Consider the following 72,089-nt stretch of genomic DNA (forward strand, 5'->3'; position numbering starts at 1 on the left):
GGCGAGCGGCGAGCGAGAGGGCGAGGGCGAGCGGCGAGCGAGAGGGCGAGCGAGAGGGCGAGCGAGAGGGCGAGAGGGAGGTCTCCTTCTCTTTCTTTCATTGGCTCAATGCTGTAGCATCCTGGGAGTTGTAGTTTGGCAGCCTGGGAAAAAGAGCCCCTCCCGGAAGGAACCCATCCCAGCGAGAGGGCGAGCGAGAGGGCGAGCGGTGAGCGAGCGGCGAGCGAGAGGGCCCGCCAGAGTGAGTGCCTGCCTTCCCTCAATAATAATTTCTCCTCCCTATTCTACTAAATTAATAATTAAATTTAAAAAATATTTTTAAAATATTGAAAAAAAAAGGGCGCCATCTTTACAAAATGTTTTGTAAATATTTACGAAATTTCGTAAATACCGAACTTTTTTTTTGGAAAATTTTGTAATTATTTTAAATATCGAAACAAAAAAACACCCCAATTACAAATCGATTTTAGAAACAAATTTTTGCGTTGTTACCCAGGCCTAGTATCTAGCAAAGTTAAACTTTTGTGCCAGCAGGACTGAAGACCAACAGGTCGGAGGTTCGAATCTGGGGAGAGCATGGATGAGCTCCCTCTGTCAGCTCCAGCTCTCCATGTGGGGACATGAGAGAAACCTCCCACAAGGATGGTAAAGCATCAAAACATCTTTGCATCCCCTGGACAACATCCTAGCAGATGGCAATTCTCTCACATCAGTAGCGACTTGTAGTTTCTCAAGTCGTTCCTGACACGAAAAAACCCCCACACTTTTCTTACACGCAGTATATTCATCATCTTGTATCTTGTGGCACAAGGTTACAAACTGGCTGGGAAATAAATAATGGAATGTACACAATTGTTAATTTACAGTTCAGCATTTGATTCAGTAAGTCAGTTTGGGAGTAGCAATTGTCTTTAGGTCCAAAACATGTTCTCTGTTATGGGTAGGTTAAAGAAAGTGGCCCTTATTTAACCCAATCTTTTGTGTTTAGTCTCATTGTTTCATTGTTGGTCATCAATTGTCATTACCTTTGGGTGAGGCTGACAGAGTGCCTTGTCCTACTCAATGGCTGAGTAGCAAGTTAAACCATGGTCTTTCAGAGTCCTAGTCAAGGTTGGCTTTCCACACAGCCAAGAAAACAGACTATCAAGGCAGAAAATTCAGCAATATCTACTTTGAACTGAGTTATCTGAGTCCACACTGCGATATATTTCAGTTCAAAGCAGAAAATGTGGGCTTTTATTCCGCGGTGTGGAAGGGGCCTCACATTCATACCACTCCTCCATACTGGCTCTTTGTCTTTCAGTGACCATACAGACACTTGCTTTTTCTAGTGTTCTTGTGACACTTTCTTACTGAGGTAGGGTGAGGGGTCTCATACAAAATGACAAACTCACAAATAGTTTCATTGTAAATAGCAGCAAGAAGTCCTCTGATCGTAAAGTAAGTCTTCTGTCCTCCTGCCCTCTTTGTGTTTTTGTTAATGTTGATGATTTATTTAACAAAAATATGTTCTCTATTTTTTCCTCATAATTAAGGCGGCTAATGACAGAACAGTGAAAGACAATTACATCTGTCAGAATTTTTCCCCACACATATTAAATGCATTCTAAAAATTGATAAAATGCATTATCTTCTCTTCTTTTTTTAAAAAAAACACATCCAATATCTAAAATGTACAAAGCACAGAAAAAAGGTTAAAATTACATTTTAAAAATCCAATTATATGATGATCTAAACAAGGCTAAACACATTTAAATTCCATTGATTTCAATTAATGATGTTGCTGAACTTTGCAATTATCTTGTTCAGTATACAAATTGGCACAATTTCCAATACTCCAATGTAGCAGGAACTGAAAATTGTTTCCCTTAGTTTTCCTCTGGCACACAATGATGAGTTATTTAAGGACACATGGTTCTTTCAAGCCCTTTTACAAAATGCTTATATTTTGTAATTTGGGGATACTTTACCCTAAACTCTAATAAAGATTAAGAAAACACATTTGTAAAGATATATAATCTTTCTTTATGGTCGTATTTAGAAAGTCACAAGTTGAAGATGGTGATGTCTGGATCTCCTTGTACAATACATGAATTAAGGGCTCTCTCAGGCTGTGAAATTCACTATTCATGTAGTCAAATTCTACCATTCTGGTAAATGCTGAATTCTGCTTCAGTATTTCATGACTTTCATTGATTTTTTATTTTTGCTTCTGCACATAGTGGAGCCCGTAATATACTGGAATTCTGGCCCTGATTTGTTTGGTGATTGTAGCAGAGTTTAGCAGTACTCCCTATCTTGTATTTTAACTCAGTGTATCTTGTATGTTTTAATGGTGTTTTATCTCTTATTTTAATGGTGTTGTAGCCTGCCTCAAGCCTCAGGGAGAGGTGGGTAATACCATTATTATTGTTATTATTATCTGCACATTTTTTTGTAATTACTCTTTCCTCTCTCTGTGGCACTGATGTAGGTTCTTTCCACCCTCATGTCATTTCCTCAATGAACTCAACACCTACCTCCCCCTCAATGCTCCTCCCCAAGTATCCACACTTTCCATCTATGAGATTTGATTTTAAGAAGCATTTTACAGTATAGTGCTAAAGTGCTTTAGCTAAAGTGCTATGTCACTGGCACTATAAAACAGTGTTTCTCAACCTGGTGGTTGGGGGCTCTTGGGGGGTCACGAGAGGATGCCAGAGGGGTTGCCAAAGACCATCAGAAAACACAGTATTTTCTATTGGTCATAGGGGTTCTGTGTGGGAAGTTTGGTCCAATTCTAATAGTGGTGGGATTCAGAATGCTCTTTGATTATAGGTGAACTATAAATTTCAGCAACTACAACTCCCAAATAACAAAATTAATTCCCCCCAACCCCACCGGTATTCAAATGTGGGTGTATTGGGTATTTGTGCCAAATTTGGTCCAGTGAATGAAAATACATCCTGCATATCAGATATTTACATTATGATTCATAACAGTAGCAACATTACAGTTATGAAGTAGCAATGAAAATAATTTTGTGGTTGGGTGTCACCACAACATGAGGAACTGTATTAAGGGGTCATGGCATTAGGAAGGTTGAGAAACACTGCTCTGTCCTGTGCCTTTGCAAACACAGAATAATTGTCATGGTTACATGATCGCTGTCTGGTTATAAATATATTTCACTGGGCACAGAATTTCAGAATAATTGTTTCATGATTGTTATCACCAGCAACATTGCATAAAACACAAATCACTCCATTTTCAGATTCTAATTTTCCTATCAGTTGTTTCCCCCTTCATTTAATTTTGTTTCATGGCCTGTATTGAATGGCTGTATTGAATGGCTGCTTCCACTTCCCAACAAACTCAATAAAATGAAAATGTGGCCAGAGGACTTTGAATCAGTTACCATACAGAAGAGTCAGGCAATCTTTCTTCATATTTATATATTATACAGAAGAAAGCTTGTCTTTCTATAACAGTTATGCAGCCATTGACTTTTTTCCTCTTTCTCCTTCCCAGCTCAAAGTACTATCAGAGGTTGCAATCTTATATGTGATTATCTTCTTAAATCCCACTGAAGTTAAAAAGAATTCATTGAACACAATAGGAAAATATTTTACGATGGTGTTTCAGTGATAAGGATTAATCACAAATGCTGTGTAAGGGAGGAGGAAGTTATCATGCAATCATCTTACATAAGGGATACTTCAAGTAGCCAAAAGTATACTGGAATTATAGTTGAGGTGATTAGGGAAGGTGACAGATAGTAACACAATGTTTTGCCTTCTAAAATTTCTTGTGAATTTTCAGTATTTGCAGAAACTAAAAAAACAACCAAAACAAAAACAAAACCCATAGCAGGATGAATGTATTTTCCCTCATCTTGGAGAGTTCCAATACAGAGCAAGATAAATGATATATACCTCTGTCCGTTGTGTTGGTTCTTTCATATGTAACCTTGGGCAATTCCATCAATGACATTCAGAATGGGGATATGACATTTGCCATAAATATTTTCCACTGATCTTTGATTCCACCCCCTTATATATCTGGTTACCAGGTTGCATGTTACACATATACACATGTTATTTTCTTTCATGGCAGAGGTTCTAAATCTTCCTAATGCTGTGACCCCTTAATACAGTTCATGTTGTGGTGACCCCCAACCATAACATTATTTTCATTGCTACTTCATAAGTGTAATGTTGCTACTGTTATGTATTATAATGCACATATCTGATATGCAGGATGTATTTTCATTCACTGGACCAAATTTGGCACAAATGCCTGATATGCCTAAATTTGAATACTGGTGGGGTTAGGGAGTAAGTTTTTTCATTTGGAAGTTGTAGTTGCTGGGATTTATAGTTCACCTACAATCAAAGAGCATTCTGAACCCCATCAATGATAGAATTGGGCCAAACTTCCCACACAGAACCCCCATGAGCAACAGAAAATACTGTGTTTTCTGATGGTCTTTGGCAACACCTCTGACACCCCCTTGTGACCCCCTCCAGGGGTCCCGACCCCCAGGTTTAGAAACACTGGGATAAAGGAAGAAAAAGAATTGTTCTGAATACATAGTTACTCAAGCTAAGTCTGAAGATGATTTTTATTTTCATGAATGATTTAAAATAGGTCAGACTGGAAGTTCTCTGTGGAATTGTGATTAAGTGAATTAACATAGAGCAGTGGTTCTCAATCTGGGGTCCCCAGATGTTTTTGGCATACAACTCCCAGAAATCCTAACAGCTGGTAAACTAGCTGGGATTTCTGGGAGTTGTAGGCCAAAAACATCTGGGGACCCCAGGTTGAGAACCACTGACATAGAGAGAAAATCTGACATGTTCTATTTGCAAATGTGAGCGTAATTACAATGACAAATAAAAATAGTTACTTGTGAGTAGGATTGTTGTTTTCAAAAAGCAATTTAGGTCATGCTTCTCAAAATTCATTCAATACTTTAAAAACTATTTGAATAATACAAATCATTGGCCTCTACTGAAAATGATATTCTTTTCCTGTTCATTCATTGTTGCATCAACACAAACAACAGACCAACAGCGCAAAATGCAGTATGGCTCAACAGTTGAACCATGGGATATTCCCCTGTTACTATCTACTGAGATGATATCCTGTTGATGTGTATGAAACTGGAAAAACACAGTTACACCCTCCAAATAAATCAAGTGACAAAATGAGGTTTAGTTATACCTAAATTAATGCAAAAAGGAATTTGTTACGTGTTATTAGTAAGTAGTTAAATGTTACTAGTAACTTCTAATCTTGCTGGTAGAGAGGTATTTTCATACAGGAGTAGATATGTAATTCTTCACTAATTTTGTTCTTCATAGAAGCAATTTGTTATATTAGCAATTATCAACCTGAAGCAAGAAAGTCTAAACATTGTCCACTTTTCACAACTCAGGGTTTTTTTTATGTGAAAAACTTATAGATGGTAGTTTTGCACAGAAAACAGAATAATGGCATTTCCTGAGTATTATCTTCATGAAAATATTTTTAATGATATAAACTAAATTAATGATGAAGGGTTTTGATGTGCAATTATTTTCTCATAAACAAATCACGAAATGAATATAAGATGGATAAGGATTTATTTGTATTTGCAACAATTAAATCAGAGGTTGAAAGTATATTACATATGGGGGAATAATCATTTGATTGCCAAAAACTGCTGTTAAAATATGAAATGGAGGAAGAACAGATGAAATATTCTATGGTCAAAAGGGCACAAAATATAGGCAGACAAAACTGGAACAATGGGAGAAGGTCTGGACAAAGAATATAAAATTCACTTTATGTAATGATTTGAAATAAGAATTTTTTAAGGTTATTTATTTATCATGAGTTGAGGGTACAGTTAAAATGCATTTAAAAACACAAACAACGTTTTAAAACTTGACATTATGCTAAATGTCCTTTGACCAGAAGCTGGACACTTGGAGTGCCTCTGGTGTCGCTGTGAGAAGGTCCTCCATTGTGCATGTGACAGGGCTCAGGTTGCATTGTACTAGGTAGTCTGTGGTTTGCTGTTCTCTGCACTCACATGTCATGGACTCCACATTGTAGCTCCATTTCTTAAGTTTAGCTCTGCAGCTCGTGGTGTCAGAGTACAGTCTGTTCAGCACCTTCCAGGTCGTCCACTCTTCTGTGTGCCCAGTTTGTCATCTGATCTCAGCCACTGATTGTGGTGCTGGATTTTAACCTGCCACTTTTGGACTCTCACTTGCTGAGGTGTTCCTGTGAGAATTTCTGTAGATTTTAGGAAGCTGTTTCTTGATTTAAGGCATTGGCATGCTGAGTAATATCCAAACAGAGGATGGCCTGAAGGTGTCAATGCCTTGGTCCTTTCATTGCTGGTTGCTACTTCCCGACATATGTCAGGTGGTGCAATACCAGCTAAACAGTTTAATTTCTCCAGTGGTGTCAGGTGGGATATCTCATTTAGAGCCATATCCACTGTTTTAACATGGTGAGATGTTTTCCACACTGGGCATGCGTATTCAGCAGTAGAGTAGCAAAGGTCAGGGGCAGATATCTTCACTGTGTCTCGTTGTGATCCCCAGATTGTGCCAGTCAGCTTTTGTATGATATTATCTCTAGCAACCATTTTGTGCTTGATATTCAAGTGGCGCTTCTTATAAGTCAGAGCACGATCCAGAGTGACTTTTGGTCTGCTGCAATTCTCCAGTGGGATTCCTTCCCAGGTAATCCTCAGAGCTCGAAATGCTTCTCTGTTCTTATAAGGTAACTAGCTGTCCCTTGCCACGCGTTGCTGTGGCCCAGTCTGTATATATGTTCTTTGTGTGTGTATATGTGTGTTTGCGTATATATATATGCGTTGTAATGTATTTTTTTATTTTTGGGCCTTTTAAGTATCTTCTGTGTATTTTTCAGTGTTTTTATGAGTGATGGTCACTCGTTGGCCTGATAGGTGTATTGTGTCAATTCGTCCAGTGGTTTTTGAGTTATGTTAATTCCACAAACTAACATTACATTTTTATTTATATAGATATATAGGTGGTATCTAACACTAGATAAACTTGCTAAAATGTATAAAGGTAGATTCAGTAACTGCTGGAAATGGGAGAAAAATGTTGAGACATTTTATCATATGTGGTAACCAAACTGAATCTAAAGTTGACCAAAAACCGAATCATAGCCCTTTTGGTACTAATGCTGGAGAATGGTCCCTGGTCAAAAAAAGGTTGGGAACCACTGGTTTAGAATGTGTATAATAGTATGTTGTTATGTTTGCATATAATAATTTTTATGGTAGCTTTAATTTTATTTTGTGTTGTCTATATATATAAATCTGTTAGGTTGGTTCAACGGGACAGCAAAACTCCACAACCCCCCAACGAAACTTAACCAAAATTCCCATGCCCATAACACAACCCACAAGGTACAAACATATCTACTCAAAATGAAAAACAACACAACAACACACTCACAAAACGGCAAAACAACAAAACTCAAAAAAACCCCAACGAAACTTAACCAAAATTCCCATGCCCATAACACAATCCACAAGGTACAAACATATCTACTCAAAATGAAAAACAACACAACAACACAATCACAAAATGGAAAAACAACAAAACTAAAAAAAACCCAACTAAACTTAACCAAAATTCCCATGCCCATAACACAACCCACAAGGTACAAACATATCTACTCAAAATGAAAAACAACACAACAACACACTCACAAAACGGCAAAACAACCAAACTCAAAAAAACCCCAACGAAACTTAACCAAAATTCCCATGCCCATAACACAACCCACAAGGTACAAACACATCTACTCAAAATGAAAAACAACACAACACACTCACAAAACGGCAAAACAACAAAACTCCACAACCCCCCAATGAAACTTAACCAAAATTCCCATGTCGATAACACAACCCACAAGGTACAAACATATCTACTCAAAATGAAAAACAACACAAAAACACACTCACAAAACTGCAAAACAACAAAACTCAAAAAACACCAAATGAAACTTAACCAAAATTCCCATGCCCATAACACAACCCACAAGGTACAAAGATATCTACTCAAAATGAAAAACAACACAACACACTCACAAAACGGCAAAAAACAAAACTCAAAAACTCCCCAACGAAACTTAACCAAAATTCCCATGCCCATAACACAACCCACAAGGTACTCTACTCAAAATGAAAAACAACACAACAACACACTCACAAAATGGCAAAACAACAAAACTAAAAAAACCCAACAAACTTAACCAAAATTCCCATGCCCATAACACAACCAACAAGGTACAAACATATCTACTCAAAGTGAAAAACAACACAACAACACACTCACAATACGGCAAAACAACTGAGCATGCGCATTAGCGCCCAGCCGCAAGTTCCCTGGGCGCACACACAGCCTTCCGGCCAACGTTCCCTCTGCGGAAGCCATGCCCACTCCAAGCACCGCCACGACGCTTCCCACACAGACACACCTCCTGCCGCATGCACACACAACCCCACGCTCCATCACTCCCCCCGCCGCCGCACACACACACGCAACCCCACGCTCCATCACTCCCCCGCCGCCGCACACACACACGCAACCCCACGCTCCATCACTCCCCCAGCATCCGCACACACACACGCAACCCCATGCTCCATCACTCCCCCCGCCACCACACACACACACGCAACCCCACTCCCCTGCCGCTGCACACACACATACAACCCCACGCTCCATCACTCCCCCGCCGCCGCACACACACACAACCCCACTCCCCCCGCCGTCGCACACACACACGCAACCCCACGTTCCATCACTCCCCCACCGCCGCACACACACACGCAACCCCACGCTCCATCACTCCCCTTGCCGCCGCACACACACGCAACCCCATGCTCCATCACTCCCCCTGCCGCCGTACACACACACGCAACCCCACGCTCCATCACTCCCCCTGCCGCCGCACACACATACACAACCCCACGCTCCATCACTCCCCCCACCGCTGCACACACACACGCAACCCCACGCTCCATCACTCCCCCCGCCACTGCACACACACACACACACAACCCCGCGCTCCATCACTCCCCTGCCCCAATCTTACCTCCTTTTACTTCACGCCACCTCCAAACCCCACCCCGCCCCTTCCTGCCCTGTCAAAATCCAGGAAAGACAGGAAGGAAGGAAAGAAGGAAGAAACAGAAAGGGAGGTAAAGAAAAAGGGGGAAGGAAGGAAAGCTAGAGAAAGAAGGAAGAAGAAAAGGAAAGATGGAAGGAAAGAAAAGAGAGACAGCAGAAGAGAAAGAAAAAGGGGGAAGGAAGGAAAGAGGTAGAGAAGGAAGAAATGAGAGACGGAGGGAAAGAAAAAGGGGGAAGGAAGGAAGGAGAGAGGGAGTGAAGGAAGGGGGAAGATGTAGAGAAAGAGGGAGGGAAGGAAAGAAGGATAGAGAGAAGGAAGAAAAGAGACCAGAAGAGAAAGAAAAAAGGGGGAAGGAAGGAAGGAGAGAAGGAAAGAAAAAAGGGAATGAAGGAAGGAAACAGGGAGTGAAGGATGGGGGAAGATGTAGAGAAAGAGGGAGGGAAGGAAAGAAGGAAAGAGAGAAGGAAGAAAAGAGACCAGAAGAGAAAGAAAAAGGGGGAAGGAAGGAAAGAGATAGAGAAGGAAGAGGAGAAGGAAAGATGGGAGGGAAGGAAGGAAGGAAGGAAGGAGGGAAAGAAGGAGAGAAAGAGGGAAGGTTGGCCACAGCAACACGTGGCGGGTAAAGGTTGTTATTTCTATTATTATTATTATGCTATTGTTCCTATGAGACCCTTTTAGGGGGAATGGGAGAGATGTCAGGTCCCAGAGGCAATGCACTGCATTATTGTTATTGTTATGATGGTGGTGAAATAAAAGGAAATAAAAAGTGAAAGAAGGAAGCAAACAGGGAGGGAAGAAAGGCAAAGGAAGAAAGGGGGAGGGAATGAAGGAAAGAGAGAAGGATGAAACCAAGTAGTGAAAGAAGGAAAGAAAGAAAGAAAGAGGTAGAGAAGGAAGAAAGGAGAGAAAGGGGGAGGAAAAGGGGGAAGGAATAGGTAGGTACCTCTCTTTCATAATAGTCCAGATATCTACCTCAACTTTGATAAGTTTTACTATAGGCCACAGCAACGCGTGGCAGGGCACAGCTAGTATTTTATAAGTATGTTTTTTCTTTGTTAGTATGTTTGAATAAAAATAATCAACTAAAAGAAGAAAATACAGTTTTTTTGTACAAAAAAATGTTTTCTGTGCAAACCCCCTTTGTACAAATTTTGTGTAGAGCAAGTCCCAAACCATAAATATTATTGTCAGTTTAGGATTCTCCCTTTCAGGGTTTCATGATACTTACAAAACACTTTTTAAAATTCCCATTATTTTCACATCCCCCCCCCCCATCCTACACAGGAGAACATATTCCAATGTTGTTAAGTTCTTTTTCAGCCAGTAGACTTTTTTCCCAAGCAAACTGCTTTTAACAAAACAATTTTAAAAGAAAAGAAAAAAATAAAGGCAGTTGAATGATATGTGACATATTCAGAGAGAGAAAAAAATCAATATCACAGTACAACATATGGATGTTCGACAGGATTTATTGAATTGTGCATATTGTATTTTAAACAAGAGAAGTGCGCAAAACATTATACCAACACTTTTCATCTAAAATGCCTAAAAATAAACAGAACTCCTGAGATTTCTTTTATCAATTGCAGCTAAAGAAAACATCCTCTTTTGTCAGAAAAAAGAAAAGAAATATCTGATTGTACATAATGAATATGACACAATCTGAGCTAAGTATGTGTAGGTCCCATTGAATTGAAGGGTAATGATGTGCTCAAAGCTGAATGGGACACACAGGCTTTTTAAAAAAGAACATATATTTAAACAAATTTTATAAAAGTAATAGCTAGGATCTTGCACAACAATAATTTCAAGGGTAAATGTAACCAAACTTTTGTTCTCACGAAATGCTAATATTATGTTACTACTAAAATATGTAATATACTTGATGGTATATTGGTCAAATAATGCATATGTGGAAATATGTTTACTTTCTGTCATTATTTGTAGCCCAGTGATGGATAACTTCTAGAAATCTCCAAGCTGCACATTTTTAAACTTACAATTTGCAGTTGTGACATTTAGGGGCACACTGGCCATCACAATTAATTTCACTAGAGACATTAAACTAGAGACGACATTTTTTTCAAATTCACAAGTGAATAGACAATCAGTTCCAGTTTCAGGGGGAATCCCCATTGACAAAAATAGGCTGGCATGGGGGGAAATCAGAAAAGAAAAAAAAAACAAAACGACAAATCACAGCCTCTAGAGCAGTGGTTCCCAACCTTTTTTTAAAAAAACAGGTCCCACTTTGATCAGGTACCGCTCTCTAACATTAGTACCAAAAGTCAGTTTTTGGTCGACTTTAGATTTGATTTGGTTATTTGGGAATCACTGCTCTAGAGAGTAAGATTGTTCTCTTAAGATTTTTTTCCCCTGGGTGTTAGGGCATGGGGATTGGGCTGGGTCTCAGGCTCTGAGGACTTCATGTATCATGCAGACAATGCTCTGTGCACTCAACGTAGTCTTATGGAAGCATGTAAAGAACTGTGGGATATTATGGGGGGGGGGGGGGGACAAATGGGATTTACTACCCCCCCCCACTGAATGTTATGTTCTAGCCCAGTGGTTCTCAACCTGGGGTCCCCAGATGTTTTGGCCTTCAACTCCCAGAAATACTAACAGCTGGTAAACTGGCTGGGATTTCTGGGAGTTGTAGGCCAAAACACCTGGGGACCCACAGGTTGAGAACCACTGTTCTAGCCAGTTAATCATGTTTGCTTTCAGTATAGCCTTTCTACTCCTTTTTTCCTTTGGTTCTTTTTCTTACCCCATCATTCACTATTCTGTATCGACTGAGCATGCTCTGTCTTGATTTGGAATCTACAAACTTTATACTTCATACTCATTTTTCCAAACTCAAAGCATGAACCAGGTGTAAATATCTTTGAAGGAGCATCATAATGATATCATGTTCAGAACTTCAGACTATCATCAAGAATAGGAATGCCAATTCTTATTTCTAAAAAAAATATGGTGCCTTAACATATATATGTTTGCCACTCCATGGAGCTAGACTGGTGAGGACATGGGGCTAGGTTGGTGGGTAAAGGTAGGACTTTGCCTGTAGCAGGACCCTGGAGTTGGAACTCCTTTCCAAGGGAAGTTAGGCTGGCTCTATCCATTCTGTGTTTCTGGTGAGCAGCTAGGACAGTGTCATTTCACTTATCATTGGTCTTTAAAATTAGGACTGGATGGTATAATTGTATGTGGTTTTAATTCAATTTTAGCAATGGTTTACTATGTTTTTATTCATATATGCAATGTTTTCGATATTTTTAATTATTGCCCACTTCCCTGGGGCCCTGGTGGGTTAAGAAGTGGTGCAAAATACTTTAATTAAATACAGTAAACAAATAATGTAAGCCTGGTCATTTCCTTCATGTCCATTAGATTTGGTAAATCTGTTTATTTAAGTAACCTTAGTGTTGATTGTTAGTGTAAAGTAATCCTGAATGGCAGAACTATTAGATTAAGACAGATGTCTTGTGAGAGATTTCTGAGAGCTTTAAAATGTGTCAGCATTAACATATTTGTTTATTGCTTCTCAGCCTGCTAGAGTCCTTGATGTGATTTGATATAGATAAACATGTAATAACAACGCAAAGCAATCTTTTTGAAAATCTGTATTTAAAGCAAATAGTGAAAATATTACGAAAGGGCAACCTTGGCTTTATGAACCAGAGGCAATACAAAATATTTCAGTCTTGGTTGCCTGCCTGCTGGAAGCTTGGAAAGGAAGGAAGGAGCTGACATCTTTTGGGAAGCACATCCACAACTGTTATTGAGAAAGTCTTTTACTTAGGTTAGAGGTGGACAACTATGGGAGATTAGTGGGCTGCATTATTCCCTAGAAGACTTCCATGCTGACTTATGCCATATTATAAGAAGATGCATGCCAATGCCCTCTCCCCAATGGAATTTCATCAGGTTATAGGCCCTTCTGGGCAATTTAAAATTTTATAAAACATCCAATCACTTCCAAACACTGTTTTTTTTAAAAAAGGCCTATCTTTGATTTAAAATGTTCCAGGGGACCCCCAACACATGGCAAGATTGCCCTCTATGTCTTGAAGGAGGCATTGTGGGGGAATAGTAATAATACCACAATACCCTAGGTATGCATGATTCATATGGTTTGTACTTTGCCCATCCCTGACTTAGACTGGAGCCTCTGCATCAGCAAATTCTGCCTGAAATGAGACAGCCATGCTCCAATACCTCCAGAGTCAATGTCAGCATTTAACATGGACAAACTTGAATAATGGAATTCTGTGCCTCATGGAAATCACTGCGACAATGAATTCAGCAATTTCCAAAGGAAGATTAGATATTAGCATAAAAATATACATATAATTTCTTGATGATAATGCTAAACCACAACTTTATCAGTAACTGCTTTGTGACTGGCTTTAACCCTTGTGTTGCCATGTTCTGTCTGGAGGGTCTTATTTTTTTCTCAGCTCTCTTTCTCTAAGGAATTCTTTGGGTTCAAAGTTTGAGAAACTTTGCTTTAGGATTCGAATATTCCCATGGTAGCCCTGGCTAGTATAAACAGATCAGCTGTGTTGGCATAGTAAAAAAAAAATGTCAGGCACGCAGTGATATTCTATGTTGCTTGGTATCACTTCTTTATTTTCACCCACATCCTTCAGATTAGCCATAACCTTTAGCCATCACAGAAGCTGCCATCTACAAATAGCCTAAGAAGATTTATAGAGCTAAATTGTAGCTATTCTGAATGGATACACACCCCTAACAGATGTTTTACAAGAGAACACTGTAGTAAGAGAACATCGACATATGTTATGTAATGTTGCCTTAGCGCACAATGATTTCATAGAAACATAATTTATTAAACTATGCAAAACCTGTTATTACATTGAAGAGGGAACGATGACTTACAAAAAATGTGTAGCCATAGTTGTGACTCACAAATTAGTTGATTTATAAAGAATGAAGAGGGTAAGCCAAGCTGGTATCAGTGTGCAACTCAGAGTTTTATAAGCAACCCTGTCCAAATTCTAACCTCCAGCCTGGATGCCAATATCACTAAACACCATGGAGTTAACATGCTGATCATATTTATTGAGCTTTTAGACTTAAGTTACAACCAGGCAAAAAACATTGGTGGGAACAGACCGGTGGGAACAAATGGCTGGATGGTCATCTGCCATATTGCTTTGAGTGCAATATTCCTGCTTCTTGGCAGGGGCTTGGACTGGATGGCCCATGAGGTCTCTTCCAACTCTATGATTCTGTGATTCTATGATTCTATATGGATGAGCTATATTCATTTGTAAGGGTATCTGAGCACAAATATATTCCTAGGCCCCTTCCACACTGCCATATAATCTAGATTATCAAAGCAGATAATCCACATTATCTTCTTAGGACTGGATTATCTGAGCCTACACTGCCATATAATTCAGTTCTGTTCTCTCAGAAGTCCCAGGAGGGCATCTGGACATCCCCCCTCCAGAAAAACACATCCCTGGTTTGTAGCAAATTAATTAGATAGTGGGTTTATTCCATGCCTTCTTGAAGCCGGGGTATAAACCCACTATTTCCAGTTCTGGATTGCAGAATGCTGCAGTCCAAACAGTATTCCAATGGTTTACCAGGCTAAATAAGCCCGGTAAACTGTGGGAATAATCACCACCTCCCCCTAAGCCCCCAGACCCCTTAGAAAAGTAATAAAAACTTACCTGGCCTCCATTACAAGCCTTGGCCGGCTCTCCCGGCATGTAGAAATGACATGGCAGGAGAGCCTGGGAGAAAGGGAAGAGAGAGGAAAATCGCTCCCTTACCCTGCTCTTCTGGCACATCATTTCTACGTGCCAGGAGAGCCGACCGAGGCTTGCGATGGAGGCCAGGTAAGTTTTTATTACTTTTCTAATGGGTCTGGGGGATTTGGGCGGGGGGAGGGTATGGCCTCCAGAAGATTTCTTGGGTTAGTCCTGAGAGAACATCTAGACACCCACCTCAGAAAGCACGTGCTTTCTGGGGTGGATGTAGACAGGCCCCCAGGAAAATCCGCGTTTTTTAAATGTAGATTCTCCTGGGATAAAGGCCTGTCTGGATCCGGCCTTTGTTATCTTAATTAGCAAAGGTATCTGTTAGCAAGTCAATCATATCACGGTCTTGCATACTTCATTAGCTGGTTAGTTTCCTCCTCCCTCTTTTTTGGGAGAGGGGAATGCTTTATGTATGTTCAACCAACAAAATGTTTTTCTTTAATTCTGATTTATAGGAATAGAGTCTTCTTTATAGCCCCCAGCTCTGGAGTCCCCTTCTCTAGTAGGCTAGAATGTCTCACTGTCTTTCCACCGTAAGGGAGAAAGATTTAAAAACACACAGACACTGACAGGCTTTTGAGAAGAGAATTTAACATTTTAATAACATTTAAATGAATGCATGAATGATCAAATCTGCAAGTCAAATCTGTAAATGTGGAGGGCAAACTGTACTGCTCGGTCAGTTTGACATAAATACTAGAAAGATTCTAGAGCACATCATTAAACAAATAGTTTGCAAGAACTTAGAAAGGACTGTTATGATCACTAAAAGTCAGCATGGGTTTCTCAAAGAGATGTCATGCCAGACTAATCCCATCTCCTTTTTTATAGTTATAATGTTGGCAGATGAAGAAAATGGAATGCTGTGGAGATAGCATATCTTGATTTCAGTAAGGCCTTTAACAAGATTCCCTGCAATATTCTTGCAAACATGCTTTTTATATGTAGACCCAAAAATGCTGTTAGATGAATTTGTAATTTCATGAGTGATTGAACCTAAAGAAGTTCTCAATGGTCCCTCTCCATGTGGGAGAGAAGTGATGAGAGGATACAACAGGGATGTGTCCTTGGTCCAGTGCTATTCAACATCTTGATAATTTAATTGGATAGTGGAATAGAATGCATGTTTATCAAATTTGCAAATGACACTAAATCTGGAGGAGTAGCAGGATTAGAAGACAGGATCAGAATCCAAAATAACCTCAATAGATTGAGGAGCTGGTCAAAACTAACAAAATACATTTAGACAGGGTGATGAAATGCACAGATATAGGATGGGTGGCACCTGGTTTGACAACAGTACAAGTGACAGGGACCTAGTAGTCTGAATAGACCACAAGCGGAACATAAGCAGACAGTGTTTTGCTGGCAGCTAAGAAATCTAATGCTATTTTAGATTGCATCAATAGGACTATAATGTTTAGGTCCAGGTTTGCAATTGCATTTATTTATTTATTTCATTTCTACCTCACCTTTCTCACCCGAAGGGACTCATGGTGACTCACACTCAATTATGCTTGGGTTAGACCTCACCTGAAAAATTCTGTCCAGTTCTGGGCACCACAATTCAAGGATATTGAGAAACTGAAATGTATCCAGAGAAGAACAAGCAAAATGGTAAAAGGTATGCAAAACATGCCTGAAAAAGAGTTAAGAGGGGGATGTCATAGCTAAGTTTCAATATTTGAAAGGATGTCATATTGAAGATGGATCGAGCTTGTTTTCTGTTGCTCCATACACTAGGATACAGATCAATGGATTCAAACTACATTTCACCTAAACATTAGGAAAAACTAAAAACTTCCTGGTGTTAATAGCTGTTCCATAGTTCAGTATACAGTAGAGTCTCACTTATCCAACCTTCGCTCATCCAGTGTTCTGCATTATCCAACGTAGTCTGCCTCCCACCCAGATCCACAGCTGTTTCAATACCTTGTGATGTTTTGGTGCTAAATTCGTAAATACAGTAATTACTACATAATGTTATTGTGTATTGAACTGCTTTTTCTGTCAATTTGTTGTAATACATGATGTTTTGGTGCTTAATTTGTAAAATCATAATCTAATTTGATGTTTAATAGACTTTTCCTTAATTCCTCCTTATTATCCAACATTTTTGCTTATCCAACGTTCTGCCGGCCCATTTATGTTGGATAAGCAAGACTCTACTGTACTGCCTCAGAGTGTGGTGGAGTCTCTTTTCCTGGAGGTTTCTAAACAGAGGCTAGATAGCTGGATGGGACTGCTCTGATTATTTATTCCTGCATGTCAGGAGGTTGGACTGGGTGACCGTTCCATCTCTATATTTTTATGTGCTATGCCTACCCTATTCATTTGGTGGTATATTAAAATTGCTCTAAGTCAGAGAAACATCTCATCAGGCATAAGCCACACATACCAAAAATGGGTTTGTACTGGGACTTGCTAGGCACACAGTGTCCAAAGTCTTAAGTGTTGGTAGCTGTTCGATCTAAAAGAATTTCAGCTTATTAGGCAGAGAGGCCAAATGTTTGAGACTTAAACACTGCTATTACCTCCAGTTGTCCATGCTTTATCACAAGATGTTCCTCCTTTACTGTAACTCATTTCCTCCTTGTACTGTCCAATTTGTCCATGCACAGATGGCACCCAGCAGTAAATCCTGTATCGTTTTTATCCTTCCTCTTCAATTAAAAAAGCAAAACCCCGAACTCCTTAAGCAACAATTTCTTAATGTTCCCCTGAAGGTCAATAGGAACTTCTTCATCAACAAATGAAAATTTCCTTGCTTTTCTCTCAAAATAATATCATCTCTTTATAAAGTTTGAATGTATTTGAGATTATTTGTCATCCTTGATCAGTTTAGGATTGTTCACAAAATTATAATGTCAAGACAATTAAAGCTCTCTATTGATGACAAGAAATATACAGGATGTAATAGAACAATTGGCAAGATTTTAATATTTAATTTTCACTCACTGGTTGTGAAATCGTGTTGTTCCTGGAAATTTGTCATTGGTCTCTTACAATAGTACAACCATTTATCCACAGATTCAATATTCATGGTTTCACTTGCGTACGATCTCTCTCCCCGCCCCCTCAAAATTAATCTCTGTGGAAAGATCTGTGGACATTTCAAAGCTTCCAGTGCAATTCTGTAGCATACTTCTAGCTCAAGTGTATTCAAAACAAAAGGTTCACTATTACCTGCAGTTTCAGGTATCTACAGTGACCTTGGAATGTATCCCTTGTGGTGTACATGGGCCATACTATACATGGGTAGATAAGGCATAAAAACTGGTATTGTCTGAAACTTTTACAGTGAGAAAAAGATAGGTTATTGAAATTGCTAAACCTAACACTTTTTGCAAAGGGCCACAGATGAAAATCTTCTATTTTGGGTTGCTGTGAGTTTTCCAGGCTGTATGGCCATGTTGCAGAAGCATTAGCTCCTGATGTTTTACCCACATCTATGGTAGGCATCCTCAGGGGTTGTAAGGTCTGTTGGAAACTAGGTAAGTTTCTCACTCTGGACATTCCACAGATATATAAACCTCATTTGCTTTGAAGCTGCAAAGCCATTAAATGCAAATCAAGGTGGCCAACTGCAACATTCACACCTGCCTCAAACAGACAATAGTTCTTTCTCCTACCCCGGGCATTCCAAAAAATCACAAGGGGCCAAATCTGGAGAGCGGGCCGGCCACTCCAAATCCACTCAAAAAGTAGGCCTCAATGGCAAAAGCACGCTCCTCACTGTTCCAACACATGATGGCGACTGAACTGTGCCAGAACAAAACTTTATACTCCCGCCTCTCGAACGAGACCACTAGCGCTCCGCTACATCTTCAACTGACTGAATGGCGCGTATTTTAAAAAAAGGAAGTTATGCTGCCTCACCCTGCTACTTGCCTACTTTCCAACAGACCTCACAACCTCTGAGGAGGCCTGCCATAGATATGGGTGAAACATCAGGAGACAATGCTTCTGGAACATGGCCATACAGCCTGGAAAACTCACAGCAACCCAGTGATTCTGGCCATAAAAGTCTTTGACAATACAGTGATAACTCTGACAGTGACTGTTGAGATTTATCTGATTTCAGTATTTGTATGGGTTCCTATAGACCAGCTTGCTATACAGCTTAAGTATTTTTTTTGTTATGTAATTTCTAGCTAAAGTAAACAACGAAGTCAATGTTAGAAAAAGCATGCAGAGAACTTGAATAAAAACATGGGTAAGGTGGGATAAGATATGTTGCCTGGCATGTAAAAGGTAGCAATATGTTGTTACCTAAAGAGTTCATATGTGTAAAGAATTTCACAGAAAAGGTGACATGGCACAAAAGGCCTTCTTTCAGTCTCTTTATGCCTAAGAAGGAAGGAACAGAGACATGGATAATCTTGAAATGTGGACTGGGCGTTGACATCAGCCCTTAAGGTAGGGGAACGATCTCCGGAACAAGAGGATTATATGCCAAATTGGATGATCAAAAATGAAATAATGGATGGCATCCTGTTAGTAACAGGCATGCATAAGTCCAGTTTATTCCATTTTTGGGGAGGTTGTGATGGGATTAATTCTGCTCCACTAGGTTACAGACACAATCCAATAGTTCACATTTGGACCCACCTGATTGTGTGTATAATTTGCTGTCAGGACTCCCCTCCATTGGCAAGCATTGTTTAGCATAAATAGGGAGGTAAATTGACACATGGAAAATCTTTCTCCCATGCTGAATCTTTGCCAAAGTATTACTCTTATGAAATATAGGGGGAATTCATTTAGACACCACCTTCTCCAATACAAACTAATTGACTACACAGGCTCATCTGCACATCTCATCTAAATTTGAATTGTGTTTGGCTGGGACACAAGAGTGTCTCTGATCATATCCAGATTCCAGAACTCATTGCCAAGAAAAATCCAATTTGCCCACTTACTAATGGATGACCTTCTAATGCATTTTAAACTGGGCATTTGGCCTTTTTGGGTTTCTGGAATTGCTCCCAGACATGTTAATTGTTGCTTTATGCACTTGTAACTCCTTCTTTTTCAATTTATTTACAATCATTATGGCAAAGTGTGATTGACATGTAATGTTGAGATTGAACATTTCAGCTCAGGTCATGATGGGATCTAACTTCTGTGACAGTTTACGAAATTTACTTAGAACCCCATGACCAAGGATGCATCGGCACTGTAGAATTGGTATAGTTCGACACTTTAACTGCTATGGCCCAATGCTATGGAATCATGGGAATTGTAATTTTACATTTGTTTTGCATTTTCTGCCAAAGATTACTGGTGCCTCACCAAAAAACAACTCTCAGTATTCCATAGAATTGAGCCATGGCAGTTAAAGTGGTTTTGAACATATTCGTTCTACAATGCAGATGCACCATGAGACACTAGAGTGTTGGATGCAAAAAGATGCAGTATAGGAATTCTGAATAGCTGAGCAGCTGTTTCTTTCAACTTCCACTAAATCCATTGATAATTCACCAAAACAGACACTGCAATGCATCAAAAGTTTAATTCAAGATACTTTATTAATCAGGAGCAATATGGAGATCACATGGAATCCCAAGGAGCAGAGATGGTAGAACTGTAAGCTGCCCTATTGCATCTCTTAATGTTAGCTGCTAACTAAGACCTCCATGACAGAAACACTTCTTATTTGTAAGAGATGAACAACTGGAACTAAGAAATGGAAGTCAGGTCTAAATTGACTACAAAGAGTTGCCATTTTAATTATAATAATCCTAAAATGTTTGTGGATAGGCTGGCCTTGATCATTTGGACTACTGCATTAGCTTCAAGGGCTTGAATGAAATCAGACTTGTGGATATCAGCAAGGCATGGCTCTTGAAACAGTGGTGATCCAGGATCCAAGGCTTGTGGAACTGCCACAAGTGAGAGGATGGAGGAGGAATGCTGTAGACCAAGGACCAAGCTGTTCAAACCTCATTCCTTGAAGCCCATCATACAGAACTGTATGTAAAGACTGGGGAAGGTATAGTCATCTAGGTTCTTTTAGACCAGTGTTTCTCAACCTTCCTAATGCCGCGACCCTTTAATACAATTCCTCATGTTGTGATTACTCCCAACCATAACATTATTTTCATTTTCACATTTAATTTTGCTACTTTTATGAATTGTAATGTAAATATCTGATATGCAGTATGTATTTTCATTCAATAGACCAAATTTGGTACAAATACCCAATACGCCCAAATCTGAATACTGGTGGGATTGGGGGGAGGGGAATGATTTTGTCATTTGAGAGTTGTAGTTGCTGGGATATATAATTAACCTACAATCAAAGAGCATTCTTAACTCCACCAACAATGGAATTGAACCAAACTTGGCACACAGAACTCCCATGACCAACAGAAAATACTGGAAGGGCCTGGTGGGAATTGTCCTTGCGTTTGGGAGTTGTAGTTCACCTATATCCAGAGAGTATTGTGGACTCAAACAATGATGGATCTGGACCAAACTTGGTATGGATACTCAATATGCCCAAACATGAACACTGGTGGAGTTTGGGGGAAATAGACCTTGATATTTGGGAGTTGTAGTTGTTGGGATTTATATTTCACCTACAATCAAAGAGCATTCTTAACTCCACCAACTAGAGAATTGGGCTAAACTTCCTACACAGATCCCCCATGACCAAAAGAAAATACTGTGCTTTCTGATGGTCTTTGGCAAACCCTCTGACACCCCCTCATTACCCCAGGTTGAGAAACGCTGTTTTAGACTGCCACTCCCCCCCCCCCCCAATTGGTTATATTGCCAAGGGTGGTTGGGATTTGTAGGACTAAAAAAATCTAGACACATACTTTGTAGGATTATTATTTAGTATAGCCCTCTCTATACAACAACTGTAACCGACAAATAACACATTACAGCAAGCTCCCCTCCTTATCTCTAAGTGCAGGATACCTTTAAAGCCATGACAACACACCAATCTGTGTGCCACTGCAACAATATATATCTCTTTGATTGGAGTGTGACTAGTAGAAGCGAAACTAAGCACACTGAAAACTTTGTTTTCAGGAACAAAAAAAGTACTTCAGTTTGTAATACAAAGTATGCTAAAACATATGCCTGAAAATGCATTTTATCATGAAAGCCTAGTCCTACAAATTTTGAGTCTTCTTACAGGAAAATAACATTCTCAAAGCTGATGAATCCAGAGATAAGTAGCTCAATTATTCTTTCAGCATTAAAACCACAAAACACATTTTTTCATGAAATCAAATCACTGCCATTTTAATGCTGCTGGTACAATGAAAAATGAGCCGAATTTATTTCAAATCTATTAAATAAGGCTGCAGTTCAGCAAATTGCATGCAACCAACTTCCACTGTCAGCTAGGGAAGTCCAGACACACAAGCCATTTCATTGCTGATAATGAGGAGGAATGGCTGCAGCAAGGTTAGTCAATTTGGGCTGTATGGTTTCCATTATGGCTCTCATTAGGTCAACTTAAGTATTCAAAGTGCAATAGTTCTTATTAAAAACATCTAATTGTACAAATTCTGGCTGCTTTGCTTACAAAACTAACTCTGTTTTCTCAAGATATTTTCTATGCAAGCCACAATTCACACACATACTGACACGCATATTTTAGTACAAACAGATAGGCCACATTCCAGAACCAACATGGCTGTTGTCCCTTGAAGAATGATGAAGAAAGACAGAAATCCCAAAGGTGTAGCTTCTCTCATCCTTGTACTGGTAGGTAAACCATACCTGTTGAATATCTCTCTGCTTCAGACTTCTCAATAGGATCAAAATGAGCTCTTTCTTTCAGAATATAAATTTCTGAGTCTTAAATAGTTTACAGATCACAATCTTGGGTAGAAAGTTGTCTGGCAAGGCTTACAATCAGTAAAAGCTTTCTTAGACCAAGTAATCTTATATGCTTTTCTGGCTATTAATATTCCAGGATACAAAAGGGGGAAATATCCCCAAATCCAATTTCAAAATGTATGTAAAAACTTATTTTGGAATAGTCTGGTTTGTATAGCTTCATCTTCTTTTTTTAATGTGCACAGTGCTTCCAGGCAAAAACCAGAAGCTGAATAAATGGCTATTTATCTCAACACTTCTAAACTCCAGGAGGAAGCCCGATTTCTTTTGTAATCCCTGATATTATAACAATTCCAGTTCTAGACAGGGAGAGCAGCTAATGATCAAATTGGATGGAAAGTTTTCTGACACTGTCATGAATGGGAGCAGTGCACAAATATGACCCCCTTACCCTCCTTTAAGCAGAGAGACTGAAATAAAAGCAGTGTATACCATAATGCAACTGCTTTATATTCGAGAGCAGCAACAGTCATGGAACAATGGGCTCCTTCCCAGATTTAGCATCACTCTTACAGATTACTGGTTATGTTTTCACCTTTCACTTTGAGAGGAAAAAAACCTGAGCATAATTACAGTCACTTTTCATTTCACACCTTGACTTTTTTTTAAAAAACCCCACCATCTTTTTTTTTAGAGTAGCTAAATACAGAGAAGCTTCTGAGTTCATCACATGACATGAATACAGGCAGGAAACTAGGAAGATGTCACGAAAGGTGTGTCTGAAAACACCGAATTCACAGAATCTGATTCGGATTTGGTTCGAGGGTTTTTAAGGATACTTTCTGCAATGAGGTTCTCATTGGGAAACATCTTTATTTTCCCATTCTGTCCCGGCTTTGGCTCCTTCACGGGTTCAAGAAACACAACCCTTTTGCCACTGCTTGCTTTCTTTTCATCACCTGAAAGTTCAAGGGGTGAATTGGTGGTCAATATGGAGGCATGAGGCATGTTACTTTGGTCCAGCTGCCTTTTTTTCCTCTGTGACTTGCATCGGCAAGGGCATGGTGTCAGGTAGAGGTAAAGAAGTACCAAAATCATACTGGCTATACAAGCTGCGAGCGTAGTGAAAGCAGTGTTAAATGTCTCATATGAGTGAGACCTGTCCACGGTGAAATTGCTTACATTTATCCTCACCTCAATTGTCTCATTCAAGAGTCTTTTCTTGTTTATTGCAATACAGGAATAAAGTCCAGCATCCTCATATTGGGCCTCGTCTATCTCCAGACTCCCATTTTGGAACACTCTGAAGTGTTCAGTGGTCATGTCAGGTTCCAGAGTTTGGTTGTTTGGACTGATCCAGATGAACTGGGTGCCCACATCACTAATTTTTGTGTCACATGGCACTATCAATCTCTCTCCTAGCTGGGCTTCGTGAATGAACCCAAATGCATAGAAAGAGCCATTGATGGTGCTTTCTGAGCAATTCAAATAGTTGTCATGCAATAAAGGCAGTTTGTTGGCTGTTCTGTGATCTGACCGCAGAACACATGTATACTCAGCTTTGAAATCCTCCACAGAGCTAAAATGTCGAAGGTACCAGAAGTTTAGCATGGAGTAAAGAGTACAGTCACAATAAAATGGATTCCCATGAAGATAAATTCCACTCAGATGCCTGGCTGGCACTAAGCTCATAAAGTTAATAGGTATCGACTTGATTCGATTGTAAGAAATGTCTAAGAGCACAAGTTCGGCAAGCTTATACTTCCCAATGTACAAATCTATTGGGAAGTGAGTGAGAGCATTGTAGCTCAAGTAGAGTTTCTGCAATTTGTGGATCCCTCCAAAAGCAGCCGAATCAACCTGTGCAATATGATTGTTATAAAGCAGCAGTACCTCTAGCACCCGCAGTTCCTGGAAGACAGGACCGCCCAGTGACCTCAGGTTGTTGGATGATAGGTCTAGGTACTTAACATTTGTCATCATAGAAAAGCTTCCTGGAGAAATCAAAGCGATGCTGTTATGACTGACAATGAGGGTGGTCATCTTCTCAAGCAGGACGGGCATCCAGTCATGATCCAAAATCCCAATGCGGTTGTGGCTGAGATCCAGTCTCTTTATGTGCTTGAAGAGTGTTGTTGGCACTCTGGAAAGGTTCTTGCTGGTGCAGCTTACAATGTCACTAGCACAAATGCAAGCTGGAGGACACATCCCTGGGGCACTTAGACACATATTTATGGTGAAGACCAAAAGGCATGCCAGTTGCTTGTAGTTCACATTAAGAGTTGAAATGGTATGCCAAACTGGAGACATGACTGACTTTTAGCCACCTTCCAGTGTTCTTTGCCACACTTTATACATGTAGATAGGTTTGTACCAGTCACTGTTAAAAAGAAAGATAAGAAATATTAATATACAAGAACTACCTACCCTACTATGAGCAGCTTCACTTCAAAATTATTTGGGGGAATTTCAATTTTCTCACATGGGTTGCCTCTCCCATAGATTTCTTGTGGAATATGATACCATTTCTTATAAACCAAATGCATTTTAAAGTTTTGATTTACAAGTTTACATTAATTGGATTTATATCTATCGGCAATGTATAATGCTATCTACATTTTGTATGTCTCTTCAAACCATGTAGCTCTCTATCATGGATCTCAATGTCTCATAACTAGAAAATAGTTGCCAAAGATGTGACTTGGATATTCCATAGAAGTTTTTGTTATTATCTTAGTATGTAGAACAGATAAAAAAAGAACTCATAACAATAACTACTACAACAATCACGGATGCGGGAGTAATAGGGACTCTAAAAGCAATTCCAAATGGAACCAACAAAGCATCTGAATGAAACTGCCGTGGAGAGCTTCACAATTACAAAATGCTTAGTTGTGCCACATTATCTGATTCAATGATCCCAAACTCCCATCAATAACACCTGACAGGTTATGAATCCACCAATAACAATAGCAACAACAAGCACTCAATCCCCAATGTGGTGTCCTTCAGATGTTTTGGACTACAAATTACATCACACACAATCACTGGCCATATCGGATGGCATAAATGCCAGTTTTGCTACAGAAAAACTCATGAAGGCATCCGGTCAAGAAAGGTGGGTACTTACCACCAGAATATTTCTACAGGACTCATAGAATTATAGAATCATAAAGTTGGAAGAGACCTTGTGGGCCATCCAGTCCAACCCCCTGCCAAGAAGCAGGAAAATCACATTCAAAGAACCCCTGACAGATGGCCACTCAGCCTCTCCAGAGAAGGAGCTTCCACCACACTCTAGGACAGAGTGCTTCATTGATGAACAGCTCTCACAGTCAGGAAGTTCTTCCTAATGTTCAAATGGAATCTCCTTTCCTGCAGTTTGAACCTATTGTTCTGTGTTCCAGTCTTCAGGGCAGCAGAAAACAAGCTTGCATCCTCCCCCCTATGACTTCCCCTCACATATTTATACAGGGCCATCATTTCTTCTCTTCAACAGAAAAGAGGAAACTATGAAAATGAACAAAATCTGGTTACCAGTATTAAGAAACACCAGAATCAAGACAGTAAATGAGGAGCACTACTCAGAAACAGGAGAACTCCAAACAGGAAACAATCAAGTGCCAGTTAACACCTCCCAAACAGAGGATGCCTCCAGGCAACAAAGCCCAGGCTACCTCTTGGCAAATTCCTTCACTGGTTGACTTTGCAGCTTCTCCTTCTCCCACCCTGGACATTACACAAGGTATATACATATTGTACTTGTTTCACTGTCAATGGAATCTCTGAAGATGTCAGCCAGAGATGTAGGCAAAACATCAGGAGACAATGCTATTGGAACATGGCCACAAAGCCCGAAAAACCCACAGAAACCGAATATAAAGTTATGGTAGTAATTGTTGGCTGGTAACATCAAACTCCACCTCAGTGTACAATCATTTTGTGACTGCTTCTACAATTTTCACCACTCTCAAGGTCTCCAGGGATGGAAAATCTGATAATTCCTCAGAAAATAGCAGTGCAGAGTAACAAAGTCACAGGTCCAACCATTCTACTAACCAAGAATGTTGTGTTTCCCTTCTTCTCATAGCCACAGTTACAAACGGCAACCTCCTATTTGACAACATTATTTAAAGAAGAAATAATTATCCACAAGTAATTCCTCCCTCCCCATCTATTCTGAATTTTACAGTGTTTCATGATAATAGTATTTATTATTACAACAAAGTTTATTACTCCAGAATATCCCAATGTAGGAATTAATAAATAAAAGCTAAAACGAATAAGTATATAAATAAGTTTTCATGCTTTGTTTGTTATATTTGCAGGAAGTTTAGTGATGTGATCTCCCACCCTGTATCTTAAGCAAAGAGTGGGAATTTTATTTCACTGTACTGTAAAAAAAAATCAGGAATATTATGACTTGTTTTCTCTGCTTTGTTGGGGAACTTGATGACTCACATGTGTATTAAGAGCTTTTCTGTGTCTTTAATAAAGATGAGAATGTGGTCTCTTCAACAGGCAAGGGCTCTTAAGATAAATACTGGAAGTGCTACAACCAAGCATGTTTTCCAAAAAAAAAAGCAATTTCAATAATAACAGTAATAACCAAATCCCCCTTCTCTTGAATAATGGCTTCTTTTTATCACAGTGCCATGGAAGCTAGTATTATACAAACAAAGACAGACAAATGCACACACACAGAGAAAGAGACAGATGAAATCCTTATGCCACATGGTCTGGCTTAGTGACTGTGTGTGTGTGTGTGTGTATGTATATATATACACACACATACACTACAAATTATATTGTGTTTTAACTATCTAGTTCTATTAAATGCAAATAAAATAGTTTTTGGGGCACTTTGTGCTAGGCACATATGTTCCTTGTGTGATACACTGATATGGATCAGGTGCATTTGGGAATGGCAGGTACTGGATAGCAACACTCTATGGCTAAGATGGAAAGGGATACCTTTTCCTCCAAGCAGCCCTATGATTCAGTTATCCTCTTGAAAAACATTACAGGTAGAATATTTCAGCTAACACCTAATAGGATTAGTCCCACATTAAGCTGTCACGTCTTTGACAAAGCTCTGTTCTCTCCTACATTGAGATATTAGGATATTAAAAAGAGGCAATGAAAGACTAATGCATATGCTAAATAATGCCTTGAGTTTCTAATTAATCCAGCTAAGAAGTAACTCGGTGTATCACACAGCTCAAATTCTATTGTCAGAGGAAAATATGAGAGTACATTAAATCTGCACAGATCCGCTTAAAAATTGAGTTGGACCTTACATTTCTCTCCCAATTTTTTATCATGAAGGTAGCTAAGAATCTGAGACTCTATGTGTCATGCATGACCAAGCAGCATTATACTACTTTAACTGTTACCATTTTATTTTGTGGAATAATGGGATTGGAAATGTGGTATGGTGTTTAGAATTGTCCTGCAGTTGTCGCCGACAGCAGCTGGAGAAGGAAGTGCGGGAATATCATCTTCCGGCAGCCTCTCTCTCACTCGGGCAGTTACTTCACGCACCGCCATGACGACCATGACCACGTTCAAGGGGATGGACCCCAGCAGATGGAGCAGCTCCAGGGTTCTTCGTCCACCAGGTGGTGGCTCCAATTTCAACTTGGGATTTGATTTACCAAAGGATCAGCAAGAAGGCAGAAGGAACAAGATGGCCTCCAGTATCTTTGGAACCCAGAAGAGAATCCACCTTCCTGGGCTCGATCAACAGAACCCAAGCCCAGTGATGCCGATGAAAGTTCTGAACCCCTTGAATTGCAAAGAAGGAACTCTTCTGATGCAAACTCTGGTGATATTTTCTGGTGAAAATGTAAGCAGCGGGGTCAAAGAGAAATGGAATGAAATGAAAAACATAGATTCTAGTAATGAAACTAAAGCTTTAAAAAATGACCACCTACACAATACTGTTGATGATAACATGAATATCCTTGCATTGGCAAGTTAATTAACATTTTCAGTGGGATAATAAAAAAAAAGAAAACCCTTATCTGTGGGCAAATCCACACAGGCACTATAATGCAGTTTGAAGCTGTCTCATGGTCAGGATGTCTACATAATGTATTTATTTATTTGGGACATTTCTATATTGCCTTTCTCCAAGGACTCAAGGCGGTTTATAACCATTGTTAAAACTTAACAATATAAACTAAACCATTAAAATTATCCCAATCCCAAACTTAATTAAACAGTCTAAAATATTCAGGGAGGTAAAATGTGATTATAAAGTGCAGATAGTAGGCATCTAAAAGCTATTCTACACATGAAAGTTTTCCCTAAAGGTCAAAAGGAGGGGGGCTGCTCTTATCGCTTCTGGTAAAGCGTTCCAAAGGTTTGGTGCCACACCCGAGAATGTGCCATCTCTAGCCAATTTCAAGTGGCGGCTGTTCCTGAGCTGAGTGGAGAGGAGTGTTCCATTACTCGATCTCAATTATCTACCCAGCTTCTAGGGTAGGACACAATGTTTCAAGTATCCTGGACTGAATGTGCACCTTCAATGTACACTGTAGCACACATTAAGGCCACAATCACGTTTAAAAAACTCACCAAAAAGTCTTGAATAAGCCAGAATATGTGCTGCAGTCAATCAAAGTATGTCCCATGGAGGGCTCAAAATGGGGGTGATTCTGAACAAGCATGGATATTATGCACATCAGCACATTTCAGCAAACTGGCTAAGACCCACCCACCGCTGCTGCATTTTCTCACCGCTGTCTTGTCACAAATACTGTAGTTCCTGGATTCAGTTCTAAGCTGCATTCGGTGGATACAGTGACCACCACCTCAGTTTAATACCAGTTCCTGGGTTCTTGTGCAGGCGCTCTACAGTGAACCGGTTTTCTTTATTCACTTTCTATTTTGATTTAAGTGCCTATGTAGAACCACCCTACATTTAAAATGGCCCCCTCCCTCCCTCCCTCTTTTCAAGAAACAGCTGAAGACATACCTTTACTCACTGGCTTATGAGGAGGAGGAATAAGAGCTAGTAATACCACCATTATACCTCTGATTAATAGTTGCCATCCATATCTGTGCCCTGGCCACCCCACCAGCTCAACAGATATCTTGAGCAATGATTAATCGATTTGCCCCAAGGAAATGGGAAATTATTGTTTTCATTCAATGTTTGATGTTTTGTCTTATGTCTACTATAACAGGCTGTTTTTTAATTTTATTTTAGTTTGTTAAGTTATAATTCATGTTTATATGTTGGGTTGTATAAATTTTGTTTGTATGCATGTATTGTTGTTGTATTTGGGCATTGAATGTTTGCCTTTTATGTTTGGAATTTCACCATGAGTCCCTTCGGGGAGATAGAGTGGAATATAAATAAAAATTTATACATATTAGATCACAGACAACAGAACTAGATTTTTTTTTGAAAAACTGCAAGTTAGCAGTTGAACAATGAAACATCACTTTGTTCTACTAGATGTTAAGGAAAAAGGTATTGCTCCACCTGGTTTCATTTATGGAGAATTAAGAGGAGAGAAAATCAGTGCAGAAAGGGATGTTAAGAACTAGCTTGGGGGGGGGGGGGAGGTTGTCATCCTTCCACCCTCACCCCAAATTTAATAATCCTGGATACATTATAGCATTCCTTGTTATGTTGAGATATTTAAATTCAGTAATAATTTGCTTCAATTTTCACTCTCTGGGTCTTCTCACGGCCAGGTCCTGGGGATTTTGTCGACCCCATTCTCCCCTATCACAAGACTGGAAAAGATTAGAATATTCCTATTCCATTCCTTCTCCCAGCCATCAACTTTTATACCCTGGCTATTTTCTGAAAACAAAGAATCCTGCATCCTATTGATAGCCATACTGAATCATGGCCTATTAAATCCAGGGGATTTTCACATGATCGTTTCACCACTGAACAAGTGTTGTATTGCAGTTTGGACCACAACAGGATTCAGGCTAGAGTTGCAAGGAGCATGATTATGAACTAGAGAACACAGATGGAGAATGGTAGCTCAAAAGATTAAAACTGAGGAGGCCATGTTTTCCACACTTCTCCAAAAACACAGATTTAGAACATAACTAGATTACAGCATGGTACTCAATACTGATTCAGAATTTGCCTTAATATGCCACCCCATTGCTTCAGGGCAACAATATGCCCTGATTTCATTTTATTGTCACGTCAACACTAAAATATAGATTCAGTTGAGAGTGAGGGATTAAATCCAATAACACTTTATGCAGTTTGTAACTAAGATGTTTCTCATGCATTCTATTACCAAAACCTTAGTAAACTGCAAATCACACAATTTCGCAGAATGTTGTCATGGCAGTTAAAACACAGTGTAGTGTTGATAGTCATACCATCAGGCTATCAAACAATCTGGTTTTTATTTTTGTAGAGGCAACATTACCCACATATTTCTAAATGTTTTGAGTCCCTTCTTGCTTATTGTTCCAGTTTTTTTTTGTCATGTCAGGAGTGACTCCCTGTGTGAGAGAATTGGCCGCCTGCAAGGATGTTGCCCAGGGGATGCCTGGATGATTTGATGTTTTGATCATCCTTGTGGGAGGCTTCTCTCATGTCCCCGCATGAGGAGCTGGAGCTGATAGAGGGAGCTCATCCACCTCTCCCCGGATTCGAACCTGTGACCTGTCGGTCTTCAGTCCTGCCTGCACAGGGGTTTAACCCACTGCGCCACCGGGGGCTCCTAGTGGACATGGTTGACATCCATACAGGTGTTAAGGAATAGGATTACTATATGTGTGTATTTGTGTGTGTGTGTATATATATACACACTCACACACACACACAGTCATGTATGAGTCACAAAATTTTAGTCAAGAAATTGACCCCAAAAACCTGGGTCCATTTATTCACAAGTTAATGTAAGTACTGAATCTCAACTTTTCTCTGAATAGAGTGGTGAGAGTTTAGTTTGTCCAGTGAGAACCCAAAGAAGCATCTACTATTTTCTTTGCAGCTACACAGCTTTTTTTAATGATTGGGCAGTAAAATAGTAGTGGTGGTGGCTGGGAGTTGGTGATCCCCTTAATCTTTTTCCACACTGCTACTCCATTTACTTTTTCCTGTCATGTCTTATTTGAATTGTAAGTTTGAGGGCAAGGAATTGTTCTGATGTGCTCTTACTTGTAAAGTGCCATGAGCAGCAGTGGTGCTACACAAATAAGATGATGATGGTGATGGTGATCTGGAGGGCCACAGTCGCTTACAGCAGAGGTTAAATTGTCTCTCAAGAAAAATCTGTCAGAAACCTTGGTTTCAACCTGGAATAAGTCTTGAGGTTAATCCACATTGTCCGGTTAATGCAGTTTCACACCACTTAAATTGCCATAGCTCAATGCTATGAAATAATGGGAGTTATAGTTTGGTGAGGCACCAGAACTATTTGACAGAGAAGGCTAAAGACCTCTTAAAACTACAGCTCCACTAAGGAAGAATGGAGATTTACTACAGGCAGCGAATTGGCTAAAACATTTCTTTGCTTTAGTATATTTTGAAGACATTCTTCTCTATCATGAAAAAGGCAGAAAGTTGGAGGCAGAAAGGACAAAAACTCATCAGGATGTTTAGAGCACAGTAATCCTGGTCAGAAAATCAGCACACTATTTCATGATGGCTGCATTAGCAAAAGACTGAATCCTGGAACAAGCCTTAGCTAGGAAATGATTATGAATGTATGTCAGAGCCCGATAAAAGGAGCAGAGAAAAGCCTGTTCAGCTAAAACAGGGTGAAAGGCAAAGCAGATCTCTTTCACAAATTCCTTGTTTAAAATACGTTGCTCAGCAAAGACATTCTGCTGGCTGGATTCAACAAGGATAGTCAGACGCCATAAATCACAGTAGCTTAATATTCTGATGTAGAGATAGAGATTACATGGGAGAGCACAAAAGGTCAGCAATGCATTGTGCTTTCCTCTTGTCCCTTGTGACCACATGGTCTTCACCAGCTGACGAACATTTTTAGATCACAGGGCTAGAAGAGGCAGAAAGAGTTTGGATAACATGCTATCATAAACCTAAATATCTGTGCAGCCTTGAAATAAGCAGCACTGATATTAGCATGACTTATGCAATGTACGTTGAGCAATAAAATGGATTGTGCTCATTCTAAATGTGTCAAATGTTCCAGAGTTCAAAGCATCCCAGATCCTTGGTCGTTCATCCTTGTAAAAATGTGATGCATCTATCACAGAATATGAAAAATTGCTGTTTCTGCACTGCTTGTCTTTTTCATCATGACCCATCATGATCCACAACATGGAAAGAAGTGGGTATATTTGAATAATAATAATACTAACAATAATAATAATTTTATTTCTTAGCCGCCTCCCCTTGTGGTTCGAGGTGGGTTATAACATAGCTAAAAACAGATAATTTATATAAAATACACATATTAAAGCATATTTCTACAAAATACATATACTAAAATACACAGAACACTTATTAAAATGTAAATGGACACAAGACACAAGTCTAACATTCATGACTAAAACTGACCGGGTAGGCCTGCCAGAAGAAATAGGTGTTTAGGTGGGTTTTAAATACCAACAGCTCACTTAGTTGTCGGAGCTCCTCCAGCAGGTCGCTGCACAGTTGTGAAATGCCAACAAAAAGATCCTCTGGATGACTGTGGCCAATTGGGTTCTGGCAGCCAGGAGTTTTTTATGTATTTAAAGCATTTATATTCCGCCCTTCTCACGCCGAAGGGGACTCAGAGTTGTGCACAACATATAAATTGCAAACATTCAATGCCGGGACATAACTAGACTATACACATACATAAACATTAAAATCACTTTTATGAAGTAGCTGCCCCCCCACCCCCGAGAATAGTAATAGAAAAGCACAGAAAGCAAATACAGATCTTTCCTCTGGTTGCAAATATATTTGGTGTCTTTAATAGCTAATAATGTAGTATTTGAGATTAAAAAATGGATTAGAACTCCTGAAGTCCCCTAGCCACCATGGGTACTAGACGTGCTAGCTGGGAAATTTTAGAAGTTACAATGCAAAAATGTTATATTTTAAAGCACTGCATAATATGAGTAACCACTGGCAATGTGGTCACTGTTTCTGACAGTTGTAGGAAGAAACCAAAATCAGATGCTGTTTCAGAGTTGTGTTTTGTGTGTGTGTGTGTGTGCAAAAAGTAAATTATTTAACAGTTTATATGTCAACTGTGATAGACGTTCAGTACAGCAATCTCGCATGATAGGTGAAGCCGCACAGCTTGCCTGTCTTGATTTATCACAATACTCTCAAAGAGTGCCTGAGTCATAGCTCTTTTGAGTCAAATGTCACTTCTGTGTGTGTGCAAGCCGTGGCACTACTGTGGAAATTAAAACATTTCTCCAAGACATCAGAAAAGAGGACACTGAAAAAATTTAAACAGAGAACTGTTCAGTGAATCAAAATATATCTTGTCTAATTAAATGGCTATAATTCAAACAGATTTCAGAACAATGTTTGTTGTTGTTGCTTGGCTAATGATGCTGTCAAATTGGAGAACACTTGGAAATGGTGACAGCCAAGTGGCTGCCATAAAATTTTCTATTCGACTTGTGGTTTTGAAATATCCTATCCTGCATTATGTGGTACATCCATTGTACAAAACTTGTAGAAGAAAGCTGCATAGAATTGAGAACATAATTCTAGCCTGTGTAGTTTTGGTTCAGGTCAGGGATTACTATTTTCCTGTGAAAACCTAAAGATATGCTCAACACTCATCCAAACAGCCCTATTTTGAGTTATTTTGAGACAAAGGCAGACAACTTGCTTTTTCATAATGCTGCCATTGCCAAGCATTTGCTTGCAAAATTCTGTGAAAAAACTAAGGTCCCATGGTGGCAAAGGAACAAATATGAAAAATTGATGTAGAGTACAAAACCCTTCCTTGGTTTAATATTTTAAAATATTTCACAAATGAACTTTAACAAGCAATATTATGTAATATAGTCCCTACATTACATGATCACATGGTGTGTGCATTTATGTTTAAATCAGAGAGATCTTTCATGATCAGTCATGAACATCTTGCTAAACTGCAGAGGAAAGAATTTCAGGAGGAAACACAGACTGTAAATACTGGGATTTCAAAACACTAAAAACTGAAAGCAGATTCTTCACTGCTCTTTAAATGTCTATGAACAGAGGAAGAAACATACATTATCTTCTATTCATTCTTTAAACTGCATAGCCAATTTGTTTTGTGCCATTATTAAAAACCTGTTAGCAATTTAAAATAACATTTTTTTCCATTTTCCCTTTGTCTATCTTACCATGCTTGTCTCTCGATAATCCTAACAGTGCAATGTTTGAGAGATATCTGTTCAGGGATTTACTCTGCAAGCTTACTCTTGAGTTACGTTAAATAGATGAGAACATTACTAAAACTAAATCCACAAGACTGGCATAACTCCAAGTTATGACAGCATGGAATGTCATAAATTTGTATAGAGGTAGCATCCAAGTTACAAACAACATAGATTCTATAGGTTTGTCCTGAAGTTGAATTTGTATGTAAGTCAGAACAGGGACATTATCCCAGCCCTATACACACACACACACACACACTTTGGATAACATAGGGATTGGTGATAAAGATTCAGTAGAGATACCTTTTCCCCATGATTTCAGGAATGAATTTCCCTTCAGAGGGATAGATTTCCTGTGGTCTCACCCCATTCTTAGCTATGAGTTCTTTGTAAGTTGGATATTTGTAACTCGGGGACTGCCTCTATATGTACAAGAGTTGTGCGCAAATCCATTTTCCTTTGGTACATCCATTCTTTTGTTACTTTCATTATCTTCGGGAGCACGTAACAGGAAGCCCCCTCCCGGCATGAAAATTAGCTCAACACGAAAGTAAGCAAGAGCCAATCCCAGCTCCTCATCTGCTTTTTGTGAACAGCCTCCTTGTCTTGAAAAGAGTGTGTATGTATTGCATGCTGGCCCAGAAAGCTTGTGCACCTGCCTGCAGCCGAGTCCTTCCTCTACAGTAAAATTGCCTCCTTCTCTTGGAAAGTGCATGTGGTGTGCAGGCCTAGAACATGCGTGTGCCTGCCTGCAGCTGAGTGCCTCTCCTCTTGAGAAGATGATGAGAAGGCTTTTGGGAGGCTTCCAAAAAATGGATCGGGGCTCCCACTAAAAGCCAGGACATGAAACGGGTCAAGGTTTACCCAGATTGCATGAGCCAAATATGTACTACACAGGAATTTATGGTACAAGGAAGAACTTGATGTGTGTTGGATCCTGGGTGCTTTTATTTTTGTAAACAGACATCTGCTGACAAAATAATGATTCATTATCTATAGTTCAGTGGTCAGAGAATCCCACAGTTTTAATTATGCATGAATGTATATTTGATAAATGTCAACTTCAAGAAGATATATTTTGAAAAGATGGCCAGTTTATAAGATGGACGAGCCCCTGTTTGTGTCTTCTGTGTTTTCCTTTATTTTTCCTTTTTTTATTCTTTTCTGTTTCTTTACTTTGTAATTATAATTTAAAATCCAGTTTTAACAGAGAAATGGGTGCATGATGGGAGAAAATAAATAATAGTGACCATTGAGGCTGAATTTGATTTGCTGCCAGAGCTTTGGTCACACTGCTCTCACCAGTTCATATCATGACAAAACAAGTGTAATGAAGTATATTGAGGAGGTGGCAAGCTTGTTCTCTCTACAGCAGGGGTCCCCAAATTAAAACTGCAACCCAGATGTGGCCCCTCCAAGGTCATTTATCTGCTCACTACCCTAAACTTTACACTAAGGGCCACCCTAAGTTTGAAATGACTTGAAGACACACAACAGCAGCAGCAGCAGCAGCAGCAACAACAACAACAATCTGAATTAACTTGATTATTTCCTCAGCCATGGTTAACATTCTTCTTCATTTTAAATATTGTATTGCTCTTTCATTTCCCCCCACTACAAATAAGATGTGCACACTGTGCATAGCAATTCAATCATTTTTTCCCAAGCTATAGTCCGCCCTCCATGCCTCCAACAGTCTGGAGACCATGAATTGATCCTCTGCTTAAAAAGTTTGAGGACCCCTGCTCTATAGAAATGGACATGGAACCATGGATTCAATCTTCAGGAATGGAAGAACTTCCTGACTGTTAGAGTTGTTCAAAAGTGGGAAATGTTGGCTTGAAGTATGATGGTCTCCTTCTCTTGGGTTTTTTAAACAGAGGTTAGATCACACTTGATTGCGTGTTCTTCCATGGCAGAATGGGTTTGGTCCCAACAGCCCTTGTGGCCTTTTCTTTCTCTATGATTCTATAATTCTAAGTATAAGAGGAGTCAATACATAACCTCTTCCTTTGGAAGATGAAATACTGAATGGAACCCCGTGAAGCTGTTGTCCTATGGGAAAGAAATATGCACTGCCAGGAGGACATATTTCTGTTTGTAAGCTCCATCATACCTTTCAGGACCCTTCCACACAACCATATAATCCAAGACCCTTCCACACAGCACTATATCCCAGAATATCAAGGCAGAAAATCCACAATATCTGCTTCGAACTGGATTATGTGAGCCAACATTGCCATATAATCCAATTCAATGTGGATTTTATACAGCTGTGTGGAAGCAGCCTCAGTTAGATGATCCTGGTTCAGACTAGTGAGCAATGGTGGTGAGACCACTGCTTTTTGTCCCAAAATTGCAATGATCGAGTTTGTTTTTGTAGTGATCTTGTTCCCCAGATTGAGTTGTGAGAATATAACTTGATGGGAAGGGGAGGCACTGCTTACAGGGTAGGTTTTGAAGAGAATTTGGTTATGCCATGATTGGAACAGAACTACTGGATGGAGTGGGAAGATGTCTGGAAACATGCCCAGATTTTCTCCTGTAGCTTGATGCATTGCAAGGATGTTATCCGCAGGGATGTTCTAAGGCAGTGGTTCTCAGCCTGTGGGTCACCAGATGTTTTGGCCTTCAACTCTCAGAAATCCTAACAACTGGAAAACTGGCTGAGATTTCTGGGAGTTGTAGGCCAAAACACCTGCGGATCCACAGGTTGAGAACCATTGTTCTAAGGCAGTTGTTCGCAACCTGGGGTCCCCAGATGTTTTTGTCTACAACTTCCAGAAATCCCAGCCAGTTTACCAACTGTTAGGATTTCTGGGAATTGAAGGCCAAAAACATCTGGGGACCCCAGGTTGAGAACCACTATTCTAAGGGCTTCCATAGGTCTCTGAAAGTGTTTTGCAGTATGTTCCACTAAATAAAAATATGTGGGATAATTCTTGCTCATCCTCCTATGCTTCAAAAATATGGAAACAACTGTGTCAGATAAGGATCGTATTGCTTACATGGTGAATGGGTGGAATAGGAATGGAACATATTACTATTTGATCTATGTCTATATCTATATGCTAATGCAGGACCTTGGCCATTATTTCATTTCAATTCTGCTTTTCATCTAAGGAGAACAAAGGATATATGAAATACTTACATTAAGGTTAGTGATGGATATCATGTAATAACTTCCAATTCAAAAGATCTAGGTTGTCTGGATCCTACTCCAACTCCCTAATCAATATTATTAAATTGATGTAAATAATGCTTGCACTAGCCTTTCCTATACAAACAATAAGAAGAATCTTTAATATCATCTAAACACCAAGAGTTACAGGTCTTCTGCTCTTTTAAAGCTCCTTTTAAAACTATAGAACAATTTAACCTGTTAAGGTAGCAGCATGTTTCCCAAAACAGAAGACACTGGGCAAGGAATTATTTGCACTGTTTTGCTCCTACTGGACAGAAATTCCTAAATGCATTATGATGGAGTACTGGTAAATACTATGCATTCTACTTTAGCTACTGGTACTGCTAGCCAAATACTCATAACTGGTCAAAACACCAACTAGCAGGAATGCTGCAGTCAAAAATAGAAGTGCTTGCAGGTCCTTCTTTTGGATAAGTCTGAATTGCCCTGCCAACCACATTATTTTTCTTTAGTGGGTGAACATTGCCAGGAATATCAAGTAAATTCACACCCATGGGCACAATAAGTAGTTGGGCTAAAATGAGTAGCCAATGAATAGGAATCCCTGGTTGCAACTGCTACTCATTACTCATAATGATCTCTAGTGCTTTTCCAGGATACTTCACTGTGAATCTCTGTGTTATGCTGACCACTATTGAGTTTTCCAGATGCACTACTAATGCGAGGCCTCTACTATTGAAATAGTGGAGCCCTGGTCTCTTTGAAAACTGCTTAATAGATAACACAACTGGCATTTATTTATTTATTTATTTACTTACTTATTTATTTACCTTACTTGTATACCGCTGTTCTCAGCCCGAAGGCGACTCACAGCGGTTCACAGCAATAAGAAACAGCAGAATTCAATGTTACAATATAAAAACAGTTAACAACTTAACACATTACCCAATTAATAAACAATTAACAATTTCTACAATAGCCATTCACTATCATCTCATCATCAAAAACATATCTCTAACAAGAACATAATTGCAGAATTGAAAGGTACTGCACACTTTTAGCTACTGTTTGTTTTGCAAGCTTCAAATTTACAAGGAGAACAGAGAAACAACATGGCTGTGAATGGGCATATCTGAAAATCATGATAACCTATAGTCTACCATGCAAACTCATGGTAAATAACCACATTTGTGTTTCACATTTCTTTCCTGATTTGTTTCTCTTCTGTGGTCTATCCCTGCTCTTGCTTTGATGTGGGCACAGGGGTAAACAAAGCAATAACAGTTTAGACATGGCTTGAACAAGCAGTTTAAAAGTCAACAACAATGGATTGATTGCAGTTTGTTTCTATTCAACAAATGATAACTAAGGGCCCTTCCACACAGCCATATAATCCAGAATACCAAGGCAGAAAATCCCACAATTTCTGCTTTGAACTGGGATATCTGAGTCCACACTGCCATATATCCCAGTTCAATGCACATATTGTGGGATTTTATTCAGCGGTGTGTAAGGGGTCTCAGTTACAGAGTTAGTTTCATTCAGAACAAGTCATTTTTTAAAAAAAAAAAACCTGCCATCTTTTATAACAGTGGGCTAATGTGGTTAAGAAATAGGTCCCCCTACATCTGCATTGCAACTGAATAGAATAGGCAACACTGACTTAAAAGGATGAAATAACATGCCATGAATGCCCATATATTCCTATCTGAGTAATGTGAACATTAATTAAACCAAAGACAATTATTAGTTTATAATGAGATCCAACCCATTGATTCTTGTTAGCTTCTTTCCAAACTTGCCAAAGTCATAAGCTAACAGCAAACTATGGTTTTCATTCAATTGTTCTGTCAAGATCAAATTCATTTCTAGCCACTCTTTGCAAATATGCCGATTAATTCACTGACAATATTTTCACAAGGCATCCCTTATATTAGAGATACAGAAAGCTTCATCAATAAGATCAAACAAAAGAGTGTAGGAGTGGCAGAATGGTATTTAGACTGGATGTGGCATCTTTATAAACCACATTATGAGTCCAGATTGGTTTTGCAATAGACACTAGAGCAAGACGATGAACAACATCCACCTACAGATTTTTATTAGATTTATCAGCTATTACCCTTGGAGGAAAAACTTGTTTCGGGCTCTGAGGCAATGTTATTTTCAAACAAATAGGAATCATTACAGGTAGCTCATCCATGCATCCTGGGAAGAAGAAGTAAAAAGGATATTTCAAAGCAGAAAATAATCTATGCTGACATACTATTATGTTATGCTAGACAGCTATGGATAATTTATTAGTAACGTACAATAATGATGTTACTCTAGTGGCTCTCACTCTTCAATCAGATATATTTCATTTTGCCCATCTCCTCTACCCAAACATTGCACCCAATATCCTTCGGATGATAAGCACAAGATGCTGCCATTGTTCCAACCAGATCTTGTTATCTTTCCTCATCTCCCCTTTAATGAAGCTGAATTTGTACTGCCTATCACACTAACAGGAACCCCCCGCCCCTCTCTGTATGCGTGTGTGTGTAAAAATCAAGAGAAGAGTAGGATGAGCTTGTTTGCTCCTCTTTTCTGGTATTCTAATAGGCTAGACTAAGTATGCTATATATTAGAACAAACTCTTCATGCACAGAGGCCAGGTCCTCCATGGACCCACTTTCCATGTTTTGCAGACTGGAAGCTCTCAGCAATGCCATTAGATGTATAAACAGGATACATGCACCACATATTCCTTTATTGGGGTGAAAATAGCATCCTACCTCCCCTGCTCCCTGACACTGCAGATATACATGTCTTAGGCCCCTTCCACACAGCTGAATAAAATCCCACATTATCTGCTTTGAACTGGGATATATGGCAGTGTGGGCTCAGATAACCCAGTTCAAAGCAGATATTGTGGGATATTCTGCCTTGATATTCTGGGTCATATGTCTGTGTGAAAGTGCCCTTACTTTCACACAAAAGAGGTCTGTTATTGCTCACATGGCAAAGCTGACCACAAAAGGGGGTGGTTTTAGGAGGAGACAGAAGCACCTGGAGGCACAGAGAATCATGAGTTGGAAGGGTCATCTAGTCCAACTCTCCTGACGGTGCAGCTATCCCTGAGAAATATAACTTTGTTTTAAAAGTTTCTGGATACGTGATGCCATTGCAATGATTACAAATGCCTCCAATCGACCTTAACAGCTAGGCATGAATGGGTGAGATGTTGAAGGAGGACGTGTCAAGCCCCCTCCTGCCAGTGAGCCATGGCACTACAAGCATTTGTGACAGGACCCCACTGCTTGTTGTGCTGTGGAATGCCTGTGAAAAAAGGCTGAATGCAGTATCTTTCAGTGCTCTCCTCAACAGCACTGTAGGACTTCTTCAGTAGATGCAGCTGCCTGGCTGTTCACGTGGATTGTGGGAAGAGGATGCGATTGCAAATGGGTCAAAGCTATATCATCACACCTACATCTCGGAAGCTGGATTTTGACCAACATTGTTACATATTCTGTATCAGTAGAGGGCCCTGGAGATGGCCCATGACCTCCAGTTATGAGAGAGGAGGCCCCATGTTTCATATATTGTCCACCCCAATGGCTGGGCAATACATGATACATACTTTAACTATACATGATACATACTTTAACTAGCATAACTTAAACATATTACCAGTGTTCAGCACAACATATTCAAAGTTATTTCAGTAGAAGGATTATATATCCAATAGCCATTGTGTTTTAACTAATGTTTTTGACTGTATGTTGTTTAATCTGTCTATTTTACTCTATTTTGCTTTCTCTTTTATTGACTTATTTATTTTGCATATGTTATTTATTGTATTTATTTATTTTGTGAGCTGCCCTAAGTCCTTTCGGAGAGATAGGGTGGGATATAAATAAAGATGATGATGATGATGATTATTATTATATCAGAAGATCTCTTACTTAAAATCCATGGGATTCCCAGCATGCCATTACAGAAACGGTTAAGGATAGGTGAAATGGAAAGGTGACATACATAGGGTCAGAATCATGAATGCATTCAAAGAAATTTTAGAAATAAAAGTGAAGCTGCTTTCAAAGCACTTGGGAGAAATAAAACACCAGGAATAGTTAATATATCAATAGTGCTGTTTCAAAATACAGAGAGAGATTCCATTCGATTTCTAACTAAAATCTGCCAACATATGTGGAAAGTAAAACAATGGACCAAAAGTTGGAAACATTCAATATACAGCCCAGTTCCCCCAAAAGAAGAAACTATGGATTGCAGTAACTATTAGAGAGTTGAATTAATCTCTCGTGTAGCAAAATGGTACTCATAATTTTACAATGAGTACCATTTTGCTTTTATTACATATGAAACAAGAAATGTCAAAATGGGTTCAGAACTTGAAGAGGCACCAAGGGAAATACTGCAAACATATGTTGGATAATGAAGCACACCACACACACACACACACACACACACACATCACACAACCAAAGGCTTTAAGTTTGTGGAACATGAAAAACTATGAATCATGTAAAATAGATGGGTGTACCACCACAACAGATAATTTTCAAAAATGGGAGTTCTCATTTTTTTTAAAGTGGAAACCAGTAACATCAGTAGAAAACTGCTGACCTTGTAATATTTTTGCAATTCCACAGATATGTCCCAACAATGAGTGTGGTGTGCACATGGAAACTGTTTGGGTGAACTGGAGGTTTACATTACTTTTTTCTGCTTTTGGATCTCCTGACATAGGATGCGGAATCCAAAAAAGAGAACCAAACACTCTTTGAAAGAAAATGAAAGAGGGCTGGAAATCAGCCTCCTTCCTCTCTCAGGTGAAGATTAGAGACTGGTCGTTTTTTTCATGTCAGAAGCGACTTGAGAAACTGCAAGTCACTTCTGGTGTGAGAAAATTGGCCATCTGCAAGGATGTTGCCCAGGGGACATCCAGATATTTTACCATCCTTGTGGGAGGCTTCTCTCATGTCCCTGCATGGGGAACTGGAGCTGCCAGAGGGAGCTCAACCCGCTCTGAACTGCTGACCTCTGAGTCAGCGATCTTGCCAGCACAAGGGTTTAACTCATTGCACCACCAGGGGCTCCTGATGTATGTCCTTGAAATCTCCATGGAGTTTACTGTTTGGGTCAGAACTTGTCGAAGCAACTGCTTTGGACTGCTAAAATCAGAGTTCCACAAACATTAATAAAATAAAATAATGGTACTCTCCAAAGCTCCGGATCATGGCCAATAAGTGCAACACTAATAGAAGACTGAAACAAAAGTAAAACAAGTGGAACCCAACTAAAAATAGAGGAAGAATCCACCACAGTTAGAAATGCTGTCTGGTTCATGAAGTTAATCTTATTGAACATGCTATTCTGATTGCGGCAAATTTAAGCATTGATTGATTTTTCTAAGCTTACTTATGATCACATTCTAGGTACCAGATAGGTAGTGTGGTGTAGCAGTGAAAGAGTTGGGAAAGATCTAAAGAGTAGTCCGAAGAAAGTTATGAAATTCATTGAGTGAACTTGGTTCAATAACTCTCTCTCAGATTAGTAAATTCCACAGGATTATGAGAGAGAGCCATGCACATCCCCATTAGCTCACCAAAGGAAAGACAGCACAGAACTACAACTAATAAGAACAAGAACAATCTTTAAGACTTTGAGCACTCCCTTAGACATATCCAAAAGAGTAAAAGGGTCATGCATTACTCAATGGGCAAGAAAGACTGAGATTTGCAGAAGTAAAATAGAGAGAGAGCGAGAGAGGTGTGTAAGGAATGGGAGCGGACAACAAGTAAGCAGTGCGGTGATGAATAAGCATGGTTAAAAAAACAATACTGTCTGGAAAGAAAATATAGAAAACTAGTGATAATGGATGGGAATTGAGAGTTGGAATTCCCAACAGAAACACTACAGATTGCAATATCTTGTAAATGATTACTAATAGACACTTGCAAATGATAATACACATGTTTTAACGTGTTAAAAGGGGGGGGGGGCTCTCAAATTCTTAAAATCTAACTGATGTAAATACTATTTTTATATGAATATCTCAAAGGAAAATACCCCAGGTGTCCAGTTTGCCCAGTCACTGAGAAAACTGATGCTGAGGTGCTGAGAATCTGAAATATTTTTCTCTTCCAGCATGAACATCTTACTACTGTTATTCTACTAAGGTCTGTTATCATCAATGCATGCATGTTGCTTAAACCTCTCTGAATGAAGTTCCTTACAGTTGTAATCATAGGCTCTTATAGCTGGAAGGAACCACAAAGGCTGGCTAGTCCAACATCCTGCCAGGAATACACCTTTAGCATCCTTGAAAGATATCAATTCTAACTCTGGTGAAAGACCTCCAAAGAGCAATCCATTCTGCCCTCAATCTGTTTTTGACATTCAAGAAGTTCTTCCAAATGTTTAGGTGTATTTTTTTCTTTTATAACTTGAATCCACTAGTTTGTGTCTCTTTGGAGGTGAAGAAAACCAGTCCACTCCATTCTCTATATGACATCCCTTTAGATATTTAAACATAACTATTGCATCACATCTTAGTCCTCTCTCCAAGGTACACATACTCAAATCTATAAAGTGGTATAACACAGTGGTTTATAACTTTTTTTTAACCAGGGACCACTTTGACCAGGGACCACTTTCTAACATTTATTTATTTATTTACCACATTTGTATACCACCTTTCTCAGCTGGAGGTGACTCATACTAAAAGGGTTATGAATCATTTTTGGTCAAATTTAGATTTGATTTGGTTATTTGGGGGGCTGATTCAGAAAATTGCATTGGATAGATCACATCAGCTCTACTTTCCGATACAGAACATATGCCATCCAGTAGTCGCCATCTGCTTGCCCACAGAAAACCATATTTAATATGCATCAGCACTATAAGAGAGTTCTGAGAGACCAGTCGCTCTTATTGCAACGGTGAGGCTGTGGACCATATTTTAGTTCTTGCAGGCCACTGGTGGTCCACAGACCACAGGTTGGGAACAACTGGTATAAAAAGACCTAAATCTTAATAAAAAAGCCATTTTATTCTGTTTCCTCCATTATTTTAGTATCAGCATTTTAAAATATCCCTATTTCACTATATGGGAGATCCAGACATGGCTAAAATATTGGCATCTGAGTATTTTAGGCTGCCATTCTTATTGCCAGAAGAAAATGCACCACTGTTTCATCCTCACATCCAAAATATTTCTTAGTATTGGATAAAAACCAGAAGACAACTTGGTTAATGGTTCTCCATTAACTCTGGTACAGGAAGGTGAAAATAGATCTGTGTTGGTCACCCAACAACTGTGTTTTTCAGTCTTAGCCCTCCAGTTAATGGAGGGACAAATCTTAATCTGCAACTAAAACTCTAAGATGGAACTCAAGTATTCAGTTGCTTGAAAGCAAAGTCGACTGAAATCCAGGAAATTTTATTTTCAAGCAATATATATTTATTTGGCACTGCATTGTTCATAAAATCTCCTACCTGGCAGAATCAATTAAAGCTGGCAGCCCCATGTTACTAAAATAAGTACATGCTGGGTGACAACACATATTAGCAAATGAGAACAAAAAGGGGGAGGATTTGAGAGAGCTATGTAATATAGACAGTTTCAGAGAGTTGTGTTTATTGTAGATTTTTTTTCTGGACAGCTTTGATGTCAGTAATTAAAGGAATGTAAACATTCAGAGTCCCAACACTCCCTACCCATATTTTCATTTTGTATAAAGTTTTACACCCTGATTTTTATCCACATAATGCAGAGTTTCAAGATAAATGGGATTACTCCAACATGCATCAGGACAAATTGTAAGGCATGAGTTCATTCAGAAATTAATGAGCCAAACCTGTCGGTAAATAATATCTGCCTTTATTTAATTTTATTGTAACATAGTACAGCATCCGATTTATTGTAAACTAGTAGGAGAACATGATGTCCCTACTAAAGCAGCTCCATTGACTCCTGATAAGTTTCTGGTCCCAATTCAAAGTGTAGGTCATGAACTCATTCCCCCCTCCCCAATGAACTGGTGAGCGCTCTAAAGCGGTGGTTCTCAATCTTCCTAATGCTGCAAGCCTTAATGCAGTTTCTCATGTTGTGGTGACCCCAGCCAAATTGGTGGGGTTGGGGGGGGGATTGATTTTTTTATTTGAGATTGTAGTTGCTGGGATTTATAGTTCACCTACAATCAAAGAGCATTCTGAACTCTACCAACAATGGAATTGAACCAAGCTTGGCACACAGAACTCCCAAGACCAACAGAAAATAGTGGAAGGATTTGGTGCACATTGACCTTGATTTTTGGAATTGTAGTTCACCTATATCCAGAGAGCACTATGGACTCAAACAATGATGGATTTGGACCAAACTTGGCACGGATATTCAATATGCTCAAATGTGAACACTGGTGGAGTTTGGAAAAATAGACCTTGACATTTGGGAGTTGTAGTTGTTGGATTTTATAGTTTGACCTACAATCAAAGAGCATTCTGAACCCCACCAAAGATAGAATTGGGACAGACTTCCCACACAAAACCCCCATGACCAACAGAAAATGCTGTGTTTTCTGATGGTCTTTGGTGACCCCTCTGACACCCCTCTCACAACCCTCCAAGGGGTCCTGATTCCCAGGCTGAGAAACACTGCTCTAAAGTCCGCCGAGGAGACACTCCTTTTGGTCCTGACACAGTGTCAAGTGCGGTTGGTGGGGAGGAGGGAAAGGGTCTTCTTGGTAATGTCCCCCTGGCTATTGAATGCCCTCCTCAGGGAGATTAGGCAAGCCCTCACACTATCCTCTTTCCATAGAGACCTGAAGACTTGGCTATTCAAACAAGCTTTTGAGAACACCTAGTCCCTAGTTGATCTACACACTTGTTATGCAGCATTGCACTTTATTCCATGCCCTTGTCCTATGGTTACAGCTCTGCACTTATTCTCACTCTCTTGCTCCATGATTACAGCCTGGCAATGTTTACATTAGCAACTGCCATTGACCAATGAGTGTGGTTTTATTCTGACTTTTATGTTGCTGTTGACATGTTTATATGTTTTATTCAATTGTTTTTTAAATTGTGTTTTATTTCATGTTCTGCTATGTTGGCACTTTGTGCTTTATGTAAGCCTCCCCAAGTCCCTTCAGTTATTATTATTATTATTATTATTATTATTATTATTATATTACTAGGAATCCCTGATGGTGCAATGGGTTAAACCCTTGTGCCAGCAGAATTGAAGACCAACAGGTTGCAGGTTCGAATCCAGGGAGACCGCAGATGAACTCCCTCTGTCACCTCCGACTCTCCATGCGGGGACATGAGAGAAGCCTCCCACAAGGATGGTAAAAAAATCAAAAACATCCGGGCAGCCCCTGGGCATGTCCTTGCAGACAGCCAATTTTCTCACACCAGAGGTGACTTGCAGTTTCTCAAGTTGCTCCTGACACACACACACACACACAAAATTTACTATCACTCCAGTTTACAGTCTTGTACAAGTTGCTTTATCAAAGCTGAGCCTCACAGTTCCCAAGTAGAATTCCTCTGTTTCTCTCTTCTATAAAGAGAAAGCATGGATGCTCTGCTATGAAGCTTGAATACTCCACCTTCTCCCAACAGTAAGCTGCTGGCAATATGCCGCTTCCTAATTATCTACCTGATTCACAAAGTTTTGTCTTGAGATTTGCCTTCATCCAAAATTCATTTCCATTTAAAACATATCTTAACACTAGATCAACTTAATAGGGCAACCTTACACATTTCAACTTAGATCCTACCGAATTATATGTGATGTGCTCTCAAACCAGATCGCAATGAAAATATATATCTCTTAAGACTCATTGCCTTCTTCCTCCTATAGTTTTGCTGCTGGACACTAGAGATTCCATTCTTTGCTTTGTCACTACTTTTTGATTTTTATATATACAGTACATGCAATCTGCTTCCTATCAGTATTACTTCCCCCCTCATTTTTTTTCACCTGCACTTTCCATCTTTTCTTCGCTCTTAGAAATTAAGTGCCAGTACATGCAAATAGCAACTATTTAAAAATGTGCATATGTATGCCCATTTGCATCTGTACATGCATCTGTGCCCCCTGAAATGGACAGAAGACGACAAAGTGGTTCTTAAAATGTGTAAGTGTTGATGTATATGTACAGATGCAAATGAATGTGCAAATACAAATATACTCATGTATTTATAAGTGCATGCAAATGCATGTATCGATGCAAATTTATTTATTTATTTATTTAAAACATTTATATCCAAATGCGCATGTGCTGATTTATGTATACAGATGCCAATTTGCAAATCATTGCTATATGCATGTAGTACTTGCACATTATGTTATGTTGCAATATATTATATTGTGCTTTTAATGTATAGTATTTTAATGGTCTGATTCCTTGTACTTATTATGTTTATTTAGTTTCACCTTTTACTTTGTTTATAAGTCATACTGAGTTATTTGATTTTATGTTTTGCCTTGACTGTTGTTTACGTTTTCTGGCATTGAATGTTCACCATTTTTGTTATTTCTGTAAACCCACCTGAGTCCCTTTGTGGAGAGGGCAGGTTATAAATAAAAAATATTATTATTATTATTATTATTATTATTATTATTATTAATTACACTTTAATTTCAATTGAGGTAAAAAACAGTACAATTTCTAAGCAGTACATAAGCTATGCACACATTTCAAAATGATGGGACAGGGTGTCAGTCTGATACTAGCTGCTCTTGATAGGCAAATTCATGGGTCTGTGCTCTTCTTCTTTAGGGTTCTTTATTTTAGAGTTTGGATGGACAACTCTTTGGATGGACAACTCTTAAAAACACGAGCCATTTGAAGAGAAAGTAGGACATGCCACCATAGGCAGCTGAGTTTCTGTATCGATAGTATATACCCAGGTGTAAGTTGAAAGCAGAATTTGGGAGCAAAATTACAGATCATGATATAACCTATGGATAAGTTGAGGGTGATTCCACGCAGAGAGGAATCATAAAATCATAGAGGTGGAAGAGACCTCATGGGCCATTCAGTCCAACCTCCTGTCAAGAAGCAGGAAAATCGCATTCAAAGCATCCCTGACAGATGGCTATCCAGCCTCTGTTTAAAAGCCTCTAAAGAAGGAGCCTCCATCAAACTCTGGGGCAGAGAGTTCCACTGCAGAACAGCTCTCACAGTCAGGAAGTTCTTCCTAATGTTCAGGTAGAATCTCCTTTCCTGTAATTTGAAGCTATTGTTCCGTTTCCTAGTCTCCAAGGCAGCAGAAAACAAGCTTGCACCCTCCTCCCTGACTTCCCCTCACATATTTATACTTGGTCATCATGTCTCCTCTCAGCCTTCTCTTCTGCAGGCTAAACATGCCCACCTCTTTAAGCTGCTGCTCATAGGCAGACTCTTGATCATTTTAGTCACCCTCCTCTAGACACATTCCAGCTTGTCAACATCTCCCTTCATTTGGGTGCCCAGAATTGGACACAGTATTGCAGCTGTGGTCTGGCCAAGTTAGAATAGAGGGGTAGCATGACTTCCCTGGATCTCTAGACCATGCTGACCGAAGCATCAATGTTAACTGAAGGGACCAACCATCCCAAGCCACTGCCATTTCCTTGCCCAGGCATTCGAAATGGCCAAAAGTGGTGCTACAGCAGAAAGAACCAGGAAGGTTGGTGCTGCTTTTAGGTTCATCTAGGACAGACTAAGTTCTTTCCTTTTGCCACTCTAGTCAGAAAAAGGAATGGCTCCTCTCTTGGATGCAAGGAAAGGTACAACACTTTCACTGTTAAACTGGATTTGTTTTCACTGGCATTTCTAGACTTAAACATCAGCACATAGGGTAACCCAGGCATAGGCAAATTCAGCCCTCAAGGTGTTTTGGACTTCAACTCTTATTTATTAATATTAGTTTGAATATTATTTATTAATATTACTTTAATAATATGTAGTACTATTATATTAAATAAGATTAATAAATAGTATTTTAATGTTTCTTTAATATTCAGTACTATTATATTCAATAGTAAAGGTAAAGGGTTTCCTCTGACATTAAATCCAGTCGTGTTTGATTCTGGGGGCTGGTGCTCATCTCCATTTCTAAGCTGATGAGCCTGCATTGTCCGTAGACACCTCCAAGTTCATGTGGCTGGCATGACTGCATGGAGCAGTGTTACCTTCCCAACAGAGCAGTACCTATTGATCTACACACATTTGCATGTTTTCAAACTGCTAGGTTGGCAGAAGGTGGGGCTAACAGCGGGAGCTCACACCTCTTCCCAGTTTCGAACCTGCAACTTTTCAATTAGCACATAGGGTAATCCAGGAATAGGCAAACTTTGGTCCTCCAGGTGTTTTGGACTTCAACTCCCACAATTCCTAACAGCCTACCGGAGGGCCAAAGTTTGCCAATGCCTTGGGTAACCCATGTTATGGGACTGTGGCACAGTCTGGGGAACCAGTTCTCCTCCACAAGTGGTGCCTGACCATGGTTCCCACCAGCTCCTGCCCATTTGGACAAGAGTAAGGCATGAGGGGTGCTGTAGTCCAGCACAGTCTGGAAGACTATGGCTTCTCTTTGCCTGCTCTGGGCAGTTGTTGACAGGGGGAAGGTCAACAACTGCCCAGAATAGGACCTTCTTCTTCAGAGCAGGCAAATATAACCCATAGTCTTCCAGAATGTGCTGGATTACAGCACCCCTCAGTTCCCCTCCACAAGTGGTGCCTGACCATAGTCCCCACCAGCTCCTGCCCATTAGGACAAGAGTAAGGCATGAGGGGTGCTGTAGTCCAGCACAGTCTGGGAGACTATGGCTTCTCTTTGCCTGCTCTGAAGAGGAAGGTCCTATCCTGGGCAGTTGTTGACAGTGTGGAAGGACAACAACTGCCCAGAATAGGACCTTCTTCTTCAGAGCAGGCAAGTATAACCCATAGTCTTCCAGAATGTGCTGGATTACAGCACTCCTCCTGCCTTACTCTTGTCCAAAGGGGCAGGAGCTGGTGGGAACCATGGTGAAGCACTACTTGTGGTAGGGAACTTGTTCCCCAAACTGTGCCACAGACCAATAACCCTAGGCATGGGCAAACTTCGGCCCTCCAGGTGTTTTGGACTGCAACTTCCACAATTCCTAATTTTGAGTGGTGGTTCAAAATTACATATTTTCTTTCTCCTTTCTAGAAACTCCTCAAGGCTGGAAGGAGGACTCTCCTTCCACGCTGCCCACCCTAATCATACCCCTTCCTTGCCCCTCTTAAGGAGAAGCAGAGAGGATGAAGAGCAGGGCAAAAACAGAGAGCAAAAGGGGAGAGAGACCTCTCTCCATCTCCTCCACTTCGGATGGATGGAGAGCTGCAAGCCGGAGACTCATGATGCCCTTCTGAAATGGCAAAACCCCACCGTGGCGAAGGATGCTGCCTTTCTCCACCACCCCGCGTTGCCCCCTGTCTCACCTGGGATGCCGAGGCCTCATGGCAGGGAAGGGAGCGTGGAAAGCCTCCCGCGTGGGCGCCCTTGCCTCCGCCGTGCATGCTCCTGCTTTGCTCCTGCTTTTTGCCCCGGCGATGCTGGAAGTTTGGAGTGCCTCCGGCTCGCTACTGCCGCCCACCTCTCGAAGGAGGATTGGCTCCGGCCGGCAAGGAAGGCGCGGGGTTGATCGGAAGCCTCGCCGCCGGGATCCACGCATGGCCCGCCCGGGACAGAAAGAGGGGCGGAGGGACCGCTTTTATGCTCCCTCCCCGCCCTCTCCCTCCCGCCCCTCTCCCTCCTCCTCCTCCTCCTCTTCCAGACCCCGGCGATTCCCTGGCTCTGCAAAGATGCCCCAAGGCGTGGGCGCGCGGCTTGCCTGCCTTGCCTTGGGATGGAGCCGGGTCCCAGCTGGGGCTGTTGCCCAGTCAAGGAAGGAGGGCTGGTCTGGGAGACAGGGGAGGGAGGGAGGGACCCCTTGGACAGGCGGGGAAGGAAGAGCGGGATTATGGATCTTAACAATAGGGTTCATACTCATGAGTAATAATAATAATATTTATTTATTTGACCAGTCATATGACCATTTCAAAATGCAACAGGAGCAAAAGACAAGGCAAAAAGGAGAGGACAGCAGCTGACCTTCTATTTTCAGTCAGAGCCTTATTTTCCTGGTTCTTCTTCATGATTTATTTTAGTAATAGCAATAACGATCATAATTTAAAATGATATTTATTAATGTGATTTTAAATAATACTTAGTTTTTCTTTTTTGTAGTGTCAGGAGCGACTGGAGAAACTGCAAGTTGCTTCTGGTGTGAGAGAATTGGCCATCAATCCTGCCGGCGCAGGGGTTTAACCCACTGCACCACCGGGAGCTCCTAATAATACTTAGTACTATTACTTTAAATAATATGTAAGAATATTATTTTGAATATTGTTTATTAATATTATTTTGGAAATCATTTATTAATAATATTTAGTAGTATTATGTCAAATAAGAGTAATAAATAGTATTTTAAGATGATTTATTAATATAGTAATAAAGTAATATTTATTAATATTATTTTAATAATATATATTAATATTACTTTAATATTCACTTGTTGTTCATTCATTCAGTCGTTTCCAACTCTTTGTGAGCTCATGGACCAGCCCATGCCAGAGCTCCCTGTTGGCCGTCACCATACACAGCTCCTTCAAGGTTAATCCAGTCACTTCAAGGATGCCATCCATCCATCGTGCCCTTGGTCGGCCCCTCTTCCTTTTTCCTTCCATTTTCCCTAGCATCATTGTCTTCTCTAAGCTTTCCTGTCTCCTCATGATGTGGCCAAAGTACTTCATTTTTGCCTCTACTATCCTTCCCTCCAATGAGCAGTTGGGCTTTATTTCTTAAAGTATGGACTGGTTGGATCTTCTCACAGTCCAAGGCATTCTCAGCACTTTCCTCCTGCACCACAGTTCAAAAGCATCTATCTTCCTTTGCTCAGCCTTCCCTATAGTCCAACTCTCACATCCATAGGTGACTACGAGGAATACCATTGCTTTTACTATGCAGATCTTCGTTGCCAGTGTGATGTCTCTACTCTTCACTATTTTATCGAGACTGGACATTGCTCTCCTCCCAAGAAGTAAGCGTCTCCTGATTTCCTGGCCACAGTCTGCATCTGCAGTAATCTTTGCACCTAGAAATACAAAGTCTGTCACTGCCTCCATGTTTTCTCCCTCTAATTCCCAGTTAACATTCAGTACTATTATATTATAATATTCAGTGCTATTATATTATAATATTCAGTACTATATATTAAATTGTAAAGGTAAAGGTTTTCCCCTGACATTAAGTCCAGTTGTGTCCGACTCTGGGGTTTGGTGCTCATCTCCTTTTCTAAACGGAAGAGCCAGCGTTGTCCGTAGACACCTCCAAGGTCATGTGGCTGGCATGACTGCATGGAGCGCCATTCCTACTGGAGTGGTACCTATCAATCTACTCACATTTGCATGTTTTCAAACTGCTAGGTTGGCAGAAGCTGGGGCTAACAGCGGGAGCTCACACTGCTCCTCGGATTCGAACCTGCAACTTTTCAGTCAGCAAGCTCAACAGCTGCTGAATATGCATGCCCAGTGTGGAACACATCTCACCATATTAAAATAGTGGATATGGCTCTTAATGAGATATGCCACGTTATCGCAGGATATCTATGCCCCACACCACTGGAGAAATTCTACTGTTTAGCCAGTATTGCACAACCTGACATCTGCCAGGAAATAGCAGCCAATAATGAAAGGACCAAGGTAGTGACATCTCTTGCCCATCCTCTGTTTGGATATCAGCCAACGTGCCAATGCCTTAAATCAAGAAATAGCTTCATAAGATCTACAGAGATTCTCTCAGGAATACCTCAACAAGCGAGAGTCTAAAAGTGAGAGGCTGAAACCCAGATGAGAGACTCCCCCCTGGGCACACAGAAGACTGGGTGACTTAGAAGGTACTGAACAGCCTACACTCTGGCACCACGAGATGCAGAGTCAACCTTAAGAAATGGGGCTACAAAGTGGAGTCCAACATGCAAGTGTGGAGAAGAGCAAACCACAGACCACCTACTACAATGCAGTCTGAGTCCTGCCACATGCACAATGGGAGACCTTCTTATAGCAACACTAGAGTCACTCCAAGTGGCCAGCTACTGGTCAAAAGACATTTAGTATAAGGACTAGTATTTAACTTTGTTTGTGTTTTAAAATACATCACAACTGTACCTTCAATTCACTTCTGACGTGATAAATAAATATGAATCACCGAATGTTTGTTAAAAAAAACATTTTAACAATTTGTCAATGAAAACATGGCTGGAGGAGTTGGAGGCACTGCGACTGAGGAGGAAATAATGTTAATAATCATAGTGATAATAATTACTTTTAATTATTATTTTTATTATTATTTGAAACACAACAAGGTGAGTCAACAGCAAACAAGATCATTCTGCTGGCTTTTGTATTGGATCACACCTTGGACACTTCCCAAGTGTCTAGAACTTTGTGATGTATCAGCGAATAATACGTGCAGATCCCAGTAAGGTGGCCTTTTGCAGCTGGCAGATGGTAATTTTGTCAGCGTCGATTGTATTTAAGTGCAGGCCAAGGTCTTTAGGCACTGTACCCAGTGTGCTGATCACCACTGGGACCACCTTAGAGTCTTTGCAGTTCAATCTTGAAATCCTTGTATCGTGTCAGCTTTTCCAGTTGTTTCTCTTCAATCCTGCTGTCGCCTGGGATTGCAACATCAACGATCCATATTTTGTTTTTTAACATGATTGTGAGGTCAGGAGTATTATTATTGTTGTTGTTGTATTCATTCATATCCCACCTTTCTCCTGACAATGGAACTTATGACAGCCAACAACAGTGAATACAAATTTAAAGCTATACACAAATAATAAAAATATAAATAAAACACAAAAAAATCAACAATTTATAAATTAAAACATTAATGTTGGAGAAGACATCCAGAATTCGGAGGGAGCATCTGGATCCGGGATCAATTTGGGTTGCAAGTTGCTCTGTCGAGTTTTACACAGGTTATTGGGGACTGGAGTCTAGAGCAGTATTTTGAGGCCACTATCCCATATGGGCTTACCTGGGAGGAAGACACACAAAGTGTAATGGGATGTTATCTAAGATCAGAGCTTGGGAAGTTCTTGGGAAGGTTCACTTTCCAATGCTTTTTGGGGGGAATCAAAATTGTAGGGTTAATAAGACTATGATATAACTACAGCCAAATCTCCATAACCATGGAGTGTGGACCACCATGGTCAAGTCAGACCTCTCAAGATATGGGCGCAGTTGGCGCACAAGTTTTAATTGTGCGAAAGCTCCCCTGGCCACTGCTGAGACCTGGGGTTCCAGGCTCAGCTATGAGTCCAGGATCACGCCCAAACTGTGAACCTGCACATTGTTTCTGTGCATTGATTTAATACATACCAGTTGTAACTGTCTTGTCATTTTTGTTGTGGGTAGAAAGGTGCTTCAGAAAGGATAATTAATAGTAATATGTGAAATCATCATTATTGTAAATGATTATGTATTAAAAAGCGAAGACCTTCTGTATTCTTAAATAAAGGGCTCACAGTTTTCCTAGATAAGAGGTGTCTGGTAAGATTAAATTGGATAATGAAGCACTCAAGCAAAAGGTGTATTTTCTTACCCTGTGGTAAACTAGGAACACACACACACACACACAGTCAGGCTTAGTCTGTTATGGACACTTTGTGTACTTCATTAAAAGAAGAGAGATGGGTCCCTGCATGCTGTTTTAAGCAACTTGTTTCAATTAATGTAAATATAGATTAAAATGACAGTACTGTGGGATGGAAATTAGATATAACCATCTCAGTGATCTTTTTTTACTTTTCTGAATCTTGACCTTAATAGTTCTGCAAATAAAGATATCTGTGGGGTTGACCAGGATATTTTCTGTGTAAACTTGACAAAAGACCTTTATTGAACAATAATTTTCAGAGGTGGGGGGAACCTGTGTGCTTTGTGTGTTTGATTACAACTCTGGAAGAACATGATTCAATTCCTTGCCATGGAAACCCATGGCAAGTCACACTCATTCAATCTCAGAAGAAAACAATAGTAAATTTGAATAAATGACAGGGTCGCCATAAGTAGGAGTCAAAGGCAGATAACAAGAGCCCAAGGCATTATAGTTCAGAGGAAGGCAACTTTGGTGGGTCAAGAGACCAGTTTTTCACCCTCCATAGCTTCTAAAATTTGTTGATGCCACAGCAGCCATAAATGAAACAGTCCTATTGTCGAAAAATTGACCCCCACCTCCCTAAATAATTAATCAAAACGTTATTTCTATTAAATATTTATTAGTATAACAACTGCAGCTGCGAAGATTCAATGGTCTGATATTGCGCAAAGACTCATCTCCAAAACTGCCTGGAGCTTTGAACCTCTTAAAGCAGTGGTTCTCAACCTGTGGGTTCCCAGATGTTTTGGCCTTCAACTCCCAGAAATCATAACAGCTGGTAAACTGGCTGGGATTTCTGGGAGTTGTAGGCCAAAACACCCGGGGACCCACAGGGTTGAGAACCACTGTCCTAAAGGATTAATCTAATTGGTTGCCAAACCCAGAAAGCCCTGTGGAGATGGATGAGAAATGTTTATCAGACAATAGGCCAAACCCCAAATCCCCTCTCCTGAAGAGTTTAGCCCTAACAAAAGTACTCTGAAGCTTCTCCTATGTCTGGATTTATGTTTATGATTTATTGATACACGAATAAGGGGGGGGGGGGACTCAATGGCCTTAGGTGATAGATTGAGATGGTTCCTTCCTCTTCCTTTCCCTTCTGCCATTAGATGAGTGGAACAAGTGAAGTCTGTGAGTGTAGGGTGAAGTTAGTCTGGGTTATGTGAGTTTGCGAAGGAGGATGAAATCTGAGGGCAACAGGAGTATATTTCATGCCAAGACACCTTACTTATCTTATGCTGATGCTATATGCATGAGATAAAGAAATTTACAGGGAAAAAGGTCATAGAAATGTCATACATTTCCAGCACCCACTTTGTAAATAAAATGAACCTTCCATAATCTCTGGAACATCTTGAAACTTTTCACATCTCAGAAATGAACACACATAAAAATATTGTACACTGTGATCATCTCTCTTTCTTTGAGGCTGATGCTGAGAGATTTGATCCAGATACTGCTGTCCCTTGAAGAGATTGATTTTAACTAACCCTGGGAATGTGACCTTTTAAAACTATATCTCCCAGAGTCATTCATTCATCAGGGATACAGTAAATTTCCATGCTCTAATTTTTAGTGTGTGCATGGAGATCAGAGCAGTTACATATCAGATGTTGAGAAGGTATTGGGAAATGATTTTTTTTTTGCAACAGTGGCATACTATATGCTGTACCTTGCAATAAACTCTATATTAGAATTTCTTACAGTTTCACTTCTCAGTGGAACTTGCTTCTGTCCAAGAGTGTTTAAGACAACCCTTCTGTAAGGACCAGGGCTTAGAATGGCTTTGGTATTTTATGAAATCTAACCTGCAAAGAAATTATTTGAATCTGTGGTAATAATGACATTTCAGAGCTGTTGTGACATTGTTGTGATGGGTTTATGTTGAACAATTACTGACTGAAAATATAGTCTGGGAAATAGTGTCCAAAGACTACGGGTTTTCTGAGAAAAATGCACTGCTGTAAACTTAAATGGCATCTGGCAAGTGGCAGTCCTCCAATTCTGTTTAGACAAGAGTCTTTCTAGAGAGTAGGAACAGAAACCAGGGAGTATTTTTTTCTCTGCTAAGCAGGGAGCCTCAGTGTTGTTGCTGCATTTTATTTGCCATCTGTCTTGTGGGCTGTTTGTCTTCCAGGTTGGGTCATGTGTGTGTGTTGTTATTCTTCTGTTCAACACTGGCTGTTGAACTGATGGGCCTTCCCTGCGCTCATATGAGAATTAACTGAAGAACCTTTCCAGGCATTTTCATTACCAAGTCAAGCAGAAACAGAAGTATGAAAACCATTAACAGTTCAGAAAACTCATATTCATGATGAGAGATCTCAGTATGCTTACTTTTTAAATAGTTCATGATCTCATATCAAATGTCATAGCCCAAAAGTGAAGGTGACCAGAGCTTGGAAATATTACTTCTCAAGTTCTGTATAAAGACATGTAGTTCATGCCCCTTTACTAATCCACCACTAATCAGCCTCTGCGTCTTAATCAGCTTTCTCCAACTTCATGCTCTCCAGATAGATTGGACTTCCATGCTCATCAGCCTCATCTGTTTGGGGTGATTGGAATTCCAATTCAGTCATGCATGGGGCATTTGGTATAGATGTTCTAGTTAAGGTGGGCATACACTCTATAAAAAGGTCAGAATATCTACATTGGTCAAGGTAACTAAAAGCAAGTGTGTCAAGCTATTTGGTTGTAGAGATTTCAGTAGAACCATGGATAGAGAGATCCATGCCTGATGAGTCTTTGCTAAACCAAATTAGCCAGGACAAATGCTCTGAGTTGAGGTTTATTGTGATTTGGCCAAATAGGATGCAAGTACAAGCAAGTACTTCTGGAGGTACAACCATAAATTCACAGAGAAAATGCATGATGTTTTATGCAGTTTTGAAAGCTATTCAGACTTCCCCCTCTTTCTCCTGATTGGTTGAAAGGAGAGGTAGGTTAGGATCTGTGCCAGGATTGCCTGGGGTTCACAGCCTGCAGGAAGAGATTGCCAAGGTTGGAAGAGAGACAGCTGGTGGTTGGGCAGTTTGAAACTCTAATCTGTTGCATAAACACTCCCTGGGAAGGGGTGTAGTGGAAGGGGGAAGTAGTGGAAGGGGTGATGTGAGAAAGCAGATGTCCCCTGATTAACTTAAGTGTCCAGGGCTCATCTTTTTGACAAATGGGATCATCTCTTTTTCACACATACACAAAGGTTCTGATATTATCTGCCTTGGCTAGAGGGACTCTGGCAATGATTTCTGTCTCAAGGGATTATGCAAAATAAGGGCACAGGAAGATAGTAGGCCTGGGTAACAACGGAAAAATTTGTTTCTAAAATCGATTTGTTTTTTGGGGGTTTTTGCATTTCGATTTTAAAAAGAATTCCGAAATTTTTCTTTTAAAAAGTTTGATATTTACGAAATTTCGTAAATGTTAAAAAAATTACGAAACAATAACGAATCGATTTTGAAACAATAACGAATCGATTCGTTAATGGCGGACGCGACCGCGAAATACGCTAAAAAACCTCCAAATGGGACAGGGGGAACTTCTGAAGCTTCCCTCTCCCTCTGTTGTTGACTGTTGGTGTGATATTATAATTTTTTTCCACTAATTAAACAAAAAACAACTATAAAACTTGCCCCAGACATGCGTAAATAATAACGAAATGACTTCAAAACGATAACGAAACGAATACATAACGAATCCGAAACAATTACGAAACGAATTTAAAAATTCATTTCGTTTTTAAGTTGCTCCAGAATGGTTCGTTATCGCTTCGTTATAAAAAAAATAACGAATTTTTAATGAATTACGAATTAACGAAACGAAACCGCCCAGCCCTAGAAGATAGCTGTCTTCAGGATACATTTGATACATTTTACACCCATTAAGAATTCCACAGTATACAAGTTACACAGAAAGTATAAATTTTATACATTTATTGAAGAGTTAGATTTGATAGAGTTCAGTATACAGCTGCTGGTAGGCCCATTCTAGAACCTCAAACAACTTTGACACTATGCAACTTTGGAGCAGCAGAATGTTTGAAAAATAAAGAGAAATCATAATCTTGCTTGGAGTATAGTCTATAAATCTTTGTGGAGGGGAGGAGGTGTTGTGTCTCAAAAACACGATGACCAGAGTTACTAAATAAAACAGATGGGGGGGGGGTGGGGGGGGGAGAGACAGCAGTACTGAAACAGAATCCTATCAAAGTCCCTTTGACTGGTATTAAAAAGGGACTTATCTATTCTGAATTATGTGGAAGCTTAGAATTTGGTCCAAAATTCAACTTCCTGATACTCTGCAGTTTTAAAGAGATAGATTGTATTGTTTATGGTTGTGGAAGGCATAATTAAAGTATTAGAAAGGTGAAGATTCACAAAACTTTATGAACATATATGCATCTTTTGAGACGTTTGCTACAGTAGGCATTTGCTTCATCTCTAAATGTATGGATAAGCCTACATGCAGATCTATGATTAATGTAATTAATTGCTTACATTAATTACCCTCGCATAATTAAGAAATGCAGTGATGGCTATCCTTTTTTTTATTTCTCATGCAACTACTAGGTAAAAAAGTAATTTACAATACTGTGGATAAGTCAGGATTGCTACCCTATCTGTAAGTACTTCAGGAATTTGCATGGCTGGGCCTTCACTTCACTTTGCATGGCTGCCCCCCCTCCCCAGATATAGACTTTCAAGTCTTGAAAACTATATACTCATTCTGTAAAGGTCCATTCAGAAATACGTCCTGCTGAGTGAGCTGTCGTGTGGGAAGAGTTTAACCAAAACAACACCCAGTTTGTGTCAAAAACTGCTATATTGAAAGCAATAATGTAAACACTTAGTTCCTTCAATAGACAAAACATAAAGATAGCACATGGCTGAGGTTATAAATCAAAGTCCCAAGTTCAATGGCCCAAGCAGAGTTCACAAAATAATGTTAAATAATTCAGGCAAAACAGTGTCCATCATCCAGAAGTGGAAACTGTCTATCCAATCCATGAGTCATGCCAAGAAGTCAGTCCGTATTCCAACACATGGTTTCAGGTCAGCAAGCACACAGCCAAGTTCAGGGTTCATCAAGGCACAAAGCAAAAATCAGGTTTGAGCATAAGGATCCACACAGCCAAGTTCCAGTGTTCAACAAAGCTCAGAACAAAATCTCAGGAATCAGGTCTAGGCATCAGGATCCACACAGCTTTGGATAAAAATAAGCAGGATACATATCCCAATACAACAAATGCTTTTATCTCAAAGAGTAGTCTCTTGCAGTTATCTTTTATGCAGGTAACCACAGCTCTATCCTATATCAGCCCCTCCCATATAATCCTTGCGATTTGGGAAATCACTTGGAAGCAAAGGTCAGTTTATCCTCTTGCTAACCAGAGGGAGATCAATCCCTTCAAAGCATTCCACGGTGGCTACACTCAAACCACCAGATTGCTGGTCCCAATATGAACTTGTTTCAGGTTTCCCAAAAAACCCCTTTTTTTTGTACAGAAAAATCTTCCACATCATTTCAGGATGCCCTAATACAGGGTAGAAATACTTGTTTTCTTCTGCATTAGAATAAAAACTACAATAATTATTTTCCTTGCATGTAAGGATGAAATAGTCAAGGATGTATGTCCTTAGCAGCAACTTCTATCTTTCCCACCTTTGTTTTTGTGTACGAGGGTGCTCTTAAATAGTAGCTCAAGAAATATCTGTGTTAGAGGAAGCGTTGATCCTCATTAGCTTCATTAACATGGGGGACAGCTCTGTGATTTCATGAAATAGGTTAGATGCAAAATTGTAGTTCAAATATTGTGAATAAGTCCTAAGTCACAAGAGCCACTGATAAATGGTTTGAGACAATACTATAACTATGGTAACACTATGGAAGGAATCCGATTTACCACAAGGATAAATTTGCTTCAGTATGTAGAAAATAATCCTCAATTCAGAGCAAGCTTTTCAGCTTCCTAAATCCCTGGCACCAATAGGGAACCAGTCCTATGGTTATATAAACAGGAAAAGAGAAAGTCTAATCCTGGAAATATCACTGGAATTGATGGTATAATGTTGCAGTACAGACTTCATCCCCCAAAGCTGCCTTGAGTAAAAACAAAGCCCCATAAATAAATGCAAGGATAAATAGATGCAAAAGAGCTTTTGTCTTAATTTATGAAAGAGTTCCCTTCCATTAATTAAATGATGACAATCGAGGGAGACTAACTCCATAAACTAGGCTTTCATCAGAACAAAAGAACCCATCAAATGATACAAAGATACATTTTAAAAATAATTGCCAAAACCCTGATTGTCTTTCAGAGTGATTATACAATGGGAACGTAGCTCAAGATAGTAACATAGCATGAGGTGGAGATCATATTTGAACATTGTTGCTATATTTTTCCTAAATTTTCACTGTGAATTGATGGATAGCAGAATGATTCTGTAAAGTTCTGTGGAAAGAAATGGAGTTGATCCAAGTGGAAATATTTAGCATGACTGTGTCAAACACTACACCAGTAGCCTCTTGAGTGGAAAGCAACCATAACTTAATTCATTTAGCCAGTGCAGAAACACTTATTTTGGAAAAACTCTGAGATAACATTTTTTGTCAGAAACACAACTGATCCTAAGCAAATTGGAGGGGGCCACCTTGGGCAGCTGATTTTGCATGTCACGAAAAAGCAGGAAATTGTTAGTTATTGTTGCACTCCAAGCCGGGAAACACCTATGACCACCGCACCACACAAGAGTCCAGGAATACAAGCAAACAGTTTATTGTAAAACACATATTGTAAAAGTAGGAATAAGAAAGGAAGATATATAAGCCAAAAATGTTTAGCAACAGGTGATAACCAAACAAGAATCCAAATGTCTCATAAAGTTCCAGAGGGGACAGGAACAGCCAGAAATCACAGGTATAGCATAAGTTCCCCAAGCAAGAAGGTATACTATTTTAAAAAAACTTGAACAGGAGTACATGAACAGGAACATAGAAACCTTCCAGGATATATTAAATCCAAAACCAAGGCTTGACTTGAACCAGGAACCAGAGAACTCAAGCTTAGCTTCTCACTCTGATGCAGTGTTGCATGAACTACCCTTAAGGTAAACAACTTGTGGTTTAATAGACACTCATGAAAGCATTACACCTCCTGTGAATTTTCTCCACATCTTTCCCATGTTATCTCTCTGAACAACAGAATCTATTTTTAGCACTGATTTGTAAACAAAGGCTCTTGCTGATGGCCTTAGCTACAGGTGGTTTATCCTGGGAACCGTTCATATCACTCAGCTCTTCACTCGATTCTTTATCTACTGTTGCTAGTTCTGGCTCCTGTGACTGGCCTTGAGGCCCTGCACATTCTGGGCCAGTTTCCTCACAAAGAGAATGATCATTTCCCAGATCTGAATTTCCCAGACTTGAGGGCCTGTCATCAGGGCCGTAGCCAGAAAATTTTTTTGGGAGGGATTGAAAATGTTGTGAGGGAGGTCTGAAACCTGCCTCCTAGCTCATGCTGAAGCAAAGAGCACAGCAGGGGGCAGAGCAGCCTTCAATAGCCTGCAGCTCCGCCCCTGTCAACCACCTCCACCAAGTCTGGCCTCCTTAATGAGAGCATTCAACACACACACACACAACTTGGTGGCTTCACTACATCGGCTATTGCTGCAAGTAATGACAGTGTGAATAAATTGTCAATATTTGCTTGAGATAGTGCTTGCAGTTCTGGAGGGACTCTTAATTTTTTGCATCTCATAGACTTAGCATGGGGATTTGGTTAACCAGTTAAAATTCATGAGTAAACCAGGTTTTTTTTTTAAAAAAATCTGAAACATTTCGGGGGGGGGGGTTGAACCCCTAAAACCACCCCCTCGCTACAGGCCTGCCTGTCACTTTGTGCCACAGGAAAGCTCACAAGTCTTTCTAAATCATCAGTTAAACCATCAGCTCCTGGCTGATCTACAACAGTTATTTATTGTGATCTTTCTGTATTTAAGTGACAAAGAGTGCTGTTTGTGTGATATTATCCCATGTGACAAAGTCACTTGAATGGTTTTGAGCACTCAATTGGGGAAGGGATGGCATTTGCTACAGGTAGCAAAATAGGTTGGAGCAACCCTGGCAGAAAGTTAATTTGTAACAAGGCAAATTAGCTGGTTAACATATTGGCAACATGTAAAGCTTAAACATATTCACAGTGGGTTCAGTGCTGTTTCAAAACAGAGCTAGGAAACATTTTTTAATGTAACTCATTTTTTAATGCAACTCCCCAATCACCGTAATTGTACTGACTTGGAGATTCTGGGAATTCTTTCTGAAAATTAAACTTTTCAAGGCTCTTAACTACAGAGGCTGTATATATCTATAGCAGCTGCCAACCTTTAAATTTCTCACATGAACAACTGGTTTTGAAGCTGGAGAGTTTAAAAACAAGGTGTGATCTGGCAGGGAGGATTTACTATTGGGTCTCAGACCCCTTCGAATCTCACATACCTAAAACAACACTTTGGGTTTTATTTTCTAATGAGAACTAGGTGATGGCAACATTTAATAAAGATTAGTACATAGATGTGTGCTTTCAAGGTTTGTCAGCATATAGCTGACAACATCTCAATCTTAATTTATTTCAATGTCGTGGTGTGGAAAGCTCCAGGGGAAAGTGGTTGTCAGTCATAAGAATTTTTATAGCGTGTATATATTTTTTTTCACCAGCAACCAAATACTGTAACATGTTGGTGTTACTAATGCAGCTGGTGTTGATCAGGGTTACACCCCCCCTGAAGACACAGGTTCACAGCTTGGGAGTTCTCCTGGAGTCATCACTGAGCCTGGAATCTCAGGTTTTGGCATTGGCCAGGGGAGTATTAAAACGTGTGTATCAGCTGCGCCCATATCTTGGGATGTCAGATTTGACCATGGTAGTCCATGCTCTAATTACATCAAGAATAGACTACTGCAATGGGCTCTACATGGGGTTGCCTTTGAAGACTGTTCGGAACCTTCAAGTGGTGCAATGGGCAGCAGCCAGATTGCACACCAAAGTGACATACAGAGAGCACATAATCCCCCTGTTGTGTCGTCCCCTGTTGGGGACGAGAGACAGGGCCTTCTCGATGGTGGCCTCTTGGCTGTGGAACTCCCTCCCCAGTGACATTAGATTGTCCCCTTCCCTCCTGGTGTTTAGAAAACAACTAAAAACTTGGTTATGCAAACAAGCATTTGGTGAGTGACAGCAATAATGTAGCATATGGATAACAACCTCAGGATCAGTGCAGTGTTAAAATGTTTGAATTTATTTATTTGTTTATTTATTGCATTTATTTATTGCAACTACCCCAGGCTTTTCTCATCCCTGGGGTAGTTCACATCAAAAGTAGTTCACATCAAATAAATGGAAAACATTCAATGCCTCACATACAATAAAAACAGTATACCACACATCTATAACAATAAGATATAGCTATAAATTAAACCATTAAAACTATGATTTATATGTTTGCCATTTATTTTATATGAACTGTCAGGAGGGAGAAAAGCCCTATATAAATGCAATAAATAAATAAATAAATAAATAAATAACATACCTCACAGCATTTTGTGAAGATAAAAGGGGAAACACAAAGAAATGTGCATGTTCCTTTAAGATCATTGGAGAAAGGTTTTTGACCAGCGTTTCTCAACCTGGGGGTTAGTACCCTTGGGGGGGGGGGCTCGTGAGGGGGTGTTAGAGGGGTCACCAAAGGCCATCTGCTGGTCATGGGGGTTCTGTGTGGGAAGTCTGGCCCAATTTTATCATTGTTCTTTGATTGTGGGTGAAGTATAAATCCCAGCAACTACAACTCCCAAATGTCAAGTCTATTTTTCCCAAACTCCACCAGTGTTCACATTCAGGCATATTGAGTATTCGTGCCAAGTTTGGTCCAGATCAATCATTGTTTGAGTCCATAGTGCTCTCTGGATGTAGGTGAACTATAACTCCAAAACTCAAGGTCAATGCTCACCAAACCCTTCCAGTATTTTCTCTTGGTCATGGGAGTTCTCTGTGCCAAGTTTGGCTCAACTCCATTGTTGGTGGAGTTCGGAATGCTTTTTGATTGTAGGTTAACTATATATGACAGCAACTACAACTCCCAAATGACAAAATCAATCCCCCTCCCAACCCCACCAGTATTCAAATTTGGGCATATCAGGTATTTGTGCCAAATTTAAAAATACAGCTTGCATAGCAGATATTTACATGACAATTCATAACAGTAGCAAAATTAAAGTTATGAAGTAGTAACAAAAATAATTTTATGGTTGAGGTTCACCACAGCATGAGAAACTGTATTAAGGGGTCACGGCATTAGGAAGATTGAGAACCACAGCTTTAGAGGACCGATAAGGCCAAGCACAAGTTTTTCATGAGATGAATTTGAAAGTTCTGGAAAATCAAACCCTTGAGAATTATTGATCTAGTACACTCATTTAATTATAGCACTAAATATCTCTAAATCCCTTCCCAATCTAAAAAACCCAGGATTCCATAGGCAATATGTAGGACAGTTAGAGCACTATTAAATTTCTATAATATTGTTGTAGCTACACACTACATTTGAAAGCAGTGGAAATAATTGAGAACACAAATGAAATCATCTGGGAAAATAACTACAGCATGATGATATAGAAAAGGGATTTTTGATTGTTATTTTTCTTCCCTTTCCAGTTAGAAATATAACTTTTTATCTCAAAAGATACTTTTATTACCATCTCAACCCTTCTATGCCCTTGGCAAAGGTTAGGGTTTTGTAGAACACTTGTACAACGAAAATCGCTTCTCATAAAGAAATTCAGAGGTAGGGATCTGGTAACTGTCAAACTCTATCCAGCTAGGTCTGCCTTTTCTCTCACTTAATTTTCTCATTCCTGCTCACTGAGAACAGCCACTGCTAATGAACACCAACAAGCCAGAGCATCCCTATGATCAATCTGGAGCCATTCTGAACCCAATTAGCCAGCCTGAAGTTCATGAAACTGCCTTGGGAGTTTAAATATAGCCTAGGTCCCCCACCAGTGCCAGGAGTTTAATCAGAACAGTCCATATTGGTAGTGCATATTGTCATGATATGGAAACCAAGGACCCCTTCTGTTTTTACTGTTTAGAAGTGAACATTTGGTGTTCCCTTCAAGCTTAAGAAGATATTTCATGCATCTAATTAAATCATGAATTCCCATTCCATGGATGCTCCTTAAATTTTGCAGCAATGAATGGCCAGTGTAGTGTAAAAAGGATTTTTCCTTGTGTGACCTTGAAACTCATTGCATTCAAATGTGTTCTTTTTGCATGTGTATGCTCAATTTGCATGCTTTATTTTTAACTTACTATCTGTGGAATCAAAACGGATGAGTAGTAGATATCAATATGTTGTATGAGTAAACTCCTCTGGGGAGAATAGTAATGGAGTGGTGTTTGATAAAAAATGAATGCACCAGCTAGATAAGAACTTTCAGAAGTTAGAGTAATTTAGAATCACCCAGAAATGTAAAGAATGCTCCAGCAAGATTGGTCTCAGTATCAATAGAGTTGAATACTTCCCTTTGGTGGCAGATGCTGGGAGGTCGCAACAGATATTTTGGGAAACAGTATTATAACCTGCCCCAACTCACAAGCTAATCTTGCCCTTCCAGTTAGCTCTTTACATGGAAGAGAAGAGGACACAGTTTCTCCCTCAACTCAGCATGACTTTGGTCATTCCTGGACATTAACGAAACAGAATTATCTCTGGCTTGTAAGTTTTTCGGGCTGTATGGCCATGTTCCAGAAGAATTTCCTCAACAATATACAGTCAGAAAATCCAGACGTCACCCACCTATATCTAAATCTAGAACTACCTAAAGATTTAAATAAAGTTTAAAAAAGTAAATTTTACCATTAGACAGAGGCGGCCATCTAAGTGTCAAAATAGACACTTTTTAGGACTTTGATATACAGTTACAAAATAAAGTATTCTGTAAGTACAGAAAGGTTAGCTGTGTTTAACTTCCTATATCTAGGGGGCAAGTTTGGTTAATACAATTTGAGAGATCTTGTGCTTGGGATATATGATTAACATGTCTCAAAAATAAATATGTATAGAAGTCCTTAGGACTGTAATCTGGCATGCAGACTGCTCAGAAACTTACTAAATCTGTGGAAGTTATCTGGTAGCATTATATATAAAATTGCAGAAAAACCTTCTGAGAGAATGTGTGATAGTCTTCATTTGCTGAAGAATATTGAAGTTGGAACCCTTTCTAAAGGTCCCTATAATTACTACCTAAAATGGATATTTGTAAATACAAAAGTTAAAGCAAGCAACACAAAGAAGATCATTTGCACAACACATGACAAGTGAGGCTGTGTTGGTAAACCCACACACCAGATGGTATGGAATATGGTTTTGAGGAAATTTAATGTAAACACTTCCCAAGTTTTGGAAATGTGAAACAACAATAACAACACTGTTTTAATGAAAGAGGCATTCCCTTTAATTTCTCTGCAAGGCACCAGGATTACTCAAAGGGAATAAAAAAAGATTTTGTAACATGTGTAGGATAGAACAAATTCACAATTCCAGGGCACTCTATGATCCTGGCACCTTTATGATGTTGTCCGTGTATAATGCAAAAATCTCTGATTTGTGCAATACAACATCTCTAGTCGGAAAAATGACTATTGAGCGATTTTCTTTGTATATAAGTTTGTAAATTTCATCAGAGTCTCTGTTGTTTTGCAACTGGAATACACACAGGTACTGCTCATTATTCACAGGAGCTATCCAAGGTGCTGAACTCTAATCCCACAGTAGCCTCAGCACCTTAAATAGCTCCCAGAAAACCAGAAGCTTCCATAGAACTCAATGCCCAAAGCAATAGGGTCACTACTTGCCTCTATAAACCATTAATATATACTGAAATGTTTCTCTCTTTGGGTTTAGTACAGAAAGGGTTGTATTACTAGAGACAATATAGTTCATATATTGCAGAAACAATAGTAATAAATGGCCCCGGCCCAGTTTACCTGTCCGAATGGATATCCCTTTATGAACCACCACAAAAACTAAGATCTTCTGGGGGGGGGGGGCTGCTCTTGGTCTCACCACCATCACAGGTGTGTTTGTTGGGGACAAGACAGACGGCCTTTTCAGTGATTGCCCTTGGCTAAGGAACTTCCTAGCTGGTGAGATTACATCAGGCCCCTCCCTTCTGTCCTTCAGAAAAATGGTAAAAACATGGTTGTGGGACCAAGCCTTGGGGCAGTGCAATAAGGCAATAATAGAAAACCCACTTTGCTGACCAGAACCGTCATGGTGTTTTAAGATGGTTTTAAGCAACTGATTTTAAAGTAGATATAACTGATTTTAGTGTTTGTGTATATTTATAGTTATGTTATATCCCGACATGGAATACTTGCCGTATATACGTTGTGCTCCACCCTGAATCCCTTTCGGGGTGGGAAGGGCAGAATATAAATATTTCATATACTATAATATACTATACTATAATATAATATATGTTGGAAGGATGCTGCCATAATACTTTGGGTAGACAGAGGTATAGGACTGTGCAGTCTTGTCCTACATATACATTCCTCAACTAACTTGCTATTAGCTTGTGTCATGGAGGGCAGTTTTTTTGTTTTAAAGCTTGAAATAAGATTGAACTATCACTTTGGCTTTTATCTGAGGAGTATAAAATTTGCCTTAGAAAACTAAATGTTTTGGCATAGTCTTGAGCAAAAGAAGAGCCAAGAACACAGGCTCTCCAGAGCTCCAGAACACATCTGAGAAATGAACTGTATTGCACTCCCTCCCACTTCCTGAACTGTTTTCTTGCAAGCTATTTTAAGAAAAACAATGTAGCCTTAAGCATAACAACATAGAAAAATAAGAACCTTGTGGGACCTTTTAGGGAGCAGATTTATTTTAGCATGGGCTTTTGTGGATTAGAACCAAGTGTTTCAGATAACATCTGCAGAATTGTGGGTATAGGAAGAAATAAATTATAATTCATGAAAAAACACATGTTAAAATAAATTGTACCACAAATTTCTCTCTCTTTTCATTACGCTGAAACAGACTGTGTTCAGAGGCGGCCCTAGGTAATTTTCAGTGGTAAGCAAAGAGTATTTTGGTGCCCCCCCCCCCCCCAACCAATCACTGATATATATTTTCTGTTCGTCATGGGAGTTCTGTGTGCCATATTTGGTTCAATTCCATCACTGGTGGAGTTCAGAATGCTCTTTGATTTTAGGTGAACTATACATTCCAGTAACTACAACTCACATATGTCTCAAGAGTGCCCCTGGGCAAAATGAACTATACTGCAAATGCTTACTTTGCGTAATGGGTTGAGCCACCCCTGTCTGTGTCACACAGGGAACTGTTTTGTAAAATAAAAAACTACTTTGGTTCTTTTCCCCTTTTCTTTCTCAACCCATTTTTCTTCTTGTGCAATCTTCTTTAGATTGTAAGCATGCACCAGATAAAGTGTCTTATTTTTAATCTGGTATTTTAGAAATCATTGTTACAACACTGTGATGAAAAGAGAAGAAGATCCTAAATTCCATCATGTGGTAATGTTATCATGCACTTACACCAGTCAAAAGACATAAACCACATTTCATGCTAGATTTCAGAGTTTCACAGCTGTCTTTATGAGGCAGATATGGTGAAGAAATAAAGTGACAATGTTGTGATCCCACATTGTGATTGGAGACCGACAGGAAGCATGTTTAGATGAAAAATGACACACACACCTTGGCTGTAAACTAAATGGGAACAAAGTTGAGCTTCTCCATTTTTAAGTACTCCACAAAGCACCTGATCTTAGAACTGTATGTTGCCTAACCTATTTGAATCAGTAAGCCACTGTGATGGATGAACATGTTTAGACTACTGGGAAAATCCCTATATTGTATATGTGACTATGGAGGTATCTTTAAGGCAATGGCACAGGCAAAGTCTATCCATTAGGGCCAAATTGGGCTATTTTAGTCGGTATCCGAGAGATTAAATTCCCAGAAAAATAGTTCCCGGAGTATAATGATACAAAATAACACTTAAAAGATGCACAGAAGCAAGAGAGTCTTAATGTCCATTATAAGCCTAATGATATTTTAGCAGGAGTATAATACTTGGAGCAATATCCATAACTACTATCATACTAGGAGAGAGAGAAAAGAACAAACAACCCATCCATGCAACTTGCTCATAGACCATCTCATGACTTGTAGCTGGATTCTGGGCAGTTATGAGTCCTGATAGCAACTTTTTGGAGTGAGTTTGGGATTATGAGCATACATTATAGTTTCCAAAGGAAGAGCAGCACAGCAATCACATGGCTGCAAAGTGGTACTCAAAATAAGGGTTTTGTTATGACACTTCGAGTGCCTTGTTTACAGCCTGCTGTCTGGTATAACAAAAACTCCTTTAGGTTGTCTCTCTTGCATGCTGCCAAAATATCTTGTTTGAACACGTTGATGTTTAAATGAAACGAAAAGCAGTTAACTGCTTACAGTGGAAAAGGATGATAGCTATTTTTGTATTTGTATTACAAACATTGTAAGAGTCCTATATATAACTAATATTAAGTTTCTGTATTTTGTGTGCATCTATATTGCATGGAAATGACTAAACAGATTTTCACCAGATGTAGAGGTAAAATTTGGGATGGACTGACTTAACCTACATGCTAGAATTCAAAACAACAAACAACTTTAAAATCTATATAAAAATGTAAGGTTCGTTTGTGGGATTAACATAACTCAAAAACCACTGGATGAATTGATACCAAATTTGGACACCACACCCCTAACAGACCAACAAGTGACCATCACTCATAACCCCCCCCCCCCCCAAAAAAAAGCAGTGGAAAGGACTTTAAACCCCCAAAAGTTAAATGACACAGCACATGCATGAAAACAACTCCCCTCCCCCCATGTGAGTTAAAAAAAGGCAAACAGCCACCACAGCTCTCCTTTGCCCATGTCTGTGCTGTCAAGGTTCAGACTCTCCAGTCTGGCGCAGCAAGCGTGTAGTTTCAAAAATAAACAAGCTCAGGCAGCATTCTTCTAAGAGAGCTTTACTAAAGCATCTACTGCATAG

The 72,089-nt window shown here is 39.7% G+C and overlaps 1 protein-coding gene and 1 pseudogene across 1 annotated transcript; one reads left to right on the top strand and one right to left on the bottom strand.

The window, feature by feature from the left end:
* Positions 1–20,457: 20,457 nt before the first annotated feature.
* On the bottom strand, positions 20,458–51,983 carry AMIGO2 (adhesion molecule with Ig like domain 2). Its single transcript, XM_060777554.2, has 2 exons — positions 51,699–51,983; positions 20,458–25,128 (listed from the first exon to the last, which is right to left on the bottom strand). The coding sequence occupies exon 2, from the start codon at positions 25,056–25,058 to the stop codon at positions 23,502–23,504; it is 1,557 nt and encodes a 518-aa protein (XP_060633537.1). The 5' UTR covers positions 25,059–25,128; positions 51,699–51,983; the 3' UTR covers positions 20,458–23,501.
* Positions 28,297–28,592, top strand: LOC132777172 (jupiter microtubule associated homolog 1 pseudogene; annotated as a pseudogene).
* Positions 51,984–72,089: the final 20,106 nt, after the last annotated feature.

The sequence above is a fragment of the Anolis sagrei genome, chromosome 5 (genome assembly GCF_037176765.1).
Source record: "Anolis sagrei isolate rAnoSag1 chromosome 5, rAnoSag1.mat, whole genome shotgun sequence".
NCBI lineage: Eukaryota > Metazoa > Chordata > Lepidosauria > Squamata > Dactyloidae > Anolis > Anolis sagrei.

Excerpts from the sequence above, each read along its gene's own strand:
- AMIGO2 (XM_060777554.2), bottom strand. The coding sequence starts at position 25,058 with ATGTCTCCAGTTTGGCATACCATTTCAACTCTTAATGTGAACTACAAG.